The sequence below is a fragment of the Chiroxiphia lanceolata genome, chromosome Z (genome assembly GCF_009829145.1).
Source record: "Chiroxiphia lanceolata isolate bChiLan1 chromosome Z, bChiLan1.pri, whole genome shotgun sequence".
Lineage (NCBI taxonomy): Eukaryota > Metazoa > Chordata > Aves > Passeriformes > Pipridae > Chiroxiphia > Chiroxiphia lanceolata.
In genome coordinates, this window is record NC_045671.1 from 40,823,396 (window position 1) to 40,895,484 (window position 72,089).

Sequence of the window (72,089 nt, forward strand, 5' to 3'; positions counted from 1 at the left end):
TATCCTCAAAAATAAAACACACACTTCTCCAAGAAAAATTACTGAAGTAATTAATAGTGCTAGGCCACTTTGCAGCCAAAAAATATACAAAGTGTTAAATTCTAGATTGCTGAATTGAGAAAAAAGTACTTTGGTGCTCATGTGTTTGCTTTTGATAGCCAGAATTTTCCCAAGAAAAGCAGCCTTCCTGATCAGCCTTAGAATACTTCAACAATACCTAGCTGACATTAACCAGTATACAGTTTTCCTCTGACTTCCTATAAATAAACCCACTATATTTAATAAAAAAGGAAAATTGCATACTTGTCTTGCAGGTTGGGATGTTGGAAAGAATGGGAAACCTTCGTTTTATAAATCCTGATGACCTGGGGAAATCAGACTATGTTCTACAATCTTCGGCAAAACCACAGAAAAAAATGTCTATACAGCCCTAAACTATCATCTTCTGGGGAAAAAAACCCAAACCCAAACCAAAACCAAATCCAAACCAAAAACAGCCTTGCTATTTGGAATACAGTTACACTCATGCATTTCTTATGCCTCTAGGGTAGTTGATAGTAGACAAGTTTTCTCTGGAAATAATCTATGCAAACAGAGAAAGAAAAAACAGGCATAATTCTTTGGCAGATAAAAAAATCATCAGGAACAGAATCTGGTTTTAATCCTTGTCTTGTAAAGTAATTATACACTGGCACTTTAAAAGAACCTGGAGAAATAAAGAGCCATCATTTGTAGCACTTTATCTTTTTTCCATTTCTTAGTACCAGGAGTTTGTGGGTATTTATGTTTGACCTGCATGGAACTTCATTGCAAGGCTAATGTAATCTCCACTACTAAATGCATCCTGGAATTACAGCTATGGTAATGTCTTCCCATAGACCCCATCCTACGATCACCTAATGAAGTATTACTTGTAAAGAAAACAGCTATTACAACTTTTTTTTTGATTTCTTGGTGATGCTATTTGATCCCACCCAGATGTTCTCAAGATCAGTCCTTCCATGAGCAACTGCCACCAGCTCCAGGATGAAGGAATCTGTCCAGATGCTAGTTTAAAAAAAAAAACAAAACAAAACCCAACCAAACAAACAAACAAACACACACACACATGCACAAAAAACAACAACAACAACAACAAAAAGCACACCCAGGCAGCAGAAATATGTGATTCTGTTTAAATACGTTTAAAGATTTCAATGTAATTTTTGTCTTAATACATCTCTTAGACATGAAAGTACAGGTTTGGAAGAACATAATCTTTTAAAGATGTTTGTTTCTAAGAGTACTGTGAAGTTTACATCTCTTGGGGAAAAGACTTGCTTTTAATGAAGTATAAATCAGTTAAAATTACATTGAATCATAATTTCTGCAGATGGGCTATTCTCCAGCTTTAGGCAAAACATTACAAACGTCTGCTTCAATATATCTACTGTACCTCACTGGTCTACCGATGTGTGGTAGTTTAGTCTATGCCTTCCTTGGTGACCAGTTTGTAACCAAGGAAGTGCCCAGATTTACCCAGTATTCCCTACAGTTTTTACGTAAGCCAGACTATAAGAAGAAAGGAGGAAAGGCCTCCCCGCTCTTTCCTTCCGGTGGCTTTGGAGGTGCAGTTTTCCTTGCTGTTGAGTCTGCCGGGTTGGGGAGCGAGGCCTGGTAAGGCCTTGCCGACCTTGGGAGACAGAGGTTGCCAGCGGTTGTTCCAGCGTGACTCTCCATTGTCCCAAGGAGAGCAGTAAGATATTCTTTTGCTAATTCTTTTAGTTGCTAGATCTTGGGCTATTGATCGTGTATATTTTATTTTGTTTGTGTTCCTTTTTCCATTCCCCCTTCCCTTTCCCTTTTCCTTTTGAAATTGTATATATATTTCAATTGTATATAACTGTAATATAAGTGCAAATATATTTATATATATTGCTTTAGCTGTCTCTCTCTCATTTTGGTTCTCTTGGGTTTTTTTTCCCTCTTCTCCCTGAGGTTTGGGGGGTACTTCTTGTGGTAAGGTTTGGAGACTTGGCAGGGAGCCAGCTTCAAACCATATCACGATGTTATAGCTTTTACTGTGTTTTTAAATGGCTCTGTTTGGATGTATATTTTGTGATATTTAAAAGCAGCAGGTGTATACCTGGGCATTTGTTTCAAAGAATGATTACAGCTATGGAACATAATTGGCATATTCCAAAAATACTCCGATTTTTATTGGTTTACTGTTAAATGTTCAGGAAATCAGTAGGACAGAATTTTTCAGATACCAGACTGTGAAGTTCCCAGGAAAAATCTAAAGTTTTACCTTCATACTTGGATTATTTGGGCAGAAAATCACACACTGTGCCATAACACAACAGGTTTTTCCTAGTGCTGACAGTACAGGATAGTCCAGTGAAAGTGACTCAAGATTTTATATTTTACACATTCCTTCAATGCCTCTAATGTCATAATTACATTTTAGTTATAAAAGCACAACAGCTGTATCAGGAGTGTTTTATAAAGCAAGCATTCAAAGAAAAGTTCCTACAGCTTTCATCACACACATAAAAATAGCTGAATATTGCAGTTCTTGGATTCATCATGGCAATGGACTACAGCCTGGGAGTTCTGTAACGCAAGGGCTAAAGGAAGAAACAGGTGACTGCATGTGGGGATGTATATTTATCTATAAGCATATTTATCTATGTGCATCCACAGGCAATGCTTTATTTACAATCCTTTGCTGGCAGAGGTCTTTTTGCACCTGTTCTCCATCCCTTACTCATAAACAAAAATTAATATTTTGGAGAATAGCACAGAATCACAGAATGTTTTGCGCTGGGAGGACCTAAAGAACATCCAGTTGCACCACCTGCCATGGGCAGGGGCACCTTCCCCTAGAGCAGGCCTTTGTGATGCATCGAGTGCGGCCACTGTGACCTCGCTGGTGATGGTGGCTGAGAAAATTGTGATGTCACAAAGGGCTCCACCCTGGCTCCACTACAGAAGGGGCCTGGGAGGCAGAAGGAGCCTTGAAAGGAGGGAAGGAAGAAAGAAAAAGAAAAAAAAAAGAAAAAGGAAAAAGAAAAAGAAAAAGAAAAAGAAAAAGAAAAAGAAAAAGAAAAAGAAAAAGAAAAAGAAAAAGAAAAAGAAAAAGAAAAAGAAAAAGAAAAAGAAAAAGAAAAAGAAAAAGAAAAAAAAGAAAAAGAAAAAGAAAAAGAAAAAGAAAAAGAAAAAGAAAAAGAAAAAGAAAAAGAAAAAGAAAAAGAAAAAGAAAAAGAAAAAGAAGAAAAAGAAAGCATTTGCATTACTTAAAATGTTATTTTGCCAATAGAACTAGACCTGAGTAAAATACATTTATCAAAACTGGTAGCTATTTGGTTTAAAAAATCCTGCCAATTAATGTTGCTGTGATGTATTGATTTTCTTCACAGTGATTAATGAGTGCACGTAAAGCAGTAGAGCCTGGGCTTATGGCTGTAAAAGAGAGAAAAATATTCTAATTGGGTAAAAAAGTATAGACTTAATGCTGCCAAAGTATTATTTCAATTCAGTTTCACTGTTCACTAACATAACCTCAGCAAATTAAGCCAAACTTCATACCTCCCTAGTAGAAGAAGCTTCAAAGTAACAACTCTATTTGGAAAAAACAAGTTTGGAATAAGTAAAAGTTATATTCCTAAAAACAGCAGTATCTTTTATGAGGTACCTGTTCAGCAATTAGCACTGGTTGCAAGAGTCTTAATGAATACCTTTGGGAGCTTCTAAGTTAGGAATATTAAAAACAATTTATTAATTACTTATGGATAATGAATGCATTTTCAAAAGGTTCTAATAAGTGAAGAAATCATGCCTCTTGTTACACACCCCAGATTTCCCAGATGAGTTTTGGATAAGCCCAGAACAAACAGAAACTGAAGGACAAGGATGGACCTAAAGCTCAACCCACCCCTGTGTTTAGTGCCTCAGTCTCACCAAATTCCCAACCAAGGTACTTCAGCCTCACATGTCTTTTTTGAACACACTTGTCTCTAAGTTCAAACCCAAGTTTTTGTAGTTGAGCAAGTCCCACCTATTAAAAATATCTGGCAGGTAAATATTTTAAGGGTCTAAGTGAAGGCTTTCAATAGCACAGATACTCTTTCCTTCTGGTTCACCCTTTCTGTTTTCCTCTTATTTGTCCCTTTTATCTCAGTTTTCCTTCTATCCATCTCTTCCATTCATTTAGTCCCTGAATGGCTCATCTTCCATCATTCATCTTCCTTTTCAACCGTCATTGCAAAACTCCTTTTACCTCCTCTTTCAAGAAGGCTATAACTGGAACAGGACATTTACACATTGCTTTGGAGCTCTTGTAGAAAATGTATGAACTTTTCCAGGAAAAAAACTGCAAATGATAATGAACTTATGATTACAGAAGAAAAAAGTTCTCTAAGGCTAAACAACAATGGAGTATTCAGCATTTCTAGCTTTTTTTTTTTTAAATCTGCATTTATATTCTTTCTGATAGATGATTTTGACAGAATAACAGTTTAGACTGACTCTACTCAAAAAAAAAAAAAGAAAAAAAAAGAGAAAAATAACTGTATTTAAAAAAAATTAGAGACTCAGTAGCCAAATACTGGGAAATAAAAGACAAATATAAAAACTCAAATCCAGTCTCAAGGGTAACTGATAGAGAAGATGCTACAGGAATTGAGAGACCCTGGACATTTCTTAGGGAATAATTTAATAAATCCAGTAAATGGCAGAAGGCACCAGGCAGAAAGTTCTGAAGCTCCACAGAGAATCTTCCAAGAATTCATAACGCTGAAATAATATGCACTAACCAAGGTGAAGATTGAAAAATCTGTGGACAAGAGAAGCACCTTAGTGCCTGCAAGTGACTATAACATTCACTACAAAGCCAATTAAAGACCTTCTTGGGTATCTGTTTTAGTGCCCTGTGCAGTGGTAAGATCTTGCTCCTTAGGAGGTCAGACACCACAGAAGATGCTGCACTCCTGTAAGATTCCTGACATTGGTATGGCAGGAAGAAACTAATCTGAGCCAAAGACAATGTGCTGACAGGATTCAGCAAGAACATTTCAGCAATATCCTTCTGAATCCCAAAGGAAAACAGAAAAGGGGGGAAAAGAAACAAATAAACTAAACACTGCTGCCTTTCTTCAATTATTAAATTTTGTTTATGTGGCACTCGTGTTGGCAAAAAAAACATATCTCTGAAAGAAAGGAATCTAGGGAAAACATAGAGAGACAGAAAAGACTCAGGGAGAAATTTAGAAGGGTTCAATTATGGCAATAATTCATAAAAATTCTAATATATGTCCCCCTCACAGTTAAGTAGGATAAGTTAGATTTATACAAATATTAACAAGGTACTTATAAAATAAAGAGTGCACTTATGCACACATTGCAATAACCAATAAATATCATAGAATTCCACACTGGTTTGGATTGGAAAGCACCTTAAAGCTCATCTTATTCTACTCCCTGACATGGACAGGGACACCTTCCACTATCCCAGGTTGCTGCAAGCCCCATCCAACCTGGCCTTGGAAGATTCCAGGAATAGGGCAGCCACAGCTTCCCTGGGGTACCTGTGCCATGGCCTCACCACCCTCACAGCCAAGAATTTCTTCCTAATATCTAAATCCACCCTCTGTCCGTTTGAATACATCTATTCCTATGTTTCAGTAAAAAAAAAGTCACTGCTCAGGTGTGTGAAAAGCAGAAGTCATAACATAGATTTCTCACAGCTTTAAGATGGATATGGATTTACTTGAGGTGTGCATCCATTTAGAAAGAAGGAAATTCAGTCTCATGCAAAGCTGTGCTTCTTTCCACGCTACAGAAAAGCGTTATTTTGCTTCTACATTTTCATCCAAAATGCTCTTGCAGAATTAAATACAAAGCTTTTGAGTTTATAGGGAATATGCACTTCACATACAATAGCAAAATTTGTCATTCCCTAAGAACTGGATTTAACAACTACTAAAATTTGCTAATCACAACATATAAAAGTACACCACATGCATGGATAGGAACAAGTGCTGGCAGATCACCCCTGTTCTCTCCTCACCCACAGACCTAAAGGGAAGGGTAAAAACAGCTAGCAAACTTCATATTGCACCTTGACTTTTCTCTAAAACACTACTTTTCACTGTAGCCAAGAATCATTATAACCATTCTGGAAAATGTATATGAGAAATAATAAAGGGAGGCACCCTCTCACAGACCCTCCTTCCTGCCTGTTACTTTATACGTGGGCCTGGGTTTCCATTAGATCCTAATGCTCTCTCAAATAAGGTAACACTATGGAAAATGCAGTTTTCACTCTGAAATTACCAGATTTTGTTCATAAAACTCAGTGATAAAATATAGTGAATGATTATTGATATTCTCAAGAACTGTCACCTAAGATTTAAAGATTATCCATCAGACAAAGCTTCAGCATCCAAAATGCTGTCCAAGAACCAATCACCCAGACAGAACAAGTTTAGGAAGGGCAGGTCCTGTCTGACCAACCTGATCTCCCTTTATGATCAGGTGACCCGCCTGGTGGATGAAGGGAAGGCTGTGGATGTGTCTACCTGGACTTCAGCAAAGTCTCTGACACCATCTCCCACAGCATTCTCCTGAAAAACCTGCAACCCATGGCTTGGACAGGGGCACTCTGTGCTGGGTTAGGAACTGTCTGGAGGGCCGGGCCCAGAGAGTGCTGGTGAATGGGGCTGCATCCAGTTGGCAGCCGGTCACTAGTGGTGTCCCCCAGGGATCAGTGTTGGGCCCAGTTCTGTTTAATATCTTTATCGATGATTTAGATGAGGGGATTGAGTCCACCATCACCAAATTTGCAGATGACACCAAGTTGGGGGGGAGTGTCGACCTGCTGGAAGGCAGGAGGGCTCTGCAGAGGGACCTGGACAGGCTGGAGAGTTGGGCTGATTCCAACGGGATGAGGTTCAACAAGGCCAAGTGCTGGGTCCTGCACTTTGGCCACAACAACCCCATGCAGCACTACAGGTTGGGCACAGAGTGGCTGGAGAGCAGGCAGGCAGAAAAGGACCTGGGAGTTTGGATTGACAGGAAGCTGAACATGAGCCAGCAGTGTGCCCAGGTGGCCAAGAAGGCCAATGGCATCCTGGCCTGGATCAGGAACAGTGTGGCCAACAGGTCCAGGGAAGTGATTCTTGCCCTGTACTCAGTGCTGGTGAGGCCACACCTCGAGTGCTGTGTCCAGTTCTGGGCCCCTCAGTTCAGGAAGGATACTGAGGTGCTGGAGCAGGTCCAGAGAAGAGCAACAAGGCTGGTGAAGGGACTGGGACTGGAGCACAAGTCCTATGAGGAGAGGCTGAGGCAGCTGGAGAAGAGGAGGCTCAGGGGAGACCTCATCACTCTCTACAACTCCCTGAAAGGAGGTTGTAGCCAGGTGGGGGTTGGGGTTCTCCCAGGCAGCTATCAGTAAGACAAGAGGGCATGGTCTTAAGCTGTGCCAAGGGAGGTTTAGGTTGGATATTAGGAAGAAATTCTTTACAGAAAGGGTAATGAGGCATTGGAATGGGCTGCCCAGGGAAGTGGTGGATTCTCCGTCCCTGGAGGTTTTTAAGATGAGACTGGATGTGGCACTTAGTGCCATGGTCTAGTAACCACAGTGGTAGTGGATTAAAGGTTGGACTTGATGATCTGGGAGGTCCCTTCCAACCCAGCTGATTCTGTGATTCTATGATCTCCTCATATGTGTCAGCAGTAAAATATAATAGCACAACCAGACATGAAGATGCATACAAATCCTTCTATTTTCATTTCCAGAAGCAAAAAGCCAGTGAAATGCATATTTATCAATGTCATGCTAAGACACACAAGCTGGCCTATAAAACATAAAGACTTAAACACAGCCCTGATGTTGAAAACATTTCAACCATAAATATCAGCTTTAAAAATGTGTAAAGCAAATCTGGAGCATCATTCCAATAAATTAGCAAAAAGGACCTATTGTAGTTACAAAATTTCAAAGTCCAATTTATTTAACACAAAATTAGTCCAACCAGCTGCAGATGTTGTTCACAACAAGCTCCTTGTGTCCAACATCTTTCTTTGAAATCTGGTTTCTCTGAGGCTAAATCTACATTAAAAAAAAAAAAAAAAAAAGGTAAAAAGAGGGGCAATAATTATTTGTTATCTCTTTCCTCTGTCCTTGCTGTTAATTGAATTTCTTCTGGCTAAGGAAAATAGACTGGAAATATCAAATCAGTCACACTTAATTTTATTGAGAACTATGAAATGTAAATGCAAAACAAACATTAAAAAAAACCAAGCTAGAAAGGAAGATTTTGGCATTTTGGAAGATTAAGGATATTTGATGATAGTATCTTCTCCATTGCCTTTAAAATTAATTTCCTCTCCATTATAAGAATTTTATTTGCATTAGCTCTCACAACCTGATTTTGCCTCCCTCTCCCTCCTGATATAAAAGCTGAGATATAAAACAAAAAATTAAAATAAGTTAACATGACAAAAAAATAATTTCTCCAACATGTAACTGGTTGGGAAACATTCAGAACCATGAATGTTTTTTCCCTCAACCTGTTTCTGTATGTTCCTCATTTAGTCAGTCTGACCCATTTCCAAGTCTTACAGAAACTCATATGTTTTTTAACCCTTGAATAATCCCCAAACAAACAACCAACACTGACAGCACCTGCTAATTCAAGGTCAGAAATGTTAGAATAGTAAATCCATGATATTCTGATCTCAAATGAGACTAGAGAAAGACAAGCATGCAAACATGCAACAAAAAATCATTAAGGTATTTAAGTAACATGCATTCATAATTTTATAGTAATGCCATGGGATACTTTTACAATTGATTAAGTGGATATAATTCATTTTGTCCTATCACTGGTCATCACTGAAAAGAGCCTGGCTTCATCCACTCTGCATCCTCCTTCAGCTATTTGTACACAGGGATGAGTTTATCCCTGGACCTTCTCTTCTGCAGGCAAAGTACTCACAGCTCTCTCAGCCATTACTCCTAAAAGAGATGCTCCAGTGTCTTCATCGTCATCAGCATCAGCATCATGGCCCTTTGCTGGACTCTCTCTAGCATGTCCACTTTTCCCTTGTACTGAGGATATGTACACACATGTTGTCTCACATAATATAAACTGACTTTAAAAAGTCAGTTTATTTTTATTTCCTTATCCTACACTCCATTATTTAGCACCCATTTTCAGGAATACTTATAAATTATGAATAATTTACCAGATTTACTTCAAAACTACAAATATTTCAGTAGTCAAAGAAGAAAAGACTTGGATTAAATTATTCTGCATGACTTCACACATATCACAAATGAATCCATACAAAAAATCCAAAATGTACAGTGTGCATAAATTTAGGAATTCTTGTGATTATGTCAGTACAGGCTCATGAGGCAACATTCAAAACAGCAAGATTGTGTGGAGGATGAGAAATCAGACTCGGAAAGGTTCCGAAAGTGGAGAGAAGTTTATGGAAATTAAGAGAAGACATTGCTAAGTTGACTTCAAGGACTTTAGAATGTTTATAAAACTGTTAATGCGTGCATACATTGAAGTACCCCATTTATTCCTATTGCCCAGACATGTTCAGACTTGTTCACCCCTTGTTCCCCTGTTCCTCCCTCTGACTGGCTAGGATTTGCCGCAGTGTGGAGTGACTTGTTATTGGTCCCTGTATGTTTCATTTTCCCTCCTACCTTCCTTAGTTTGTTCCCTAGTTCGTTCCCTCACCTGTCAATCCCATGCTCCACCTATCTTTCCAGCACCCTCCCCCTGAACCCTATAAAAGCAGGCACCCTCCTTCAATAAACTTGCGATAGCCTCAGACCTTCCACCTTGTAAAGAGTCCTTTATTGCTGTCGTTGTCCCATTCCACACCCGGACCGTGGCAAGATTGTTTGCAAGCAGAGCAGCTGAAGAATGCAGATAGAAATAGCCTCCAAGCTTCCATTATTTCTTAGAAAAAGCAAACTCATTTGGCCTTGTTGAACATTTTATGACTTTATCCATTGCCAATTTTATGTAGTTATCAGTATATTCCTATTAAAATACATCCTTTGTGACAAAAACATGCAGTCTATTTTCTGACATGATGTAAACTCTTGCTTTGCAGCACAAAGTATGTTTTTTGAACACCTGAAGAAAAAAATGGCTAAAGTATACAAAAAACTATTCCCATGGACACAGTCTGGGGCTGAGATAAATTTTATCGGTTTCATGCTTGCATAATTACAGCTACGTATCACATGGTTTATAATGTATGTGTGGTTGGCCTAATCCACACTGTCATTTTTCACTTATTTCCTCCTTTGGAAACATGGTGAACTAGTTTACTACTTCTTGTATTTTTAATTCTCTACCTCAGCTTAAAAAGGTTAAAAACATCTTGGATGAGTGTTGGAAAACCACATCATATGCTGGTTATTGTTTTATTAAACTATAATCAGTTTCAGCAAAGACTATGACATTAGTCATAGAGAACTTATGTAGATTTATACTAAGTATAGTTTACAGAGCTATTCTAAAGGTATCAATTTATTTAAGTATAAACTTCCAGCTTATGAAGCATTATCCAGAAAGTTTTTTCCCCATTGAACTTCAAAATGTTTATATATGGCATGATGCCATTTATAGATGGCACTAAGTAAAAGCACACCATGTTGAGAAAACAATTTCTATGGTAGTACAGAATATCAGAGACTTGATACAAAATTATAAAACATGGATTTACAATTAAAAAAATTATTATGAACTCGAGTCTTACAGTGGTCAGTACAGGATCCCTAAATGAAAGGGGAAAAAAGCAACATTTACCAAGTACCATATGATGTAAAAAGACACATATGTGTATACACAGAAACATAAACATCAGTGGAAGGGAAGAACACACGCAGATTCTTTCATTTAAACCCTCAAAAGGAACTTCTACCGAAATACTGGTGATAAGTAGAACCTTTATCAGTAATCAATAGATATTTTTTCCTCACTGATTTCATTACCTCTGAACTAAAATGTTGTGAATTCCTTCTCATGTGCTACCCCTCTGCTTCTTCTTTAAAACAAAAAATCCTTACATAAATGATACTACTGAAATGGCTGGAGATTAGGTGTCCTAAGGAACATAAGGAAATACCAATAAAAATTGAATCAGATTTATGAATATGTTTCTTACAAAAAGTTTCAGGTCCTTAAAAGACTAATCTTTCTGGTTTTCCATACATAAACTTATTAGACAGGCATCTTTGGTTCTAGTGTTAATTGGCTATTTGGATGTGCACAGAGCAAACTGCCAGCACCCTCAGAAACAAAAGCATGACAGTATCTAGTTTCTGTCATACTGATCTGTATTCAGAAATAAAGAGAAGGAAACAATACACAATAATTTAATTTTATGAATGTCAGGAATGACAGCGCACTCTAATTTTGTATCTGTCTCAAATTATATCTGAGCCAAATATTTCATTTTAAGAGTACTGTTAAATCTTTTCAAAGGCCTTGTTTTATGTGTTCACAAAATAACTCGCTATTTTTTAGTTTTCAGGAACAGTAATTGCTGTAAATCTTGTAAATTAGCATGAGTAGTACCAGGAAGACACTCTGTGAAAATTCATCTACATTGTTGCTGGAATATTTATTAAGTACTAAAATATTTAAAGGAAACCTACAACTACTAAAATTCAAATTACATTTCACCTGAGAAAGCCTTTCTTATACCACTTAGTATTATTGTTTTGTCACTGTATAAGGAAGCATCTAATCCAATAACTAATCTTGAGTGGAAAGATTTCTTTTCACTAGACAGTTGAATGAAACCATTATATTAACTGGATATCCCCTATTGTGTTTTATTAGTTTGCACAATAAATTGCACTGTTCACTGTGGTAGCTGACATTTTCAACATTTGCACATACAATAGAAATGTTAGCACCACTTACAAGCTGGTTAGCTCCTGATGGCTTGGTGACCTTCAGAGGTCCTTCAGCCATTTTCCCTGGCTCCTGCTGGAGAGATCACCTCGCATTTTCTCATTATGATCACTCACTTTCCAGTATCCCTTCTGTGTCAGCCTCTTCTAACGGATTCCAGTACAACTGAGTTAGGTGACACCTGTTATTTAAATTTTTAACATTCACCTTCCCTCTTTGCCTCTCTTAGGAGCTCATTTGTATTCTCTGCTCCAGCTGACGGGTGACAGGATTTGACAGTTTGCTGCACAGACCATACACCAATTCCTTCACATATTAAAAGACATTACTCATGTAAAGGCCAACCTCAGAAACTGGATTCTTCCTCCTCTATGAGAAAGTGAGTTGAGAAAAGAACTGCACATACAGACATGACCTCTTCTGTTGGTCCTACAAACAAACATAGAGCCAAGAAAAGGGAAGGAACTAACAGCATTTGGCTTTGTGCAAAGAAAATCCTTAACACAATATATATTAACCTGTGGCTCTTACCTTGTTCCTGTTTGCAGCTAGTTTAGGAGCAAAATCTACAGAAAACAGGGCTGACCAAAGATAACTCAAGGAACAACTAGAATGGGTAGCAATTCAAACTCATCTCATGGAGAACGATGACATGAACTCCTCACATCTTTTCAGTGGTAAGAAGATAAGCATTTTGCAGAGATAAAACAATCACCACATTGCCCATCTTTTGTGAGAGAAAGGCAAAAAACCACGTTTTTTTTATGAGACAACATACCATGTATAAGATGTTTCTCTTTAAACTATTTGCACCATCCTTATAGTTTTGGTGTTTGATTAAAAAACAAACAACAAAAACAAGCAAACAAGCAAAAATCTCAGACAAAGGCAAACAAAATCCCATACCAACAAAAACTCCAAACAAACAAAACCAAAACTGACAGTCTTGATGTTGCAATACACTTTCTCCTGCTTCACGGGAAAGAACAGCTGTCAAAATACTCTGCCCTTAAACCATGATCCACAGGATCTTTCTACATGCATCCCTGTAGGCACTGAATGGTGGAAATCTTTTCTCTTCTGGTTGATATGGCTGTGAAGCAGAGACATTTTTGCAGGCCTTAAAAATAAGTCAACTTGAATTAAAACAGAACAAAGCCAAACTAAAAGAGTCATGTAACATTCAGTTTTCATTTCTCCCTATAAAAGTAAAAAGAGAGCACAAAGTCCTCAGTTTGGGATTCTCTGCTATCTAAAACATTGATGCAAAATTTCATTTCAAACAATAAAAAAACCCCTTGCCAGTAGGAAAGTATTAGTGAGACAGAAAACAAGAACTTGGTGCAAACTCACAGAAAGAGCAGAAAGAGACTCAAAAGTGCAGTTACAGCCAAGCACTAACCATCTTCCTTACTTACTGTAAGTTTGGAAGAAAAAAGGTTACAGGTTATTACTCATCTAGTCAGGTTTATTTCAATATATTAGTAAATAAAGGATGGTTAGTTCCTGGTCTCAAACTACAGTAGAATCTCAGGCATTGTCATGGAACTACCAAGTCTTGGGCTGACTGATGGTCAAATTTCAGAATAACCCTGGTCCTACTGAAATAAATGCAAAATTGTTATTTTGAAAGTCTGCAGTATTTAGGAGTTTTAGATTAGTTCTGTGAGCTCTAACTCTCTATACAGCATTGCCTAAAGACTCTGCACACTGATTACTCCAGTACTCATCACATTTTCCTGTAGCATGAGGTTCTGAGACAACAAGGCTATAAAACCAAAATATTCCCTATTGAGGAAAAAAAACTCAACAAAACTATTTATTTGTTTATTATTTGTTTTTTCATTCATTTTATATGCCCCTGCAGTGATGACCCAAGTCATACACAGCACAACTTGTGGTAACTACGTCAATCCTATCTCACATGGGCTTTCTCGTGAAGCACCTGCATCTTTGGAAGCCCTAATGGTAAGGGGGATACGCTAAAAAACCAGTACATAGCTTTGCTATCAGACAATTGTGACATCAAAAAACATAGTAATAAGCCCTTGCATCACACCAAATAGAACATGTAAGTTCTCTGTTTACATGCACACAGACAAAGGATTGATTTCTCCTCCTCCTCTAGAATGAGATCCAATGACAAGAAACAAGACAAATCATTATCTTCTGATACACTGTCATTTAAGTCTCCTCAGTTAAGGTTATAAAATGTCCGTAGGCAAATAGAAATAGCCAGAAACCACGAAATACTGCTTAGAAAAACTGTCATGGGATTTTTAAATTTATTTATTTACAATTTTTCTGGAAAAGAGGATCATTAGAATATATTGCTAGGGGCACTTTTTACTCAGGGGAAGATTGATACATATTAGGAATGACAGAGAAAGGCACTAAACATCAGCAGCACCCTATCTGCATCTGTGTGTTCTGTAGCAGTCCTGTGGACAAATCCTAATAATCTCTGTGAGTCTCACTCTGAGACTTGACAAGACTCACTCCAAAGATCATACAGCTACACGTATAAGACTAAGGAAGACAATTAGCTTGTTTGTCTTGCAGATCAAAGAGAATAAATTAATATAGACAGAAGCTACTGCTGATCACCTCAAATCTAATTCAGAGATTACATTCAGATTTGGACTTTGTCTCAACAACTCATCTTTCTTTGCTTGCCATAAATTCCAGCATAAACTGAAAAATGTCCCATATTTTTGCTTTATGTGGAAGGAACATAAGTCTCAAGGAAAGCCTCCTAAAGCTGAAGCCGCTATATGATTCTTGAGCAGGGACTTAAAATTTTCTTTAAAGTACAGGGCTATTTGATCTTTGGTGATCAGCAGATATGAACACAGGCCTAGTTCTGAGAGAACAGTTGCAAAATCTCGGCTATCACTTCTGAAAAAATAAAAAGCTAAAATGTCAGAAAATGCTTTCAGAAAGTCCATAAACTAAATGTGGAAGGTAGATTTGCAGAGAACTTTAGGGGATTGTTAAGAACAGTTAGCAGAGTGAGATTTGAAGAGAACAAGAACTTGCACAAAAATATTCTGTGAAAAAAATTAAGAACAAAAAACTATGAGAAGTACACATTGTTATCATCACAAGTATGATGCTGGCATGTAAGATATACAATGTATCACATCGTCAACACTAGTATGCCTCTGCACATCATCCAGGACAACAATTTACTGTTTAAATGTTTTACTGAAAGAAGAGAATGACAGATGTGAAAACACATTTATCCTCTCAACAAATGTAGTAGTCTCAGTAGGAGGCAAAAGAATAAACATCACACAAGGTACAGTAAATATAAACTGAAAGTATTTATTATATTGTCGCTTCTAATTTAAGGAGATTTAACAGGTATTTCCTTATAACATTCGCATGCCCTTTGGAAACTGTGACAATAGAACGATGTGTTACTGTCTCTCTTTTATTTAGACACCAAATCAGATGGATCAGATAAAAACATGGACTCAATTGCAAGGCCAATCCCAGTTTGGTAAGTATGTCAGCACACACTGCCTAGGAAGCGTACTCCAGGGATGCAGAGTGAGGCATTCTGGGTCTTGGAGTCTCCAGAGGTACACTGACACATATGAGCAGCGTGTACACTACTGTCATTGGTCCAGGTGAATCACATGCCCCCCAAGGGTATATATTGGGGGTTTTTCTTTGAAATAAAGGATTTTGCTGTTTGCAATTCAAGCTGCCGGGTCGTGTCTTATTATATTATATTAAAAGCCATACACTGGACTGCCATCCAGTAACATGCCAGACCAAAGAGCCTTGAGAATCCAAGCTGGAATGGTAGCACAGAACACAAGCTGGTGATGTTGATCTCATGGATATGTCATCCATCCCCCTACGACTTCTTTCACTGGTCCCTTTCTCACCTATCTCTTCCCAAATATCCTTCCTTCATGTATTTGCTTCCAGCCCTGGCCCTCTGCTTCCTTCCTGCTTTCTCCCCAAAATCACTGTCCATGCATCAGAGGGATGGAACTGCAGTTTAAGGCAATTCCATAAAACATCAACAGATTAAATGGACACAGGCCGTCTGCCAAGAAAGCTTAGAACAAGACTTTAGATTTGGGGGAAAAGAAAAAGCAACAGAGCACCTCTTCACTCTTGTCCTAGGAGTTGCAATTAGTTTCTACAGTAAACGAAATCCCAGAAAAACAGATGCAAGAACTGGGATGAAGTTGTGGCACACATCCTCAGTCTCAAAAGGCAAGAAGTTTCTGTGTTCTCATCCTCCATGAGCAATTCTCACACTTTAGACATAATCTAAGAGAAAGTGCTCTTGGTGGTAAAAATGTTTTGTATGAGAAGTTGAGCTGATGTCTGACAATATGTATGTAAGTAAAAGCTGTGGGAGAACTGAGCTTCTCAGAGAAGCTTTATATCTCTGCCCAAAATTCCTCCAAGCAGTCAAACTCCGCCTCAGCTTCAAGCAGGTTTCCAGCCATGCATCATATTTATCTGAAAAACTGTTAAACAAGTTTTGTAAGCTGTATTCAAGCAAGACTCAGCAATAGTTACTCAGCCATGGGCTCGTCCTTCCAAAAGCAAAAGCATTCACTGTAGAAATTCCTGCCCCAGTGTCAAGGCCCTGCTCCCCACTTTGAGGAGCCACAGGAGAACATGTGCTACCAGAACAGTGATTATAATGGACCATCAATCTGCTCAATTTTGTGTAACTTTAAATAGGAATTAAACATACAGAATCTCAAAATCTGATCAGGACAAGCCACAAATTACCCTTGATTCAACCTAAGTACCTTTAGGCAAAAGACATTTTTCTGTTTCATATTTCCAGTACTCCAGTCTGGTTATTTTCAAAGACAAGGACCGCTTGCTCTACAGTAACATGACACACTTGAGCTGGATTAAATATGCTGTATTCTTGCAAAGTTAGCTATTTTTACACTCGAATAGTCAAAGCAAAAATTGGCATATCATACAGCCCTAGTCAGAAGTCAAGTTTCCAACTGTGAAATGAAATACTGTGAAGCAATTGAGAACATGCAGTAGAAAAAAAAAAACTACTACTTTTGCCATGTCTAGTTGATAATGATTTCCTTATATAAAATGTATTGAGTTGCTATTTACAAAATGAACTATTTTAAGGGAGAGATCTGGGCTCCTCTGACAAGTTGCTGAAGGTATCAAATTCTTCAGAGAAGCTTTCCACACATCTTCTCAAGACACAGAATAAGACAAAGATGAGATATGAAAAAAAAGATAACATTCTGAGCAAAAGACATTTTTCAAGGTATTTGATAAATACATCAAACATTTGATAAAGTTTGGAGCCACGGAGGTTTAAAAATGACAGTAAGTCCACCTAAGATAAATTCCAGAGTGTGTTTCTTCAGACATTTAAGAGGAATTTTTTTAATATTAGGAACAAATATAAAGCTGATAAAAAAGATTTTAGAAAGTGTTCAGGTAAAGCTCTTAATAAGGATCATGGAATTCCTCTGTTAGGTGACTTGAGAGGAGCTAAATGGCGGGCACAGGGAGCCAAGTTCATGAATTCCAGTGTAAGGAGGGCAAATTTACATTTTCCTAACACAGGCTGGCTGTTTCAGGATCTTATCCTGTAGCCCTCCCACTACCAAAACCCTGCCGCATAAACCTAACACAGCATGAAATTCTCCCATGGTGTCTCAGAGTGGATGGAACAAGCGCTGTGGGTTATTAAAAAGACATCCTGTTTTAGGGGGAGGGAAAGAAGACACAGAGAGAACATTCCAGGTAGGAAACTGCCCACTATCAGTATCTAGCTTATGCTCCACAAAACTGTTTGGATACATCACAGAAACAGATCCACTGCCAAAACATGTGGCAAATTACTAGACTGAGATTCCCATTAGGAAAACTATCATTTGTTCAGAACTTGGGCGGCATTTGCAGTCTGCAGCTTGGCACAAACTTTGTTGTGTCTCTACTAAATAAATTCAGTGCAGCATCTTCTGCTTATGTCACCATGAAAAGTGTATCACTGAAGGAACTCCTCCTACTCATCTTACTCATTTGACTGATAAGACTTGACTCCAGACTTTCTAGCACAACGATCTTGTTAGTGCTTGTAATGAAGATGATGTGAGTCATCACCACCGACACTTCATTTTAAATTCATATTTAAAGTTAACAAGTCAGTATAGCCTGAATTACACAGAAAATTCATAAGCAAGTCCCTGCCCCTTCAGCATTGCCTGACCAAACAGCCAGTTCTTAAACAAAAAGTATCTGTCCTTTGGCAGACATCAGCTCTTTGTTAACCTCATAGACAAAGGGGACAATGCTGAGGCACAATGATATAATCTGGAGACCACTAGCATATTTCACATTCAACATCTTGAACAGTTAACATTTCATGATAATAATCACTGATAGGTGACACATTCAATTTAACTGGCATATTACAAAAACATCCTGAAAAACTAAGTTTAGATGAGAAATCCGTGAACAGGTCACTGGGGGAACTGACAGGCGTGTAAGTAAATAAATTAGCTTGACTGAGCCGGGATATTACTAATGAATCAAAATATGATAAGAGATGTGCATAGTTTCATGTGATATGTTTACAGGAGGGTGACATACAGAAACAGGCCCTGATTGAAGTTCCAGCTTTGAGCTCAGAGAACTAAGATATTAAATTATTTTTACATCCTCAGTGATGTCAAAATTAAAATTACACTACTTCACCCCCTGTCAACACTGGCATGTCTGCATTAAGTACCTCAGAATGGATTTTTACTGTTCTTTCATCATGGTAAGTGAGAAGTAACCCCATTGGCAGGCATCTTTGTTGTAAAAGACACAGTTAGAAGCTGTTGTGCATGGACTGTCACAAGGGAATTTATAGTCCGACAACATATAATACTTGCAATACTTGCTTAACAGAGGAACAATCTACTGCTATTAGAGAAAGAAAGTAATAATAACTTTGAGGGCTCTTTTCTGCCTCCTTGCATATTTTGAACCACATATTGTCCTGTTGATGGAGAAACCATCAACTAGATTGCAACCCCCCTGATTAAGCAAAACAAACAAACAGACAAACAAAGTATTTTTTTAAGTCCCTTTTTAAACAGCAGAAAAAATAAGCACAGTTAGGGCAGAAAAAATAAGGGCAGTTTTTGGTTTTTACTACCATGTAAATTGACTATTGCACCTCCAAGTAAATTTAGGGCAAATATGTGATTCTGGTGCTCCTAGATATTCCTATACACAAAAAAGCTTCTTCAAGCACAAGCTTTAGCAACCAAGCAATGACTATTACAATGAGATAGTTCAAAATGCCAGTAATTATAACACTGCTTACTGTAATTATAAACTAAATATGTCTTGATGTCTATGATAAAAATATGGAGCTCTACATAGTCCATTTTAGAGAAAGACAGGAAGACAAAATAAATAGTGCAAAATGGCTCTTTCTCACTATGCAAGTGCTTTATTCTCATAAGGCCTCTAAAATAGGTTCTGTGTAACAAACCTTCCATTACATATTTCATACAGAGTTTTGGCAGGTTTAATTAATGCTGCGAAAGATTAATAACAAAAAATAAAAATTCTGTCAGGTTGAAATATCATTGTCAGACACTTATTTCAGCTGCTGAAACATGGTTTTGTACGTACGAATGAGTGTTCACATCCAAAAGGAGTCATTTATATGAAGGTGCAATTTTTGAATTATTTCACGTAAGGTGAAAATAAATTTATCTAGGTATGTTGCCAAATTTGTAATTTTGTCACCATGCACATCCAGCTATAGCTATGCTCAGCCTGCTCTCATGAGTAACATTATAAATTCAAAGTTATAAATTTGTGCTCAACTTTTCATAATAACTGTATTTTTTACAACAAAATGACACTACAGTACTTACAAGTGACTGACCCATCTAACAAGCAGGAACACTTCAAAGAAGTGCCTACAGCACTTTTGTAGTCATGATGGTTTAGAAGCATGAATTATACAGGTACTGTGTTACTTCCCCATACAATCCCGGTAGTAAACTCAATTATTCAGCCAGAGCTAACAGCCCAAATTTGGATGCACAGGCCCACTTTTGGGTTTCAAACAGATGCTAAAATCATAGTATTTCAATTTAGGTTGAGAACAGTAAATCAAACTGCATATGTTAAGTGTTAATAGGATCTTATGTTAACTGTAAGAGGATAAAAACATTAATCACACAGTTTTAAAGACATTTTAAAGTTGCATTTCTGGAGCAGTGGCTGACAAAAAGATAACACTCGTCAGGGAGACCTTTAGACATAAAGACATTACAGGACAAAACATAAATTTCCAATTATTTTATCGTCTTGTTTATAACATAACATGATATACTGAAATCTACTTTGTGCATAATATTTTTTCACAGTAACACCTTGTCTTGAATGTCATCACGGATGATCCTGAAAAACAAAATTAATAAATGCACTAGGCATTAGAAGTCTGGCACTTGGGAAAGAATTTGATTTGTTTCATGTAATAATTTCCTCACGCCCTAATCCCAAATAATATATATATATGTATTCAGTACTAAAGCTGTAGTTGGACAAGCTCTTTTTGTCAACACTAACTGATGTTGCTGTCAAGAAAAGCGTTAATGCTATTGCCTCCATTTCCACCTTTTCAATGCTACAGCTGTTTCACACCTTTCTGTGGGCCAGTGTAAGTCTTCATGCCTCTACACAGTGAACTGGATCTGTGAAATCATCCACACGAAAGAACCGCTGTGGGGGGAAAGTGTCCTTTGAATTATGCCTTGCAAAAATTACTTTCAGTGTATATTTACACTTGAAAGTCACTCACTTTCACGCCTTAAGGAAGGCTCGCACATTTGGAAGCTTGACTGGTTTTAACAACTGTAATTCTTCTCACTACTCCACTTTCCAACAACTTATGTGGGCTCTTTCGAATCAAGGTAAATATCTTCTACGAGTGATAATTCTTTTAAACTAACATTATTTGTATTGTTTCACTTCAAGGTTTCCAGCCTTTCATGGTGCTAAATAGAGATGCTTCGCACACTAACGGTTCTTTTGCAGTTGAAGACCTCATGTTATTTGTAATACTCTAATCTGTTTATTTTATATTTGTAACATAATACGTACTTTTTGGGAAAAAAAAAAAAACAACTATCACACAGAAGGCAAGCTAAATTACTCTTATGAAAGACCTTCTTCTATAATTGTGAAATTAGACTAAGACCGACAAATTATCAGAAATATTTCTATTAACCCACAGTTTTGCTAAAAAACATGTAATTAATATCCATTATATAATGCCACTTATAGCTTCTAGTCAGCCTTTCCCTTTCATTAATTAGCATTTAAAAACTGCTTCATCCTGTGGTTATTACCTGACCTTATGACTGGAAGGAGAGCGACTCCTAATATGAAGCGCAACACAAAATAATTTATCGTGCTAACAAAAACACAGGACAATTTCCGCAGAAAAATTATAATTTTGTGTCATTTACGATGGCTGTTTTGCCTCCTGAGACCTCCTGAGTTTATGCTGTTAAAAAGTTTTCATGAGGTACATACATCTGAACTTAATCATATATAACTCCAGTACTTAAAAACAGCTGTTTCCTTCACTCATAAAAGGGAATTTAAAAAGTCAGTTTTCTTTTATTGGTTCTATCACTGTATTTCAGTGACTGGCAGCTTCAAAGTGCACAGCACTGTATGGCCCTATTTATTTTGTAAAATGTACACTAAGCTTTCTATGCTTTTATCTTCCATCAAGATCACACAAAACAGATATTGTGCATTATTTTCTTTAGTTACCTGGTTTTTTTTTCTTACTTGTGTTTCTGCCTTCTAGTTCAAGAACACAAACGTTCTTTGTGGGGGAAAGTGAGCAAGAAAGCAGCACCTGAAAGAATTCATCACCAAGTCATATTCACAAACAGTAAAATGTAATATATTGTTGAAGATGAAGAATCTGGCAATCTAAGCAATTACAGTAACACGGGGGTTTTATAGGAAGCAAGGATTGTAGATATAAAAAGATGTATGTTAAATAATAGCGTAAAGATTCATAGAATTAAAAGATACCACTGTAATCACCCATTCTGACCCTACCCATAACACAGGGCAGGGAATTTCACCCAGTGACTCCTTCTGTGAGTCCCATGATTTGTGAGTTAGACACCCTTTTTACAGAGGCACCCAGTACAGCATTTACCATCTCCTGTAATAATCTGCCCTGCTACCTGATTATCCTCATTACAACTATTGTGCCTCATATTTCTAACATTTTGGAAGATATTATCTTTCATTTCTTTGACAAAAGACCAATCAATGCCAGCTGAATCTGTTACTCTAAACTCTTCCCGCATAGCTTGCTCGCACACCTGGACTAGCATTCTTTGTATCAGTTTATGCTTTGAAGGAGAACAGATATGAGTGTTCACACAAATTTCTTCAGCTCTAGAGCAACTCCTTCTTCTGAAGAAGACTGAAATAAGACTTTTTTAGCAGATGCTACAACAATGCCAGAACAAGCAGATATCTGAATAAAGTGTTGATTTTGCTTCCATAAGGAGAGGCCAGCATTACAAACCTCACAAGTTCATTCATATTACAGTTTTGCAATTTATAAAGGAAATCAGTCCTGGAAATTAAACCTATCTTTTTACTTAGTTCCACTTTATGTGAATAATTTCATTTGATACACTTTAAATATTTTAAAAACTCCTCTTTAATCTTGCTTTTGTGTCTTCTGCTTTAACAGACGTTGCCTCCCAATGTAATCTGTAATAATTATTCCTTACTGTTCGCAGTGACTGTTTCCCAAAACAGACTTTCTAAATAAAATCTAATTAAGCCACACTTCTTGAAGTTCTTTCAGTCTGCTTTTATAAATGTCTTATATTGTTGAGCATAAAGATCCTGGTTTTCTATCCTCCCTTAGCACATAACTATGGAGAAAGGCTATGAAAAAATTTGTTTCCTTGCAACACTGAGGTGGCAGCATCCATTTCATTTACTGAAGCGACAAAATTCATTTCCTAAAATAAAGAAAAAAAACAGATTTTGTTGGAGGTTTTTTTGATACTGCGTGTAAAAAATACAGATGGAGACCATCAATTTTGGAAATAACTTTGTGGGTGTTTATTATTCCTTTGACAAAAATGAAAGGTGCTGAGGGTGAAGGGGTTTTTTTACCTTCATATTGTCAAAGTTTCTTTGAAGTGTAATTTAAGTAATCTGCAATATATTCATTAAAGTTAGTGAGACTACATAAATCATCAGCATCTATCAATCATGGAGAGAGACTTCTTTAAAAGAAGACCACAGAGTGACAGGATGAGGGGGAATAATTCAGACCAAGAGACAGTAGTATTAAATAGGATAGTAGGAAGAAATTCTTGGCTATGAGGGTGGTGAGGCCCCGGCACAGGTTGCCCAGAGAAGCTGTGGCCCTCCAAGGACAGGTTGGAGAAATGTGGGTTAGTGAAAGGTGTCTCTGCCCATGGGCTAGAACGACATGATCTTTAAGGTTCATTCTAACCCAAACCATTCTGTGATTCTATTTTTCGCCCATTTATCGAGATCTGGTAGTTCTACATTAGAGGCTGTCCCCTGTCCCTCGCATAAAGATGGTTCAGAGCCACAAGCTCAGGGCTCAGCCCCCGGCCGCCATTTCCCCGCCTCCCCTCAGTCACCACAAAATGGCGGCGGGTGAAAGCGGGGACTCTCCCGCCGTCGTGCGCGCGTGTGGCTCGACCAACCGCGGGCGGTGACCCGACCCCACGTGACACCCTCGCAACTACAACTCCCGTCATGCCCCGGTGCTCCCTTCTTCCTTTTCCGGCTCCTCCTCAGTCCTATCGCACTCGGGAAGGTCGGACAGGGCGGACGAGTCGCCGCCGAGTCCTGTCTGTATCATGTTGTCCGCCGGCGTCCGCCGCTTCACCACCTCCGCCATCCGCCGCAGCCACTATGAGGAGGGACCTGGGAAGGTAGGCAGGAGCGTTTCGGCCCGCTCAGGGTCGTGGGGGATGGGGGGGGATCGGGGATTGTCTGTGATGGCCGCCCTGTGATCACCTGCTTCGTGTGGCTTTGGGGTGGCGCTGTGCTGCCATAACACCCACAGCACACTAAACCCTGTGGTGCTGGCCCCCAGCGCCCTTCCCTGTGGTGGTACAGATGATGAGCATTACGGTATGAGCAGCAACAATGATACTGTAAACGCTTTCTGATGTACCTTGTACTGGGTGGGTTGTCTCAAAGGCCCGCGTCTAAAAACTTAATTTTAAGCGTTTCTGATGGAAGTGAGGAAAACCTTCACGGGGCAGATAATTAAATATTTGCTGTTGGGAGGCTGTGGATGTGTGTCCTCAGGACAGGGTGAGACCTGCAGCAAAATGGCTCCACTTTGGGCTGCAGATAGAGGCGACAAAGTCACCTCCAGAGATCACATCCAGAGAGTGTTAAGGTTTGCAGTTCTAACCCCCTACCACGGGCAGGGATGCCTTCTGCTAGCCTAGGTTGCTCCAAACCCTGTCCAACCTGGCCTTGGACACTTCCAGGGATGGGGCAAACTGTGCCAAGGCCTCAGCACCCTTACAGGAAGAATTTCTTCCATAAATCCAGCCTTAATTCCCTCGCTGTTCCCCCTCGACCTGTCACCACAGTTGAAGTCTCTCTCCAGCTTCCCTGTAGGTGCCCTTCAGATGGTGGCTGATTATTCATCATCACAAACACTGTGTTTCTTTCACTGAAAGGAAGGGAAACTACTTAGAAATGACATGATTATTTTACCAGCTTGTCTCTACCTGTTAGTGCTCTGAGTTTCTCACCGTTTTCAAGTCAATGAGAGAGCAATTAAACTGCACAGATTGCAAAACTAAAGCTCCCTTTTCTCCTCCAGAACCTGCCTTTCTCTGTGGAGAACAAGTGGCAGCTGCTGGCACTCATGTGTGGGTTCTTTGGAAGTGGATTTGCTGCCCCTTTCCTCATAGTCAGACACCAGCTCCTGAAGAAATGAAGGGCACAGACTGTAACTGCACTAACTGGGTAACTGATTTTATTGCTTTTCACAGCACAGTGGAATTTGAAGAGCCTGGCCTCATCAAAAAACATTGTAATTTTCAGCCTTTTGCAGTCCACGTGCTCACAGTTGTGGTCTGCAGTTGCATCATAATGGTTCAAATAATGGACAGGTTTTAGTTTGTGTCACAGAGCTGCTGCACTCAGTGGTTTGTGAACTTTGCCTCCCCAGAGGCCACATCTCTGACTGTAACTAGAGCCATGTCTGCTTTCGCCTTTGAGGAAACGCAAAGGTACACCTGACATGACCTATGGGAGTAACTGGCATGGGTGATGTGACAAAACAGGATAAGAAACTGTAATGCTGTAAATGTTTTCTGATGTGCCAGATAAAGAGCAGTAGAAAACAAGATTTCTTAAACTTCTTCAGCCATATCCAAACAATTATACCAGCTGCATCATTCCTGACTAGTTCTGGGCTAAAGTCTACTTGAAAAAAGTCATTAACAGAAATTATTTGATGCTTGCTGATGGTCCTAGCAAAGCAAGCCTCAGACATGACCCAGACTTACAGTTAAAAGGCTACTTCAGTTTGTCCTGATACCATTCCACCTTGGAAATATCTGGTCTTGTCAATTCTGTAATCTGAGAAACATATTTTTCAGAAACTGGAATGACCCAAGTAGTTCTTGGAAGGAAATAACAGTCCTCACTGGCATCTCATAGTTGGAATAAATTGAAATTATCTGTGTAATTTCTTTACCAGTTTGATGTTTTTGAGTCCCTGGACTGAGGAGGAAACAAAAATCAGCAGACTTTTATTGAACTTCAGCATTTAGAACTGTATGGCTTCATGTAAGTCAAGGCCTCTGCAAAACCAGGTGGTGGATGAAGCCAAACCCATCAAAAATTCTAATTAAAGTATGTGCTTATAGCTGTTCTATATTCAAATAATAACTTGTAGTTTTATTTGTAATAGTAATGTAGAGTTCCTAAATTTGGTTCATTTCTTTTCCTTGCAGAGTTGGAAGTCTTCTACCCATCACCTTTCAGTGGGAGAATCATAGCTGCAGTACAAGCTGGATGGGTCTAAATAAAATCTTAAATCTGAAAGCCTTGTGCTCTGTATTTTATGCAACTTCTAAAGTGCTTTTGACAGCTGGTGTATTCTGAGAACCCCTTCAAATTGCAGTGTATTGCCATTAAACACTAATTTTTGTTGTATACAGAAACAGAGGGTAAGAAAAATTCACATTTCAGAAATGCAGCTGGGCAAATATGTGGTTTGCTATTAATATTTTCTTTACAAAGAACTTTCAGTACAATTTTGTAAGCTTTTTAATCTAATGCGCTCAGTTAATTCAGGATTTCTTGACTACAGATTAAACAATATTACTGGTTTTGATCTGTGCAGCTTTGCAGTTGATAGTTGGTATTTTTTTTTATGTAACACCTGCCCACTGGAAGTTTCAAAATGAGAAGCCACATTCTCCATTCACGGCAAACTGTGCTGCCAAAGCAGAAATTAGTCCCTTTAGAACCAGACTGTTTCCCTATGTGAGTTACTCAGGCAGTTTTCAGTCATTTTCAAGCCCCATCAGTTATCAAGTCTGGAAGTTCTCTGTCTGACTTTAATAATTGGTTCCCTTAAGATTTCAGAACTTTCCCTTTGCAACAGAAACACATTAAGAGGTCTGGTCTGGTCTGTCTTTCTGTTAATACAAACTGGGACAGTCTGCATTCTACCCAAAGGCATTTTTTACTACTGGATTATCTATAATGTCATTGCTGTTCAACAAAGCAAAATCTAAAATTCATTGTTTTGGTTGCTTGAGTGGAAAATGCTGGTTGTCATTGAGAGAGATGTGGTTCCTGTCATTCATATCAGATGTTGCAACAGTGTTTAATTTCACAGAAGCACAACTCCAGATTGTATTTGTCTCTCTGGCTGTATGAAATCACTGCTTATAGCCAGACTTGATTTTGGGAGCATGTGTCAGTCTAGAACCGCTTCCTCTTCAACCATATTAGTTGTTTATCTATTTATTCATTTGACTGCTGTTCTTCAAATTTATGTTGGTCTTTAACCCATTCTATGGTTTATTTTAAGTCCCCTTACTCTTTTATTTGTTTGTTGGCTGCTAAACAGACGAGCCAGAAAACTCTGGTAGATTTTTTTTTTACTCACCTCACTTTCTCATTTAGGAAGGACTTCTCTAAACACATTCCCACCACAGATATTAACATTGAAACACGCAGCCCTGAGTGATTGTAGATACAGAAGTATCACTATAAGTATGCAGAATGAACTGATAATTAATGATAATAAGTGGAATAGGTAGATTCATTAAAACCCAGCAGCTGTAGAATTAAGTTGTTCAAAACATAACAAGTGTGTTCCATCACACTCAGCTGTATAATAGTCTGAGTACCCAATGAAATATTTATTTTTAAAATAGCCTTTTGGATTCCCTTCATGGCACCTTGACTTGGTAGGAGATAAATCAATTGAAAAAACAAGAAGTAGAAAAATAAAACCCTTGCAGGTTTGATGTTACAGCCAAAAAGCAATATGTAAGTGGTGCTTCTCTGTCGTTAAAACTGTGTGAAGGAAACAAGGCAGTGGTTAAAGGACCTCTGGGAAATAACACATCTGCGTGAATTATTGTATTTTTTACTTGCTAGATACCACTTTTAAGGAAACTCATTAATGGTCCCAGAGTTTTTCCCAGTTTTCCTGATATAATTTTCCCTTTCATGAATTCTGTTTTGACACAAACTCAAAATTGTTTCACTTTTCTTCCAGAGAGCTTCACACTTTACCATTTTATTTCTGTAAGGTATAGTTCTCAAGCAGTTACTGAGTTAAATCTGAGCAGATGTGAATTAGGTGTCCCTATGTTTTAATATTTTGAATGGTTTTAGTTTGGGGATCTTTCTGTTGTATGCTGGGACAGCTCTGGAAGGACTTATGTTCAGTTACATGGAATGGGGTAAATATTTTGATGTGATGAAAAATAATGTATTATTTTCAAATCAACTGATTATGGAATTTCTGCTCAGCAATTAATTTGACAGTGTATCCTATTCAGATCCCATTTTCAGAAAGCAATGGGAATTTGACTCCCCCTCCCACCCAATGAACAGAAATTTTAGGTCTTGTTCAGTTGTGTCTTGAAGCATCTGGTATTAACCTGCACTGGAGACTGGATACTGGATTTGATGAACCACACTCAAGTGTGGCTTAAAAGTGGTGAACCACTCCAATAACAGTATGAGTTACTTATGAAAATTGTTTTAAAATCTTGTTGCTGCTAATTAAACAGTGGGGTGAAAATTAAAAATATTTTCCAGTGTAAGTTCCCAGCTACTCCTTTCATGTTTCTTGCAAGCCTGAGATTGTTTTATTTCTGTTTGAGTTTGACATTAGGAACATGAAACAAAATTAGAGGTTTATAAGCAAATTGGACTGGAGGAAGAAAATATGAAACTAGAGATTTTGGTTGTCATGACAATTGAATTAGCAACCATTCTTGTTGAACTGTAGATGAGAGTTTGGACAGCATTGCACGGGTTAACACGTTCAAGCTGGTTTTATTATTTAAAGGTAGGGTCATGTACACATTGCACTTCATTGCCTTGGCGTGGTAATATCAATGGGCATTTCTCAAAAAATTAAATAGAATTATTAAGGAAAAAGGAAGAGAAATATTTGGTGCCTCCATGAAATAGTAATTGATTGTTCTCAACTTTATGATCAAAAAAATGAAGTTATATAAAGTTATATATAGACTCTGGCTGTCCAGTGCTATAGAAATATTCCTACCTGTTCTCACCTCAGTGGAGTACATTAAACAGCCATAAGAAGTTATTTGTAATTATTGTTTTAATGTGTGAAAATATGTGTAGTGGGGGCAAAACAGATTAAGTCTCTGGATTGCTTAACTGGAAATTGGAATGTGCATCACAGGAACCCAATAATACATTAGTTTATTGTTACTGGTATTGTAATTACATCTTCAATTATCACAAAAAGACGTGTTGAAAAATAAGAAGAATGGTGTAAGTTTGGGTTATGTGATACTGGAAAAACAGACTTTGGAGTAGCACTGGCTGGTTTATGGCAGATCCAGGTGAAAAGACAGCGACAATGAGACCCCCTGAACAGATGGGGACTAGTGCAATTAACCACTGTTTCAATTAAGTAAAACATAAAGGTAGAATTTCCCCTCCTCTGACCAGCTCCCCAGCGAGCTTCTGTTTGCTCTGATTGCAGTGAGAAGATAAATGTTAGTCGCTTTCTAGCATGATAGGTCAGTAAGTTTGACTTGCATTTAAATGATTTTAAAATAATAGTATTTGCTGGAATTAATGTGATCCACTGTTCCATTTTCCTTTTTGGTATTCCATGAATAATATTAAGTTCCTGTGGTTGTGCCACCTTTTTCCATTAGCTATGTAGAGCATACAGCTCTTTGAAAAATGACAGTGTATAAATAGTGTTGCTGAGAACCCAGCTAAGCCAGAGCCAGCAACAAAATGTACCCTTGAAAATGAACCTTGCTGGTGATGCCATAAGGTCCATCCGGTTTTTTCTTATTTTCCTAATTTTGTAAGCTTTATAAGTAGTTAAGTAGTAAAAGTAGATTTTAGAAGCAGCAGCCCTTATTCCTCTACCCTTTAGCACAGTAGTTTACACATTTCTCCTACCCCATCACCCCATTCCATGCTCGCATATCAATATCCCCTGAATTCCAGTAGAAAATGTTTAGTCTCTCTTTAAGAATAGGCCCTTTTGTTTAGAGAAGACTTGTACCTTGGCCTAAACCACAACAGTACAGTCAAGAACTGGGTGAACGTGTGCCCCCTGTACCCCGAAAATGATGAAGATGATGAAGAAGGGCTCTCAAAAAGCCCCTAGCCCCAATTCGCAAGAGGCGTGACTAAGGGCAAAAGCTATGGGATGGACAAAACTTGGATTGGTCAGGCAGTATTATAAATTGTAATATCTCAGGCACAGAAGGTGCGTGTCATGTAATCTCTATGCCTCAGAGGCACAAATTAAAATCCTTTCCTTATCTCACCTCCAAAACTAATTTGCCTCAGAGTTTTTTTCTCCCTGCATTTTCTTTAGGCAACACTAGTGAAAAAAACGCTTGTAAAAATCATGTATATAACAATTATGACAGGTGATGGAAGGACAGAGATAAGAGAGAAGGGTGTGGTCTGAGGTTTGGTTTCTTTTTCTAATTTTTTTTTTAAATTCAAAATTCTTGATGGTTCTTTAGACTAAGTGTAAGGGGGGGAAAAAAACCAGAAAAACACAACTCCATAATTCTGGACTAAATGAGGTTTTGTAAAGATGAGGAGAAAGATCTCTTCCTCAGGAAAGGGAAAACCTGCTAGCCACCGTCAGCATGGATATTTAATGGTAATAAGTGGGATAGATAAGGTCTGGGGCTTTGTAGTTAACCAAAGCTGTTGCCTGAAACAGTGGCAGGATGGGCTATTGGGGGGGGGGAGGGAATCAACATGAATATATGATCCCTTAATATAAATGAGCAATTCTTTCTCCATGTGTTCCTGAGCCTTCCATGTAATTGGAAGTAAAAGCTGAGGAAGATGTAACCTCCCTAAAGAAGATCCATCTCTCTAATTCCTCGTCTGGCAGGGTTTTCTCTGACAGCCCGAAGCAGCGCTGCTTCTCCTTCACATTTATTTTTCCAGACATGATGCTGCCCTCTGAATCCAATACTGCAGAGACTTGTTTTCTGCCAAACAGCAGGATTTAAGTTAACTATTATCTCGACCTCCTGTCCGAAGCTATAACTGCCTTTTTATATCTTAGTCAGAAGTATTTTGGTGCTGGCTTTAAAAAGCTGCGTGTGGAGGGGATGGGGGTTTTTTTGGAGGGGTGGGGGGAAGGCTTGCTACCCTAAATAAGGTCTTTTTGATCATATTCTGAAGTGGCAGCACAAAGGGAGAGGTATTCTGAAAAAAAAAGATGATAGGTACTGCATAATTTACCTTGTTAGGCCCAGTTGAAGTGCCTCTGCCCAGTACATAACCTAAACAGAGGGTGTGGGCACTGACAGCCTGTCTGCAGGACAATTAACTTGCTGGAGGTGTGACTTCAAAGTCACTGAAATTTTATTTAATTCTGGGTTTCATGCTGCTTTGAAGTTACAGCAACGCTGTAGCGGTTCAATTGGAGTTTACTTCTGAAATCAAGCTCTGTAAAACAATTTTGCCAGCTACTCTAATCCTAAGTAGGTCAGCAGAAGCTTAGCTAGTAGTGCCTTGGATAGCTTGCTTTTCAAGAAGTTAATTCAAGTTGATTTTCCTGAGGTTTGCTGGGTAGGCAACCCAAAGAATGGGAAGTGAAAAGCTCGGAAAGCCAAGCAGAACATCAGTACAAAGCAAAAGGATAGGGTTCAGACATTCTTGTTTTTATGGAGTGTTGGGTACCACTGACTGGTTCACTTTTCATTTCATTATATTATAAATTGATAGTCAACCTAATTTCCTCAAGACTCAATTTTCCAGTGGGTGTTTAATTACAGCTGTATGCAATTTTTATTTTTATTTATTAGAACACAAACTCAGGTCCTTTGTTTTCTGGTAAAATGCTCCAATCATCCCTCCTATGGAAGAAACAGTCCTTGAAAAGTGGAATAGCTTGGTGGATGACACTGAGAGCACACCCTCATCAGTGTTCCTGAAACCGTGAATTAAAGCACACCCTTGGGAAGCCACCACAGATCACCTCAAACTGAATCTGGGTCTCTCAGTATTCTACGTAAAAGCTCTCCTGGGTGTAAAGTGACCGCATACTACTTCTTTCTCCAACTAAATTTAGGTACCACACCAGCAACCACTAAATCAGGTTGTAGACGAGAAAAAATAACCACAGGTCCTGCTTCTGAAAACAGCAGTATTGCCAAATAAATACTCTAAAAAGTTTTTCTAAAATTATAGGAAAGGAAAACGACAATGTGTCATCAGGGACTGAAAACAGTCATTATTTCTTAAGCCCCCCTAGCAATTGTCAGATGAGGTTGCTAAATGAAACCTTGGCCTTCCCTTAGAAATCAATAACCTTTGAAAAATTAGTGACCAAACAGAAATGGAAGACAATCCAAGGTAAGTCTATGGACAAAATAGAAAAAAATAAGTTTGAACTACCTTGCTGAAGATGAAATAGTGGAAGGTGCTGCTGGGTGAGAGGTACTAAGTGAAGGTTAGAATATCTCACGTCTACAACAAATCACAGTTAAGAAAAACTGCCCACCTAAGGGAGTTTGTCCACCTACCAGGTGAAAAAACAAGAGAAATACTGGGACCTAAATTCTCCTGGACATTTCTCCTCACCACCTCAGTGATTTGAACTGTGCAGCTGCAAACTACGCCCAGGCACTGCCTGGAGATCAGAGAGCAACCTCGTGGTTTTAGCACCAAAACACATACCATGAAAGGAAGCTTGGGAGGTATTAGTGTATTATTGCTTACCTTTAATCCCATTTTGTATTATTCCACTAACCATTCTGGAAACCACAGTTCCTCCATTTCAAGTTGTAAATATCCTATGAAACTTCAACATTGGTCCTGTTCAGTGCTGATAATGAGCTATGTATTTGACAACCCCATTCAGCTGCTAATACTTTAGCATTTTCCAGTCTTTTTGAAAAATGCAAAAGTAATTTAGAAGGCAATGCACCATCTGGCCTCATAATGTCTATTACTCTTGCAGGATATCAAAAATTCACGATTCCTTCCCTCTCCTTCATAGTCTGTCACATTCAGTTTCTTTTTGTCTTTATGAAAGTGTTGTAAATTTAGAAAGCACTCAAAACCTCAAAAAAAGAGCCAAAGCTCTGTGGTACTGTAATATTTTTAAACAAATGTGGTTTTAAACTAGGAAGGATAACAGTGCTAATGTGACATAAAGCAGATATTTAGAACTGAAGTAGTTAAGTGATCTGAAAAGTTTGTGTTTTCCTTATTAATTTCAGGCCTTTCTATCTTTCAGGTAGAAGATCTTTGCATTACTTAGAATACAGACATATTTTTAGGAAAAAATGGACAAGTCCTAGCAAAAGGTGCTGTGGGTTTTGTTTTGCCAGGGAAGCTATAAAATAGCAATCGGATATACTCAAAGTCCATCCAATTAGGAAATTCTTTTGAATATAAAATAGACTGCAGAACTTCTGCAGGTGTGGTAAAAAAGCCCAAACCTGTCTGAATAAATCATGCCACTTTTTTGTCTCACCTTTGTTTATCCTTATCTGATTCATCTTTTCCTACTTACTAATTTTCTTCCTTTTTTTATGTTTGTGTATGAAGGTAACAAGAATTTACAGAATTGTGTAAATGCTTCGAGTTGCTTTCTGTTCCACTAGAAAATAATACTTGTTTCTTTGGAATGGATATTCAGAATGAAAAAATTAAACCCATTTCTAAAATGTGGTCATTACGTTTCCCTGTATTACTTAGCTGTAAAATCCAATTCCTAAAATTCCAGTCTTTGCACAGAATTATTATTTACATAGTGCTGCAATATCTGAATAAATATTGCCTAATTCTTCATTTGTTTTCTCAGTTCAAGTGGTCTTGTACAAATGTCCAAAGGACTACAATCATTCTCATACCTCATTTTCTCAACAGGCAGTGTTTTCACACTTCTGTGTTGCTGTGATAAGTATTACAAGTGGAAAAAAATTGAAATGTGTGCTCAAACATTTGCCAAAAAATTAGATATCCAGGACTGCTCCCAAGGAAAAGGGAAAGAATTCCCACTCAGCCATTCATCACCTACTCCCCATCCATTCAAAGAGCATACAAGGGAGCAGGATACTCCTTCATTTAGTGAGTCTCATAAAGTTCAGGAGTACCTAAATTAGGTGCCTGTTCATGTAGTTTTGAACAAATGCTTGATTTCTCTGTAATGTGTGGAAATTACTTGTTAAATGTCTCAGGCTTCCATGAGATACTGGTAGTGCCTAAAATATCACCCATCAGAAAGGAATGACCTTTCCACGAAGAAAACAGTCGTTGCTTATGTCTTTTTAAATGCTGATAAATCTATGTGAGACCAACAACCACAGCAAGATTTATTGTGCAGTACCCTCCAGTACACAGGCACCATCAGGTAACTTTGCATTCTCTGATGAATAAACAATTGAAGTCATAATTGTTTGTGCATTCCTGAAAATGTCAACAAAATCAAACATCTGTCATGCCAGAAAAGGAAACGTGGCTCGTTTAATACACTTAGTGCTCTACTCAGCCTTGAAAAGGTCCCTCTGATTTTAACAAGCAGTCTATAATTTATTGGCCTCTGGTAAATGACCATGTAGTGACAATAAAACTGTGATCATATTTGGTTACCCTTCAAAAGACATATTTGATTAAGATAACACATCATATTTAGCACAATCTGTTTAATGTTGCTTTTGGATATACTCTCACCCTTCTAATTATGACCAGCTCCAAGATAAAATCAATTTCATCAAAGTAACCCTCATAAACCCCAGTCCCATCCCCCCAAAACAAGGAGAGCAAACCAGGACAATTGCCTTGAAAGCCATCAGTTTAAGCAACAAACAACATACAAAGGCAGCATTTACTCCTCTGTCATTTCAGTGGCAATAAACAAAAATCCATATACAGGTCTTAATTGTGGATTGAAACCTTCAGCAACACGCAGGTATTGCTCGTCTGCCAAGATCACAGGGCTGATTCTGTGTTGGCTTCCTGCATCAGGCTTCCTGATCCAGTCCTGAATCCTGTCAAATAACTCATGGCAAGTGCTGCTTGTTATCCCTGCTGACCTACACCAAGGGGCTGTCAGACAGCCCAGGAATGTCTCATTTTGCACAGAGCCATTTAACTGAAAACTGATCTTTTGAAACTGTTCTTCATATCTTTCATTATTCTCCCATTGGCCTGTACCCAAAATAATCACTAGTGTCAATGAGAGGGAGATATTTAGGAGTGAATACGGACACAGTGTGGCAGAGAGAGTCGTGCCTCCTTCTCCAGATGGTGCTGAAACATGCGTAAACCCCCTTGGGGGTTCAGTCAATTTTTTGCTTGATAGCTATTGTAACCTAATATAAAAATGGGCTCATTTGGCCCTAAAAACCCTGACAAAGTGTTAATTCTTGGTACTGATCAGCTGGTTCTGTTCCTCCTTAAAATAAGAAGCCTAACCCTGAAAAGATAGTATTATGTGGGAAATCAGAATAAACAATGTATTTCCCAGCCTGGTTGGCAGGTCAGAGTTAGCACAGATGGCGAAAGTGTTGATCACATCACTGGACAGCTGGTGGGAGCTGGCCCAACTCTCTTTCCTCTGCTCTTCTTGAACCCGGAGCCAATTCTGTGAACTGACTCCCAAAATTAATTTATAATATTTGGGTGTAATTTGGGACAAGAAAACAATACTTTTAGAAGGTATATGGTTTGAGGAAAGGTGAATTTGTGGTGCTTTAGATGTCTAAATCATGGAAAACCTTATACAAAGGAGGAGAAAGGACTTGGACTGTTCTTCCTTTCTATTGATTTCTAGTACACAAGAGAGACACCAGGCCAAGTGAGGATTATGCTACTGGGGTTTTTTCATCCCAAAAGGATTACAAAATGCTTGATGAAGTGTCAAGTTTTTTCATGCCTGCCAGTAATGGGAAATCGGTATTACAGCCCTCTGTGCAAAGGTTGATCACTGCTCCCCTGAAAGAGGACAAGTGGTCCTGTGCGTCCAGTTCATTCCTAAAGGACTCCTGTGGGAAAATGAGCTTGAACTTTGGCTGATTGGATAACCAGGCTTTACACTGGATTGTTACTAGGCTCTCCCATTGCCTATTTTCCCTGTTATAGAGCTTTAGTTAGGCTGACCTTTTCAACAGCACACACATGTAGGCATGGACATGGAAGCTGAACTCACTTTTGAGGCATAAAATGGCATCCCTGACGTAGTGGAACAGTGTCTGAGACCACTTGTTCTCATGATTAGCTTACATATCTGTGTCATGGTTTAATCCCAGTCAGAAACTCCCCCCCACGCAACCACTTGCCCACCAAGCCCTAGTGGGATCGGGGAGAGAATCTGAAGGGTAAGAGTGAGAAAACTCATGGGTTGACATTAAGACAGTCAACCACCACTCCCTTTCCATCCTTTAATATAGTACAGAGACATCATTCCCTTAGTCTGATGACCATTTTGGTAAAATGTCCTTTATATATCCAGAAATGTCCACAAAATGACCATTGAGTTCATTTAGTCCATGACCTTGGGCTTCATCTGTGTTGATGGTCACTCAGGACGCAAGAGTTGTGTAGTGTGGAGTTAGTGGGTGCCAAATCCAGCTCAGCTCTGGTCACTGCTGCACTTGCATTGCTCCTTGTCAGGCTTGTCCTCTGTTGCTGGGGTGGTTCCTGCTGTAGGAATTCCTATGACCTGCCACTCAAATCATGGTTATGTGAATTTAAAAGCATATTCCTTACAGTCCTTTGGGATCAGCTACAGGTGACCCACAAGGACAATGGAGGCAAAAACTTATGTCTCATGGTAAATATACTCATTCGGGGGAAACAGTGTTATTTGAAGATGTGCAACTGCCTGCTAAGCAGGAATTCAATAGCATTTCTCATTCCTGTATGTCCCCCCAAGTTCCTTAAAATGATCATCTTACTTCATGAGGATCAACGCAGCCAACTCAGATATGGCGACACTTTCTGAGCCCTTTCTAATAACCAATGGTGTGAAACAAGGTTGCATTCTTGCACTAACCCTACTCACAATCTTTTTCGGTATGATGCTCCAAAGGGCCATGGTAGACCTCAATGAAGAAGATGGCATCTATATTTGATACCGTACTGATAAAAGCCTATTCAACCTAAGGTGACTGAAGGCCCATACTAAGACCTTAAACCATCTTGTCCATGAGCTGCTTTACACTGATGATGACACCCTCGTCGCCCACACAGAAGTAGCTCTGCAGTGTTTAACATCCTGCTTTGCAGAGGCTGCTGAACTTTTTGGGCTAGAAGTCAGTTTGAAGAAGACAGAAGTTTTCTATCAACCTACACCTCAGGAAGTCTTCCATCATCCCCATATCACCACCGGTGAATCAGAGCTCAAATCAGTCCAGCAGTTTAATTACCTAGGTAGCCTCATCTCCTCGGACGGTAAGATTGACGGAGAGATGGACAACAGGTTAGCAAAGGCATATAGTGCTTTTGGAAAACTCCATAAAAGAGTTTGGCAAAATAAACACCTGAAGAAAAGTACAAAGATCAGTGTTTACAGAGCCATTGTGCTGACTACTCTTTTATATGGGTCCGAATCATGGGTCATTTACCACCACCACCTGCGACTCCCAGAACACTTCCATCAATGCTGCCTTTGTACAATCCTAAACATCCACTGGTCAGATTATTTGACCAATACGTCTGTTCTAGAACAGGCAGCGGTTACGAGTATTGAGGCCATGTTGCTGAGAACACAGCTGCATTGGGCAGGACACGTCTCAAGGATGAAGGACCACCGCCTCCCTAAGATCTTGCTTTATGGTGAACTTGCCACTGGCTGCTGCATGAGAGGAGCCCCAAAGAGGAGATACAAGGACTCCCTGAAACAACATCTCAACCTTGGCCAGATTGATCTTCATCACTGGTCTACTCTGGCCTCCAATTAGGAGGTCTGGAGACACACTATCCATAAAGCTGCTGCTTCCTTTGAGAACACACGCAGAATCATTCTCGAGGAGAAAAGACAATGCAGAAAGAACCGTGTCTTGTCAATACTATCCAAGGAGTCTTTCTGCTGTGCCTTTTGCAACTGGACTTGTCTATCTCGCATTGGCCTCTTTAGCCACCAGCCCGCTTGCAGCAAATGTGGGTAGAGTCCTTCCCAAATCTTCGTTCGCAAAGCCTAGCCATGATGATGATTGGATTAGGAGTACTCTAAACAATCTTTCTGCAGATGGCATAACTCCCTTGCAAGAACACATTGGTTTGAAGAAGTAAAGGGTGTGGAAGAGTTAGAAAAATATCAGACAAATTCAAAGAGGTCAGGTACACGGTCTAAATACAATGTGAACTCAGGACTATAAGACAAAAAGGCATGGGGAGGCATCCTAGGCAAGGATGCCTATTTCTTATGTTCTTGTGTGTCTGCTGCTGGCTGACCTCAGAGACAGGGCACTGCACTAAGAGAACCCTTGGTCTGACCTGGCAAGGTTGTTTCTATGCAAGCAGGCTGGAATATTGCTTTAAACAACTCATCCTTTCAGTTGCACCTTTAAAAACTAGATCATGTTTCAGAGCTGCGAAGGGTATGGCTGATCTTGACCATGAAGATATATTTCTCTTTGGTTTGCATTTTTAATCATAATGAAGTCCATTTTTCTACTCTTGGCCATATTGCTATTTCATGTACTTAGGTTGTAATGATTAAATCTAATTTACTACTCTGTGAAATCTTAATCCTACTGAAGAGTAATGGGACTAGTACACAGTTCAGTTAAGAAGCATATTCACCACATAACCTCCCTTTAGTAATTCCATTTATTTCAATAAAACTAGCTGGCACATGAAAGAAAGACATTATAGTGGCCTTTAGTCTCCAGAAAATTGTAGAATTTTTAATTCAAGCACTGAAGAGATGTTTTGATCTCTTCCTGAATATATTATTTTTCATGAAAAAAAAAATCCAAAACAAATTCAACTCATAAAATCTCTACTCTAAAGAAAGCCACCTGCGTTTTATGCTTGATCTTATTTTACAAGTACGGCGTTATCCTCTTCAAATATACAAAATGTCAGCTTGAAAATACAGGGGAAAGGGCTTCCACAGTGAACCTGATATCTCTAAAAAACCATAAATGGAAAGCCTATTACTGATGAAGTATTCTGACTTTAATCATGTTTGTTCATTACTCCCATATATTAGGTGATATAAAAGGAGGAACAATTATCGCCTTGTTCACTTTGATTTATTTGGCTCAGTGCCTCCTACCTAGGTAATGTAAAATAAACTGTGCTACATGGGTCATTTATGATGTGATTTAATAAGATGCTTTTTATTTCTAGCCTGCAGGGAAACACGTTAGTTTGCAAGCACCTGGGAAAAAAAAAACAAAACAAAACAAAACAAAAACTCAAACAAGCAAACAAACAAAAACCATAAAAACCCCAACAAAACAAACAAACAAACAGACAAAAACCACACAAAAAAACCCGAAAACAAAACCCAAAACACCCAACAGTATTTCTTTCTCTTATTTTCTATTTTCATTCAGTAGACTCCAGCCTACCAGGTAATTTAAAGCATGTTGTTACAGTGGCAATGTACTAAAACAAGACTTCAAAAACCACATAAGGAAATGGTGCCTGGCCATCAAAATAAGGAAGGCTGTAACTACAAGATTGACCAGTTCTTAAGTTCCTTTGGGTATTTCTGAGTAAATTAAATTTCTTCCTTGTCATTGTCTGAAAAAGGTTAATGTTTTTGCTTAACAGCACATGCTGTCTGCAAACAAAATTATGTTTATGTAACAGGTACCTGAGAGAGACCTGAAGGCAAAAAAAATGAGCAAGGAAATTGGTTTTCTACAGACACACTGAATAACACAGGCAAGTTTACCACACTCAAACTTACAAAAAACCCCATTTCTATGGATTTTAGGGTTTTTTATGATTCACTTGTACACATTCAGTGGGAATATTTTTTAGCTCAATTCTGCAGATGGCACAAAGTTAAAGGAGCTGGTATTTAAAAATCCTGTGCAGGGATATTCCACATATTGTCAGTGGAAGAGCTGATGCTGATGACAAAGCACTGCAGCAAAGATTTAAGAGCACATATGTTTCCACAACAAACCCCTGGGTTTTTGTCACTCAGAGTTTTCAGACATTCTCATTTGAAACATTGTTTACTTCAAGATTTAGCTGGAAAGATATTCATGACTAAAAAGAGGAAAAAACCCACAACACACTACTGATTGCACTTTTTTTTTTCTGTATCTAAAAATAACTAGCACTGTACCAGACAGCTTCACAAAGAAATCTTCATCTGACTCCATTTTGGCGGGGGGCTGTTTCTTTGTCTCAACTCCAGCGGTTGAGACTTGTGTATCCACCATTGGATTGTAGTTCTTATTTGCTAGTCTACAGTCTCTTTCAAAGCTAAAAGCACTAGTACAAAATCTCTCACTGTTGCTTGAAAAAATCCCAGCCAATAAAACAAAAAGCTCTACCAAGTGCTTACTTCAAGATGAAGTCCTAAAATCCAGCATCTGTAGTCACCTGAGTTTTAGAAATGTGGCTGCTCAACCACATGAAACAGTCTGAAGAGGTGATGAAGGGGTCCCTGTGAGGTTTTTGGAAGGAATTTAACCAACAACACAAAGCTGCAAGAATTGTTATTCTCCCATATAATTTAGATGAGGATGGCAGGAGTACACATCATTTCAGCTGTGCTTTATGAGACACCCTTGGATGATCTGATATGTAATGAGAAGAGGTACCATGTCAGAAACTACTGATGGCTTAAACTCATCTGTAATCTCTCTGTAGGTGAGAAAATCTTCAGGTGTGCCTGTACTGTTGCACAGATTTTGTTCTACAACAGGAAAGACAAGTTACACCATTGTCCTGAGTAGAAATTCAAATTCCATGTTTACGATGGTGTTCTTGAATAATTTTTTTTTTTTTTAGTTCAAAAATATACATGTCTAAGATGCCAAGATGCCTCCAACTCTGAGGGCCCAGCACAGCAAGGACATGAAGCTGCTGGAGCGAGTTCAGAGGAGGCACCAAGATGATCAGAGAGATGGAGCAGCTCTGCTGTGAGGAAAGGCTGGGAGAGTTGGGATTGTTCAGCTTGGAGAAGAGAAGGCTTTGGGGTGAGCTAATTGTGGCCTTACAGTGCCCAAAAGGGCTACAAGAAAAATGGAGAGAGACTATTTACAAGGTCTGGAGTGACAGGACAAGGGGGAATGGCTTTCAACTGACAGAGGAATATTGGGAAGGAATCCTTTCCTGTGAGGGTGGTAAGGCCCTGGCACAGGTGTGCAAGTTTCGATCTGGCTTCCCGCCAAGTCCCCAAAACTTGACAAACAAGGACCTGCTTCCCAGAGAGGGAAGAAAAAAAATAACTTAAGCAGCCAAAGCTGTAGTAAAAAATATATGTATATTTTTCATATGAGACAGATATGTACAATGAGGATACTATACACCACAACTCCAGAAATCCCAAACAGCTCCCCAAAAGGGAAGAGGGGGAGGGAGAAGGGAAAAGGACAAAAAGGGACAAAGACCAAACAAGTCAACCAGCCAACTGAAGGTAAATTAGCAAAATCTCACCACTTCCCTTTGAACAAGCAGCATGGCTAGACACGGCCCAGCACTCTCCCCTCACGCGTGGCAGATAGCAGCAGTCACTACAGGCCTCAGCTCTAGATAAGCCAGACCGAGACAGGGACCCACCGTTCTTGAACCTCTCCGGAAAGGAGGAGAGCGAGGTCCCTCCTGCTGGCTTTATTTATACCTCCGGTTACGTAAAGGAATAGCATGGAATACTTCCATGTTCACCTTCCTAATTCCTTCCTGGTTTCAAGCTGGTCTCCAGCAAGTGTCATCCCTGCAAGTGTCCAAGGCCAGGTTGGACAGGTCTTGGAGCAACCTCGGCTAGTGGAAGGTGTCTCTGCCCAGGGCGGGGGGTAGAACAAGATGAGCTTTAAAGTCCTTTCGAACCCAAACCATTCCATAATTCTATGTTTTTTAGTATACAGGTAAACTAATTTCCAGTTAAAATTATTTTCTCCCAAGGCAAAACTATCAAGACAATTTTTGTTTCTGTTGCTGCAGTGACAACATCTGATGCTATATCTTCTGGCTGTATTTATGCATGTGAAGTAAAGCACTTACCCAATTGGATATGAGGGTAGTACATCAATACAGTCACATAATCCATAAACATTTCTCTTTCATAAGCTCTTACCACATTACCACTGATTATTTACAAAAGGAAATAGTGTTATATGACATTCTTCCCTTTGATGTTTTTAGCCTTAAGTGTGGTTAACATATGGTGAGGAACAGGGATGTAAGATGGGGAGAAATCTGAGGCAAGACTTGAAATCAAGTGATTGAAACCACTTCAAAGACCTGCAAGAAGAAGTTGCAACTCTATTTCACAAACTGCAGTCTGCATATATCCGGTGCAGGTTTGGGCCAGAGTGTCACAGAGTGCCAAGGCCTCCCTTTGCCAATCCAACCCATTTGCCATGCTTAATAGCTAAGGCAGAAAGTTCAGCACTCAAAGAGCAGTTGTGGGTAACAGTAAGCCAAAATAAAATAAATTTGAGTGGTTTTTGATCTGTGGAAGCAGATATGCTGAAGGTGACTGTACAGCTTGAGAGATTCTACAAAGAAAAATCTATTTGTAGATTCAAGTTGCTCAAAAATATTCATAAAAAGCTTCTCTTGATACAATTCACAAAGAATCACACAGATTCCTCTGTAAGATCGTGCTTCATTACTCATCGAAAGTAGAAAAATGAATTCTCTTAACTCCAGGGGTGGAATCAGTTCAGGAACTAGTGAATGTGTTGAAGCTGCTCTTTTACAGGCAATAAAAGATGATATTTTGTGGTTTTGTCACAGCAAACCTGACTGCAGTAGAAGACAAATGGTTGTAAGAAATTATTTATGGCTAGATTTTGTTTCATCTCTCTTGTGCCTTCTATCACAAGTTTAATTTAATAAAAACATAGGAAACAATCTTGGTACCTGGTTTAAAGGTTATTACTGTTCTTTCAGAGAATCTAATCTTATCCTGGGCTCCCTACTGAGCTGCATTAACTAACATTTCCTTTTTAAAGACATTGTCATGCCATTTGCAGGCCACTGAAACACTGAGAGTTGCTACTTTTTATTTTAAACTTGGTTTATATCCTTGTTGTTAGTCTTGGACTTCCACTTCACATAAAGAAATGGTTTACCTGTAGCAAGGATCCTACCTGAAGCTTGTGGCAGCACACGCTGCACAGAGAGCACAACACAACAAAAAAAATGTGCTCTGCTCACTCAGGAGGATTCACTGCTGTTCATTATAGTGGTGACTTAGAGAACAAGGAGATCTGCCTCAAAACAGCAGTGGCCAGTGGAGTGTGTCTGTCATTCAACAAGATAAACTATATGAAACCTTTTATCCTGCAAGAAGCTGCAAAGCAGCCATTCCTCTACAGTACATACGGAAAAATTAATAATTGCACAGACTTATTTATAAATTTTACGTGTTTAGGGTCTTTTATTTCAATGTTTAGGTATCAGCTTACTGTTTTATCATTTCCATGTTTATACCATTGTTAGTGTCAAAAGGATTTGCTGAAAACATTCTTAAATGTAGACATAATTGACTCTAACAATACAGTGCATCAAATTTTTTTATTGCTATTTATAGCATTCAAAAAGGAAACCCTTTCCTCATCAGAGGCAGGTCAACTTATTCGGAACAGGTTGATTATTCCAAGCAGGAACAGGTTGCCCAGAGTAACTGTGGTTGCCCCTGGATGCCTGAAAGTGTCCAAGGCCAGGTTGAACGGGGCTTGAAGCCACTTGGTCTAGTGGAAGGTACCCCTGCCCAAGGCAGGAGGTGGCACTGGATGGTCTTTAAGGTCCCTTCCAACCCAAATTTTTCTATGATTTTATGATTAGATTATCTCCCTTATAAAGACAAACAAATTTCCCAGGCAGTTTGACCTTTTTTTTTTTTAATACCATTTAAATCACTGTAGACCTGCATATAAAGAGTAGCATATAACACTTTATTATCTTCATATAACACAAAACAAAAAAGAGACTGAATAACCTGTGTGGTAGATCCCTGTGTTTGATGGAGTGGGGATGAACAAGATGTAGTAAATTTTTGTAAGGCATGGGGAACTTATGTTGTGCTCCAGTAACACATCAATATGATTTTGTGTTGACTTCTTTTGTTCAAGGGCTGAATTACTCCTGTTAACAGAACACGACAAACTATATGAGTTGGAAATCCACTGTGGAGGTGATGTTTTGTGACTGGATCAACATTCGGATTTTCCTGATTAATGTAATGGAAACATTCCAAGACAGAGGGTCTGCTTGTCTCCAGATTAAGATCAAATCTAATTCTCAGAGTTTATCAACAACAGCGAAAGATCTGACCAATGTAACCTGACTGAGAGATAAAAGTTCCTTTCAAACTAACACTCGCAAAATTAATCTGATTTCATCTTTCCAGCATTTTTAATTCAATCAAGCAATAACCCACCAAAACACTGCTGGAAACAGTTCCTGCTGATGAAATGGGGTAACTTGCATTGCTGTGGCACAGCTGAAAGAGAAAACTATTTCCCAGCCCTGTGCAAGGTGCTGAAGCACCAAACACCTCACACTTATTGAGATTACATTTGCATTACTTTCCTCAGAAAGGAGAAGCTTCATCTTAAACTCACTACAAACCAGTGAGAATTTAGCATAAGTGTATACTGAGCAGAAGGGATTTGTCCTTTCTTTGGTACACTAAGTGTTCTGCAAGTCTCATAAATAATTTTTAAAGCTACCTACTGTCATGAAATATGCAGCCAGACTGTGACTGGAATACCGGGAGAAACTGATATTGAGAGTTCTATGTCTTACAACATATTTTCATTCTCTCACCTGGTATCTTCCCACCTCCCATCTAATTCCCATGAAAAATTTTGAATTTGTCTGTTGTGTAACATCCATCAGTGGGTTTACAATATGCATATTATTGGTAGCAGGCTGGCTGTGTTTAAATTAGCGTATGAAATACCCTGTGTGCTGACAGAGAGTGATATGTTCATCTTCTCTGAGAGCATTAAAACAGTGAGCTTGACCAATTTATCTAGTTCAGTCATTTCATTGGTGTTGGGGTGAGTTTTTGTTTTCATTTGGGGTGTTTTTTTGGTTTGTTGGGGGTTTTTTTTGGTGGAAAGCTACAGTATAATGTTAGTCTCTGTGAGATTATATTTTGACTTTCTTTCATTTCCCAGCAATTTATTGCACACCAGAAACAAACAAACAAACAAACAAACAACTTGAAGTATAAAAAGTGGCTGTCTCAGACATAACACTGTGTCAGATAACATAATCTTTGTAAATACTGGGGTATTTCCTGAAAAAAATAATATTGGAATATACATTATCCTGAGACAACTGACCCAACTGAGTTGGGTCCACACTTCATACCTGATTAAAATGGGTAAAAAATAGATGTATCAAAGCAGCCTAAGTGTTTTTATAAGAATGGTTCACTCTTTAACCCGTCTTGTGCCTGTTTTAATTTTCTTGGTAAATAGTGCCCTCTGCAGCATCCCTTCAACTTTTGCAAGGTTCCAGGTACAATGCACTCTTTGACTGACCCTTAATGCACCACTGGCAAGGGACATACATAATCCCAGGAAGTCTGCATAGCTCTCATGTTGCTTTGCAGCATATGCTGGAGGTCTAATGTTTCCCAGGATGCAGTAGGCATCAGGAAAAGGTTTTCTAGATTTGGGAGAGACCATCTGTAAGTAAGTCAAAAGCCAGACACATGTAAAGTACAAAACCCATACTCATGACCATCACTCCCTTTCATTAAGGCAGTTATAACAATATTATTTGGAAAACGGCTATATATATATTCTTTCTAGTAGTCATAATATGCATTTTTATGATGCCTTTCAGCTGAGGGTTTCATTTAGTAAGCATTAACTATTTATTCCTGTGGGCTTTGTAGAGGACGTGATACACATTATTAGTACCATTTAGGGTATAACTGATTTTTTTTAATTTATTTTGATTTTATTAGAGATTATTAAAATCTCAGTGTATGCTGTAGTGTATATCTATTTAATCCCAAATTCATTTCAAAGAAGACCTTTATTGACAGCAGTTTCTAGGTCAGACATTTTTGTCTTCTGAAATTCTCACTTGTCTGCTGTACAATTTGCCTCTACATTATACAGTTTCTTATTAAAAGAGAACTTTTAATCTTTTATGGAGACTTGATAGTCCCTGATTCATAAAAGAGTAAGATCAACCAGAGAAGAAAACCTGGGATGAGAAAAATAAGAGCTAGACAAATATCTGTCCGGAATGGTTTAGCTTTAATTGGGGCCAGAACCTTGACTAGGTGACCTCGTGAGATCATCTTGGTTTCCAGTCCCGTTTTTTGTTACCCCATGAACAACTTTCCTTGATAGGACCTCTTTTCTTTTCCATTGTATATGTCAGAGGAGAGGAGAGCTAACCATTTAACCTTGTGGTGTGGGGACATTTCATCCAACTCCCACCCAACTTTGGAAAATACACCTTGAAATACGGCTACATAGTAAATATTATATATTTAATAAATAAATATGTCTAATTTTCCCTTTTCTGTCAAATCCAGTGAATAAGACATTTATGGTTCATTGGTAGGTGCTCCAGGAAATTTGGCATATCACCACCAAGAACTACTATATGTATTATTATATTATATTATGTTATGTTATATTAGAAGTCCAAATCACTATAAATTGCTTGAGCTACACAAATCCTTCCTTCTCGCTTCCTGGCCAGCAAAGCTGCAATTATTTTAACTTGCAGGACTGCACCAAATTTTTCTGTTTGATTTGGTAATTCATTCACCTGCAAACAGTTCACAAAGTGAGAGAGAAAAGCTGTTAGATGAGGAAATGACTGTGAGGTATTCACTCACCTCTAGAAGACCAGAAGTGTCTATCAGCAATTGACATTGAGGAAAAAAAAATACTGCAGTAAAATATTCCAAACCCATTGACATTTCAGGGTCTTTGGTCTTGTAATTCAAGACAAGATATCATGTTGAACTTTCAGCCACGAATACACATTTGTAGAGGGGAAAAAAAAGAAAAAGAAAAAGAAAGAAGAATCCACTACTTCTGTCACGTCATAAAAATTGAATTACATAGGTGGTGCAGCATGTGTGCTGTAGCATGTAGTGGGCATGAGTACGAGGGACAAGATGATCACTCAGTGAATCATTGCTTTTCAGATTGTTCCTTCTTTATCCTTCCTCTTTCAAATTAGGCTGGAGCCTACAACCAGACAAAGGAATCACATGGAGTCGAATAAATACTTTATTCATATTTCAAATACACTTGTCCTTTTGAGAATTTTTAATGGATGAAATGTGTTCGTTTTGTCTGAGATTTTTTAGGAACATCTTTATCTGTTCAGGTAACTGAGCTGTGTTTTTCCCAACACCACCAGGCTACCACTGTAACTGTCAAACAGCATCACAACTGGTCTGTAGCATCAAGAAGGTGGATTTTGAAAATGGTGCTTTGAAATTCAGGGACTCTGCACAGCGCTGAGGTTTTCCTTGGTCACAAAATGCTCTTTTTAATGGACCAGGTGTACAAAGCAAGGCAAAATGTAAAAACTCACAGGATGCAAATTTGTCAGAAATCTAACTTATCCCTGATATTAGCTTTCGGTATTTTTAGAAACATAGGAGAAAATTTGCTCTTAACCTTTAGTTTTAACCAATCTTGGCTGTTCTTAAGTAAAGGAAGGAGAAGGAAAAATAATAAATGTTAAGCTTGTAGCATATTTGCCATCAGGCTATATTCTTTTTTTTAATCTTCCTGAAGGATGAATATATTTTATGCAGCTAATATCTGAAAATTAGTAGATTCACTGAGCCCTCCCAGTTCATACAAATCTAATTTCTGGAAATACCTTTGGAAACCTGCATGACCATCACTCCCAGACAAGTTCCTTACTGCCTGTAATTAATGGAAGCTACAAAAATAAAAAGGGAAAACTGATTAATTTCATACAAATTTTTCCCAATTAGTGCAAGGAACCTTTTAAGGTTTCTGACTTCTAGAGGAATTATGCTATTCTGATTGCACAAATATGTTGATGTATGTCTGTATGGTCTTGCTTAGACCTGTTGAAGAGGATTTAAAAAAAAAATCATATTTTATTGGGTTCAGTTTGCCACAAAAAGTTGGGGATGTGCCCACACAGACATAATGTTACTGGAAAATTGACTTGTCTAGAAGAAGGACAGCGAGTACAGAGATTTAGGTCTCAATGGGAAGGTCTTACTAAATGTGTTTTAGTGGCATCATATGATAACAACTCTTTCTCCTTCCACACATCTTCCGTTAGCAACTTTGCCCATTTGTCCGGACACAGAGGAAATTGGATAAATTCTGGAGTTCTCTCAGTTTATTGTAATGATATGATCATTGTATTAATGCCTTTAATAAGTTCTTACTTAGGTGATCTTCACAAATGCCTCATATTTGAGGATTAATAAAAATGTTCATTTTAACTGTTCAACCTTATTCAAGCAGGATTTTATGGAGACAGTACATAGATTTATCTTTCAATGACTTCCTGTGAAGACATGGGTAATAAAAGTATATGTATTAGAATATGTCTTTAATAAGAACCATATATTTGACCAAGGCAAGACTCTACAAGCAGATAAGTTCATTTTCAAATTTCAAAGAGACCTATAAAAAGCCTATTCATCTGCCTTAATAATGCCTGTGCTGAGATTTGAACTTACCACTTCTCCATAAATACTACTTAAAATTTAATTTCACATGTTCTGCTTGGAATACACATAAAAATCAAGATTCACAGAACTTAACGGCTTCTTCTCAATATGTAGAGATTTCTGATATGGGAAAAAAAGCAAGAAATGGACATTGTGACACTGGTGGGACAGAAGCCATGGGAAAAGTAAGGAGAGGGCAGAAAGAGGAACTTGAACAAAGGACAGAAGGAACTAATGTTGCTAATAGGTAAATAAATTATAATATTGTAACTAGCAGCAAGGACTCACAGATTTAATGAACAATTGCAACTTATTGTGTAAAAGTTGTAAAGAAATAAATAATAAACGTCTTTGCTTTTACTATCACGTGAAATCCATGTCTTCAATTGCCACGTCAATACAGGCTTCCAATGACCTGCATTAAAATTTTTGGAGTCCTGATAAAGAGATTGAAAGATGCCTTTTATTTTTAAAACATCATGAGAACAATAATAAGTAAGCAAGTGTGAAATGCTTTAAGTCTCTTGCAATGTCTTGTAAACATGTTTGTAATATTGATTACAATTCTGACAACAGGTAGGTGTTGTAAGTTCTGCTTTTTACCAAACATGCCTACAAAGTTTGCCCAATCTTCTAGCGGCACATGATTCCTTAAACAGATATGGTAGGAGGACCACTTGATCCTCTCAAGTTATTAAAGGCAGGGACTCGAGTGTAGAGGACACTTTCTGGAAAAATTGAAATAAAAATACTTTTCGCCCATCAGTTCTAAGACCTATATTGCTCTGGTGGCTGAGGAACAACTTCTGCTCCCAAAATGTCAGAGAGAAATAGTATCACTGCCTCTGCTCTTCCACTTGGAGAAGAGTATTTTTATCACACGATAGCAGATTATCCCAAATATGCCTTGAACTTCCCATGTTAATGAATTTGTTTCTTCCTATTGTTTTTGTGTGACTGCAGACAAGTTTTTATCTTCACTTCTTGAAAGACCTCATTTTTTTCATTCAGCAGTTGCCATTCTAGGTCGGCTAAGCTGGGTAGGAACTGTAGTTCTTAGGTAGATGATAAAGAAATCAAAAAACAAAAGTTCTTTGGAGGAGGAAACAAGAGTAAACACACTGTCATTTCTTAATGGCCATTATTAAGGTTTGGGGGCTTCCTTGTTTGTTTGTTTTTGGTAAATAGACATGTTGATTTAGAAAGCCAATTTTGATTATAAGATCCTTCTCCGATTAGAGACCACAAATCACCGAATTTACCAACATTTAAATTAAGGTCTTTTGCTTTAGAATATACAAAAATAGTGCAGAATATAGAAGAAATTTTTAGATGGCAGCAAAGCGTAACTCCTTGTAGCATTCATATATTCAAAAGTAGTCCATTTAATCAGCTGATGAAATATTGTAATAGCTGTCTTGCTGTGGGTCACTAAATCTGCTTTAAAATGCATCACCACAGTGAAAACATATGACAGAAGAAGATTTTCATTGACAGTAATTTAATGTTGTATGAAGCTAGTTGCTGAACTTCAAAGAAGCTAGTCTTCATTTGAACATTTCCTTACATTAACTCACTTCTCCCAATTTAGAATATAAGTAAAAAATATAGTTTAGAGGAGAAAAACTGTAGGCATGAACCTACAGAACTGATATTTGTAAGGGAAACCAGGAGAGAAAAAACACACACACAGAACTGCGGTCCCCAGCAGATGGAAAAATAATGCATTTTCAAAGATGTTATTTTTGCTTCCTCATCACTTACCTTTTTTGCTTGGTTTTTTTTCAATATTTTTTAATATTTAGTAACTAGAAAATAAAACACATTCGTACTCCAACAGAGAGAGCTGAAAATATAAGAGAAATCTTTACAGAGGATGCAAACACCTCTCCTGTCTCTGAATGCCATCCAGCCTTTAATTAGCCATGCCCAATATATATTAATTATAAATAGTGTGTATAAATATAAGTATTTATTAATTCTCCCGGACATATGGAGTTCACTTAGCCCTGTAATGCCATCCATCTAAGAGAAGGCCACTCTAATTAAACCTACGTCCCGAGGAGCTTGCCGTCACTGTCCAAGCTCACTCGGCCCTGGCAGATGACCCTTAGGATTAAAGAGTGGGTCCAGTTCCACCCATACTGCATCTCACCTAAAAAATCCATTGCGCAGGCTCAAAGGATATATCCACACTTGTAAAGCCCTGTAGTGACAGGCGAGGGACAAAATGGCAGGTGAAAGGTGCACTGGAAGCCACAGACCCAACCCTGCATGCAGGCGGTTCAGGATATTGGTCGCTTGAGACTGACCCCGGAGACGATAGTCTGTTTCGACAGCATCCTGAATGACCAAGCAGCCTTTTTCAAGGAGAGCACTGCTTGCTTTCAGAGAGAGGCCTAGAAAAGGTGGCCTAACCAAAGCTCATCTCCACCCTTCATCCGGCTGGTTAACTGCAGCCAGTGGGCATTTTCTAATGTGGTCAAACAAAGATTAAGAGACAAAGGCATACACTTGCCTTCAAAGGTGCACCCAAATTAACTCTAGCATGCTGGAACATCAGAAACATGCTTGATACTGCAGATAGTGGACATCCTGAGTGTCGTTCTGTCCTAATTGCCCATGAACTGTCACATCTCAACATCGACATTGCTGCTCTCAGTGAAGTTCATCTCCACGAGGAAGGCAGCCTTAGAGAATGTGGTGCCGGTTACATGCTCTTTTGGTCAGGTAAACCCAGTACTGAAAGTCATCTTTCAGGAGTTGGCTTCATGATTAAAAACTCTGTTGTCCCTAAACTTGAAAATCTGCCGACAGGTCATTCTGATCTTATTATCTCCTTATCCCTTCCACTACACAAAAAGCAACGTGTTGTTCTCTTTAGTATATATGCCCCACGTCTCCAAGCTGACCCTACCAAAAAAGATAAATTCTACACCGACCTGCACCGCCTTACCCAAAAGGTTCCTGCAGATCATAAGATCATTATCCTTGGTAATTTCAACGCCAGAGTTGGAAAGAACTTTGAAGCCTGGAAAGGAGTATTAGGTAAGCATAGTGTTGGAAACTGCAATGATAATGGTCACCTTCTGCTAGAGTTTTGTGCAGAGCAGCAGCTCACCATCACCAACACTATCTTTCAGCAGAAAAATAGTCTGAAGACAACCTGGATGCGTCCTAGATCCAAACGTTGGTACCTCATTTATTATGTCTTGGTGCAACAGACTGATGTTCGCGATGTTTGTCATATCTGCATGATGCCTAGTGCAGAATGCCAAACAGACCATCGACCTGTGCGCTGTAAACTTAACTTCAACCTTAAGTTCAAACCTAAAAGGGGCGGTATTCCAAGGAGGAGACTCCAAGTTAACAATCTTCAAACAGGTACAGTGAGAGAGCTTTCAGGCAAACCTTCTAACTAACTCAAAGATCATTCCATAGATCCCTCTCCTGAAACACTTCGGCAACATATTAAAAATAGCATCCTGCAGTCCTCTGAAGAATCCTTAGGGTTCTCCTTCAAGAAGAACAAGGACTGGTTTGATGAAAACAATCAAGAGATCCAGGAATTGTTGAAGAAGAAGAGAACTGCTCACCAAGCAAACCTTACTCAGCCATCTTGTCATGTAAGAAAACCAGCCTTTCATCTTGCATGCAGCAAGCTCCAACAGAAACTCCGTGACATCCAGAACAAGTGGTGGATCAATCTAGCAGGAAAAATTCAATTATGCACAGATATGGGTGATTACAGAAGATTCTATGAGGCCTTGAAAACAGCATACGGGCCTACATACCAAGTCCAAAACCCTCTACTCAGCACAGATGGTCAAATGCTTCTCACAGATAAAATCTCCATTCTGAATCGATGGTCTGGACACTTTCAGACTCCTTTCAGTACTAGTCGTGTAGTTCAAGACTCAGCAATTCAGTACATTACACAACAACCGGTGAAGAATGAATTGGACATTGCCCCTACTATGGGAGAAACTCTTAAGGCCATACAGCAGGTGAAAACTGGCAAGGCAGCTGGGATTGATGGAATTCCACCTGACGTCTGGAAAATTTCACAAATTTCACGAGTTCATGGTGCACTGTTGGGAACTAGGCAAACTACCATCAGACTTTAGTGATGCTGTCATCATCACTTTGTATAAGAAGAAAGGAGATAAATCAGACTGTTGAAATTACCAGTATTACTCTGCTCTCCATTGCTGGCAAAATCCTGGCAAGAATACTCTTGAACAGACTAATACCCGCTATAGCAGAAGGAATTCTATCTGAAAGCCAGTGTGGTTTCAGAGCCAACAGGAGTACCACAGACATGGCATTTGTTCTCAGACAACTGCAAGAGAAGTGCAGGGAACAGAACAAAGGTCTCTATGTAACCTGTGTTGATCTCACCAATGCTTTCAATACTGTGAGCAGAAAAGGTCTGTGGCAGTTTTTGGAATGTTTAGGTTGTCCCCCCAAATTCCTTAAAATGATCATCTTACTTCATGAGGATCAGCACGGCCAACTCAGATATGGTGACACACTTTCTGAGCCCTTTCTAATAACCAGTGGTGTGAAACAAGGTTGCATTCTTGCACCAACCCTATTCACAGTCTTTTTCAGCATGATACTCCAAAGGGCCATGGCAGACCTCAATGAAGAAGATGGTATCTACATTCGATATCGTACTGATAAAAGCCTATTCAACCTAAGGTGACTGAAGGCCCATACTAAGACCTTAAACCATCTTGTCCATGAGCTGCTTTACGCTGACGATGACGCCCTCGTCACCCACACAGAAGTAGCTCTGCAACTTTTAACATCCTGCTTTGCAGACGCTGCCGAGCTCTGTGGGCTGGAAGTCAGCTTAAAGAAGGCAGAAATTTTCTATCAACCTGCACCTCAGGAAGTCTTCCATCATCCCCATATCACCATTGGCCAATCAGAGCTCAGATCAGTCCAACAGTTTAATTAGCTAGGTAGCCTCATCTCCTTGGACGGTAAGATTGACAGAGCGATGGACAACAGGTTAGCAAAGGCATATAGTGCTTTTGGAAAACTCCATAAAAGAGTTTGGCAAAATAAACACCTGAAGAAAAGTACAAAGATCAGTGTTTACAGAGCCATTGTGCTGACTACTCTTTTATATGGGTCCGAATCATGGATCATTTACCACCACCACCTGCGACTCCCAGAACACTTCCATCAATGCTGCCTTCGTACAATCCTTAACATCCACTGGTCAGATTATGTGACCAATACGTCTGTTCTAGAACAGGCAGTGGTTACGAATATTGAGGCCATGTTGCTGAGAACACAACTGCAGTGGGCAGGACACGTCTCAAGGATGAAGGACTCCTGCCTCCCCAAGATCGTGCTCTGTGGTGAACTTGCCACCAGCTGCCGCATGAGAGGAGCCCCAAAGAGGAGATACAAGGACTCCTTGAAACAACATCTCAAGCTTGGCCAGATTGATCTTCATCACTGGTCTACTCTGGCCTCCAATCAGGAGGTCTGGAGACACACCATCTATAACGTTGTTGCTTCCTTTGAGAACGGATGTAGAATCATTCTCGAGGAGAAAAGTCAATGCAGAAAGAACCGTGTCTTGCAGAATACACCATCCAAGGAGTCTTTCTGCTGTGCCTTTTGCAACTGGACTTGTCTGTCTCGCGTTGGTCTCTTTAGCCGCCAGCCCGCTTGTAGCAAATGTGGGTAGAGTCTTTCCCAAATCTTCGTTCGCGAAGCCTAGCCATGATGATGATTTATTAGTTCTAAATAATTATTCTTAAATTACTCTTAGCCAGCATTTAGCAAGGTTGTCATAAGCCTCTTTTGTGGGAACACGGCTTGGTAAAATTACTGAAATTTTAAGTTTTGATAAATTAACTGTGATCTTCAATGAACAAAGCCTGAGAGAGAAAGATGTATTGTTGAAGTTGGACATCTGGAATGCAGAATTTATGGATCGCAAGGACAGTTTGCAGAAACCAGAAGAGACAGAAGACTCTAAGACTCAGTATATGTTTTGGAAAGTCCCTACTGGAGGAAAAAGATACTAAAAAGATGGAGTATTTTACGTATTTACAAATATGTAGTAATTTACATAGACAGTGAGAAATAAATAACCAATAGAGGATAGAATACTAATTAATGAAAGAATTATGTAATTTAGAACCAAAAGAACATTAAATTATTTGTTTGGTAACAATGTATAAATAGGTGAAAAAGTTTTGATTCATCTTCTGTGTGGAGATCGGGACTTTGTCAGTCACACACCTCCCGACCAACAGTAAAGTAATTCCTCACTCGCCAACACTAAAAATACAGTGTTAGAGGGTTTTCTTTATCCCAGTGATTTTGGAGGACTTGGTAACAGAAGCAACACCTGGTGACTGTGTAAAGGAACATTAAGACATTTATTTTCATCTTCTTAACTAAAGATGTGCTACAGCAAACTACCAAGACATCACTTGGTGCTGTTGGCGGTGCCCAGGGATCCTCCAATTTCAGGGTCACTGGGATGTCATGGGTGAGTGGTCCCTGCCCAGACCAAACCTGCGACCACTGTCACATCTTCCAATCCCTTCTAGGGCTGCTCCTGCTCAGCATGAACAGGCACAGATGGGGGCCAGATGGGACTCCCCTGGAGAGCATCTTCTGACATGCTGGCTTCCTCCTCCATGCTGGAATGTGGGGGGCCACTGGAGGTAGGAGCGCACCCCTGGAAGGCAGAGCTGTCCCCAGGGCTCTCATCCTCCTCCCTGGCAGTGTGGGAACGGCGCAGCCTCCAGACCTCCTGGCTGCACTGAGTCTCAATGATGCCAAGGATGCCATGGATCAGTGGGGCGGTGTGTTCCTGGAGGCGAGGCTGCAGCCTCTGCACCAGCACATCCCTGTTCGGCCCGAAGATGCAGAGGGCAAGTAGGACACTGCTTTCGGCAGTCTTTACCTGCCACCACTTGTCCATGTATATCCTCTCCAGCCTCTGTTGCAGCCAGGACCGCACAGGATCCAAGAGGGTCCATCGCCTCCGGAAAAGCTCTGCCCAGAGCTCAGGCAGGATGCCACCCACGGCCTCTGGCCCTGCAGGCCCCTGCCCAGCTGGGGAGAGTGTCCCCTTTGAGGATGCTCCAGGACCATAGGTATTTACATTCCCTATCTGGCTGCTGCTGGCCTCGGGTTGCTCTCTGGAGAGTCTGGTGACACAGTGCAGGCAGTTTCCCTCCTGCTCCGAGAAGCTGATGGTGGAGATGGGTTTTCTGCAGAGTGGGCATGCGCGGTTCCCCCGCAGCCAGCGCATGATGCAGCCCAGACAGAACTGGTGGCGACAGGGCATTGAGTAGGCAACATTATCGAGGGCATTGCAGCAGATAGGGCAGCTCCACTCCCTCCCTGAGGCCATGGCTGCTCCTTACTGCAGCATCTCAGCTCAGGAACTCATAGCAACCCCAGTGTCCACATGAACTTACAGAGAATGAGGGACATGAGGTCACAATCCACCTCCCAGTGATGTCAGAATGCACAAGCCGATGTCACCCTCCACCACTCAGTAATGTCACAATGCGATAATCACTTGGCTCAGCTATTTGAAAAAGTCTTACCATTAAAATTCAATGCTTAAACACTTCCAGGAACTCTACCTAAAGTTTTTGTGTTGCCTGCGTTTTAAGGCTACATTAAAGTGTGAATAAACCTCCAAAACTAAAGCATTCATGCAGGGAGAGGTGAAGTCTATCCATTTGGCAATGTACCCTTCTTGTATTGGTCTGAAAATCTGGGAAAAACCCCTCTGAGCTACAGGATTGCTGAGTTTATTTGGCATAATTTTACCTGAGTCACATCCAGCCATTTCCACCATACCTCAGCCTGAAACTGCACCTACTGGAGATCAGAGAGAAAATAAAGCTCAGTGTTCATTTTGCCACTCACCTTCAAAAAAAAACCACCTGGTGTAATGCATCTTGGTATCTCGATGTATCTGGAGAATTGCTGTGACACAGCCTGATTGAATGGTCCTGACCAGCATGATTTCTTACATCAGGTGTGAACTGCAATTCATCAAGAATTGAGGTCTGACTAACAAACATCATTTCTAGAGATTAGCAAAGTTGCATAAAAAATCAAGAGCTATGAAAATGCAGTTGCAGTGAGAGTTCATATTTGAATAATATTTGTTGAAGACTTCATATGTTTCAGAAGTTTCAAATCATCCAACTCCAGCAGTTCCTAAGATAATATAAATATATATAATAATATAAATATATATAAAAAATATATATATAACAAAACAGGTTTTTTCCACCCTAAATAATACTATAATTCTGTGACAAATATATATAAAATATTTATTATCTATATAAATTTATCTTTAACTTCAACATTTGGCTTGCTAATTAGAATTTATCAACCACACTTCACTGTCTTTTATATACTTAACACAATAGCTGCATTTTTTTCTGAAGAGCTTTATAGAGGTGTAGGTCTAAACTGTGGTAAAGTAACACCACTGTAGCAAGTTTATATTTTCCAACTGGAGTTTGATGGAAAAGTGATTGCAGTAAGGTTCATTCTATCTGAATAACTGGTGGAGAGGTGGCAATTATCCTAATAAAAAACAGTGTAACGGTGGTATTTGTCAAAATATCAGTACAGTTCTTGCTGGAAACTACAGGCCATCAAGGATAAAATTAATGTGGTCAAATGATTTAACTTGGAAGAAGGGAAAAAAAAAAGCATTCTGTGTTTAATGAAAATAATATACAACATCATAACTCAATCCAAAATAGGTATTCAGACCATGAACGTTATTTGCCTGACAAATGAGCACTACTTACCTCTCAGGATTAACCTACATTTTGCACTAAAACTCATTAGTTTAAGAAACAAATTGCACTACTGGGCAGAAAATCTGACATAAAAATGGCAAGGCAATTAAACCGCTGCAGATTTTACTTTAGTTTGTTCTTTTAAATGTCCACTTAAGGCCTCTCTCTAATTTCTGTAATGCTTGGTTGAGAAATCATCCACAGGCCAGTTGTTGTTGAAACTGTGGGATGCTCACCACAAGTGCAAAGACCTGGTTCTGTGAGACTGAGTAATAAGAAACCTTCTCCACAAACTTGAAGTCATATTTCTGATTAAATCCTATAGTATCACAGAATATAAGTTAGCACATCTACATTAGTTGTGCTATTTAATTTGATATTAGTGATTTGTCTTATGCTACAGGTTCTAGAGTCTGCCCTAATAAAAAATTCCAGTAAAACACATTATAACTACATCCTTGTTCAATTGTCAGCAAATTTAAAATAATGAAGATGCAACATGTGGTCCCTTCTAAAGCAACAGTGAGAAATACCAGGAGCAGGAGATACAAACACCAGGGCAGGGACCCCTGTTTCATCATCTTGATCTGGATAACAACAGTTCCCATACCACACAGGTTTATTTAGTGGCATGAGGATATTTGGTGGTGTAGAGTAATAAGCAGCATGTGTCATGGAATTGCATGATCCAGCATCTTACAGCTCAAACACCTCCATCCCTTGTGCTAATTGACTCCATCTACTCGTGGTAATTGCTTTCCTGCAGCAACTGATTTCCAAGAAAGAAGGTTTTGCAGTAGTCATTACAACCAGTGAACACTGTCACAAGGTAAGATGAGAGTATGAAAGTGTTTGTAACTGGCTTGATATTCTGACACATCACCAGCACCTCTGTGTCAGGCTGCCAAAGGCAGTGAAACTTCAATCAAGCCCCTAAATAAAGTTGCCTGATTTTCAAAGCACTTGAACTTCTCCAAACTTTTGAAAACCAGGCTTTGGAGGTTTGTTCACACAAAGCATCACAAAACTGTTTGATTGGTTATTAAGATAAAGCACGTCAAAATCTACAGCATAATTTAATTTCTTCTCTCATCCTTACTACTTCTGTAAGTAAAAGCCACATTTAGGCAGCATTTCATGTAAAGGTAGCATTTCATTTGCTAAAGATAAAGGTATAACATTAAAATAAATAGAGATGTTAGTATTGGGGGGTGGGGGGAGGGAAGGTTATACTTGAATAGTTGTTAACACTTCAAAATGAAACTAGAAAAATGCCTCTTGATCATGACTTCGTTAATTTCAGAGGGGAAAAAATGAGATTTTTAGAACCAATATATTCTACTACTAGTGAACTTCTGTTATTGCATTGCACCACACTAGTACTAATGTGGCATTTCAAAATTTGTCAGGTTTCCACCTTCAAGCTTCACTCACAAAAGCAGTAGAAAGTCTCAAACATTATGAGCAGCAAGTTTGCAGTTTTCTACACCACTTCTGTCTGGATTCTTTTGGGGGGAATAAAAATTTACCTCTAAGACTTCAGTGAATCTCAGTGAGAAGAAGTTTATTTTAGTTACAGGATCACAAACAGGTGTCCATAATTCTCATGTTTCTTTTGTTCACTTGCAATAGGAAAATCTAACTCACTGATACAGAATGCTTAAAAATTAGAGGACTGAACTCCCCCCATGCCTGGGGATGTCTGGAGCCCCTTACACTGACACTAATGAAATTCAGAGTGTGTTCAGACAATTGCTAAGGAATTATACACCATAGAGCTGGTTGGTCTTGTTAGAGACAGAAATATGTCAAATCTCAGGGAAAGATACATTGGAAGAACAGCTAGAAAGAAAAGTCACTAATAGGCAGATTCCTGCTTCATCCCAAAAGATCTCCAATTTTACAGAAATCAGTTAGAGACCAGTGAAGACAAGCAATGCAAGATTATTAGCACAGTCAAAGAAATAAATTGTTCAGGACCTTCCAAGATAGGTCTAAACTAGACTTTTTCCTTTGTAGTGCTAGCCATTAAGCAGCGCACACAATACTGCAGTTGTAGGCTTCAAAAACAGTTAGGGCATACTTTAGGAATTTAAGTTTTTATCTGTGCACCTTTAGTCCTGCTTATGCTTACTTAAACACAATATTTTTTGTAACTAGGTACCAAGAAAAATGTTGTCTTAGGCTGAAAAATGTCTTCACACTGTTCAAAAGACATAATGTAAGTTAATACAGAATTTGCAGAGACTTCCAAATATGATGACAAATGTTTTGACAAACATGTTGAGGAGATCATGGATTTATGACTTGGTAGGAAGAATTGTTCCCAAAGCAAGTCTATGGGATAAATATTTTCTTAATAAAATTTTTAATCCATATGGGGAAGATCATAATCCAGGTGTTCCCCCACTGTACATGTAAGTTATTCCTAAACATAAACATATTTTCATATTGTACTGAAAATAAAGATCAAGGTAAATTGAAAATATTCAAAAGACAGGAGGTAGAAGAAAGGGGCAGTGGTGACACAGGTACTGAGTTTCTCATTTACCTTTAGTGAAACGAGACTCCCCAAAAAAAACAAACCACAAAAAAACCCACCAACGCCCTCTCCCAAAAAAAACCACAAAAACAAACAAACAAAAAAACGCAACATAAAACAACAACAGCAATAAACCCACCAAATTTATTTCATTATCACACATTGGCATACCTCTTGATGATAGAAACTGGGAAACTACCTTATTTTGCTGCTCTTGTTTAGCTGTGAAAGAATGCAAAGGATACTATTTCATACCCAGCTATTTTAGGTTGAGGATATGTGTCTCAACTCCAGTTAGTCCACTACACATTTAAAAGTAATTCATACAGAACAGTTCCCAAAATATTCAAAATGGAAAAATCTAGACATGATACTAAATAAGATAATTCCTTGCAAAACATTTTAAAGTCAAGTTAAATTCCTAGTCAGAAAAGTAATTCAGGCTTTATAAATTTACTTTTATCCATTGTAAAGAGGTCTCTGGTGATGAATTTCAGATTTCATAACTTACTTTCAGATTAAAGTTAAGTGAATGTCACCTGAAATTGTTATCTGTCTTCTTACCTTAAAGAAAGTAATTATTAAAAAAAATTTATTTAGGCAGCCTAAAGTACACCAAAACCCACAACACCTGACTACAGCTGTTATGCTATAATATATAATATGTGTCTATAAACTGAAGTTTTCAGAAGAGACAGAAGGTAGACAATCAGCAAGAAACACACAACTTCCACTTTTCATAAATCTGCAGGGAGAAAGTGGGTGATATCAAAATTAATTTAACCATAAATTAGCTCTTAAGCTAACTGAAGGCTCTGCAAATTATATTCAGTACCAATCTGATGATTAGGCTCCAAATCCCTCTGTTCCAGAAGCTCCAAATTAAGGACTTGGAGCTCCTCTCTGAAGACTTCAACAGTCTGTGTGTATGTTTAAATAAACTGTTGAGTCACATTAAGACACAGTACATATTCCATTTCCCCAACATTTATTATGAGGTTTTTCCAAATAATTATGTCATGAAGTTGATTGTTTCTCAAATTATGCCAAGCATCTTCTAGGAACTCAGACATGAAAGAGACCAGTCATCAGTGATTGAGTTACTGTAGTTCAACAAGTCACTTCATGTCCACAGCTCCCCTGACAGCTCCAGAACTAAAATAAACCATGGAAAAGGACTCTCAAGCACTGTATTTGGTGAAGTCCATAGCAATTGCTGTACCACCTTTAAGAGTACCTATCTGGACTGGACCCTTTAGTATCATGTAAATAACAAACAGGGTGGACCAAACCTCCCAAATTAAGTTAAACACCTACAAATAAATGAATTTGCAGGTTATTCTAGGTCTGAAGTAATGGAATAAATAAATGGCATAAACATGTGCCAAGAACAAAATCTTTAGATATTTAAGTACATCAAAGCCTCCTAAATAATAAAATATGTTTGGATAAATATTCCTGGACACCAGCTTGTAATAGGTGTTAAGAGAGGCTGTTGAATGGGTTACAAAATACACAAATCAAGAACTTGTAAGTTCCTTAATGGCAATGCTCTGATGCACAGTTAATAGTATCAATACATATGTGGTTGTTACACTCTCATTTGTATCACCAGTCTGAAGAGGGAGATATAATCTGGTTCCATGTATCTCCCAGACTGTGAGTGCTCCCCATCTGCCTACGAAATATCTTAGTATTGACTACAGAAGTGAGTCCAGAGGAGGCCAACAAGATGATCAGAGGGATGGAGCACTTCTTACACAAGGAAAGGCTGAGAGAGCTGGGATTGTTCAGCCTGGAGAAGAAAAAGCTCTGGGACGACCTAACTATGGCCTTCCAGGACCTGGAGGGGCTACAAGAAAGACAGAGAGAGGCTATTTACAAGGGCTTGGAGTGACAGGACAGGGGAGAATGGTTTCCCACTGCCAGAGAGCAGGGTTAGATGGGATATTAGGAAGGAATTCTTCCCTGTGAGAGTGGTGAGGTCCTGGCACAGGTTTCCCAGAGAAGCTGTGGCTGCCCCATTCCTGGAAGTGTCCAAGGGCAGGTTGGATGGGGCTTGGAGCAACCTGGGTTACTGAAAGGTGTCCCTGCCCATGGCAGGGGGTTTGGAAATGGATGAGCTTTAAGGTCCCTTCCAAAGCAAACCATTCTATGATTTTGTGATTCTATACTAGAAAAAAAAATTTGTTAAGGGATTTATGCTTTGCATTTGCTGCCTATCATGATTTAAATCATTAACAAGGATCATTGACATGAACAATTTAAATTTCTTCATATGATGCCAGTGAGACCCATGAAGTCAATCCAGCATGCATTACATTTAAGTTCAAAGAAGAGCTTTCATTAGCAGCAATGAGCTTTGAATTAAACCTTGTAGTAACTCATCAGACAAAGGCTGGGAGAGATTCTTTTTGAATTTTTAGGCACTTTTATGAAAGCAGGTTTTCAGACTGCTGTGAATTTTTTCCAAAAAAGAAATGCCTTTAAATGCAATTGATTGTGAACTATACAGATTAATTTCTCACTCCTCTGGCTTCATCAGAAAGACATGACATTTTCTGGAGAAGAAAAAAGGAACATGTAGACCTGGATCAGGAACTTTCCCTTTATTTATGCGAGATGGTACTCTTGCACCTGCTGTCATATATTTCAGTAAAACGTTTAAAGACAAAGACATCACCACACCTGACACACCTTTCTTGAGTTTTCACATGGATGTCACCTTCTGAATGCATCCCAGGCTTATAGAAGCTATCTGAAATATTAAGACGGGAGAGATAATCTAGTGAACACAAAACTGGAATGGTCAAAGATTAACTGGTCATCCCCAAACCTCTGTGTGTTACCAAAAAGGGTACCTTTATAGGATGTGTATCTACACCCTACAGGTGATATACATAACCCATAACCACTGGTCATTAGCTCCTTTACTTCTGGTGCACAGCTGGATGAGGAAAAGGAAAGGAAGAGAAAAATAGGTCATTTCTGTAGAGTAGATTGTGAGAAAGTCAGGAAAATTCCAACAAAGACACAAGAGAGATCACACTGTACAGATCTAACACCACGTGTCTTTATTGAGGTTGTTCACACACGGATTTAAATCCTAAAATAAGGCACTCATCTCAGTAGTAAATAAGAAAAATAAGAACTGGGCCTTTCAGAACTGTTTCCCCTTTGAAATGTGTAAAGTATTCTTATAAACAAAAAGGCAGCTGAAGAGCTTTCAATGCGCTCTCATTTTTAATCTCCCTCATGATTTAATGTGTTGGTTTTGGTGCAGTGGGAATGACGAAAAGTGATTTTCCTTCACCTGGACCAGTCTCTGCCAAAACAACAAATCTGAAGAGAAACAAAGTGCTGGGAACAGTGTAGATCTTATCCCACCAGGACAAGAGTTTCCATGAGTCTAGATGTGAAGTGTGGTTATCTTTCCATAGGTTTTTGGTTAACTTTGCTTAACACATGGACTTGAAAAGCTCCTCATCATCTAATAGGTCCATAGCAGACTTCAAAGGTTTCTTCTGGGATAATCCATTGCATCTGCAGTTGCTCCCGTGGAAGTCAAACATCTTAGCTCAGCTAAAGAGACGCATTAATTTAATTCTTATTCATTAAATATTATTAATCTTTATATCTCTCTCTAGAGGGAGATGTAAAGAGATTGAGGCAGTTTCCTTTCAAGTTCCTAAATTATTATGGAGCTACAGTGCTTTCCATGTCATCTCCTTTTAATATGCCCCACGAAAACATCTTGGAATAATTTAACTCCCATGATAGTTGTCATTTGTTAGAGACTCCTAGGTAGTGATGTTCTCTTGTGCTAGAGACATGATTCAGGAAGGGGACCTGGAAATACCACAGTTTCAGGGTTGGATTTGCTGAATGCAGTCTGTGCACTGCTTTGAGTTCTGTACTGACAGCCAAGATTCAAAGCTGTAAAGGTGGGACTTATATTGGGAGGCAACAGGAAACTGTGAGTTCAGTAAAGAGCATGAAGACCACACAGTTGGCTCAGGGATATGTGGTTTCGTGAACTTTCCTTGCTCGCCAAATTTGTTTAGTAGAGTGCTGTGCTTTCTTGCTAAAAGGCCATCTTATCACAGGGAAAGAGAACACATAGAACAGATTCAGTTCCTAGATATAATCAAAAGAAAGACTAAAATATACTCCTTTAGAGGAAAGCAACACCTGATGGTATATGACCGCAATCATATAAGAACCTTAAACCTGGGCTCTTGAATTTCAGGACCCGAGTTTGAAGTGGACCTAAAATTATGACTGTCCCCCTTTGAATAGCTTGTGCTAAACTCTTTCAAATTCCCCCTAGAAGAAGGCGGATGTTTCACAGTGCTTTCTTTGGTGCTAAGGAGTCTCCAGAAACAGTAATCACTTGAAATGCAAAGACTTGAAAAACCAGAGCAATTTGCTTTGCTGTTTTGGTGTTGGACTCAAACCAGATTTCCAACCCATCTTGATGCAGAACCAGAAATCTGCACCACTTCCTTAGTCATCCTGGAATCCTTTCCACCCTGGGCCATGCTAGTAAAAGTACATGTGTTATGTTGGCGGTCTTTATGTGATAAAGAATGCTGTACGCTCTTCGTGAGGTGGAAATTAAAGAGATTTATTCGGCGCTTCCTTTTATCCCCTAAAACCATGTGACCTTAGAACCAATGGGGTTGTCTGTCCCTGCACATGTCCCCTTGGGCTTCTCCGCCCTGGTACGTCCCCTGTACCTTGGACACGCCTCCTACATATGTGTATATGTAAAAGGGAATATCATTTACTTTAGAAGTAAATTGCCTGTGCTTCTTGACTTAAAGAACATGGGGAATAAAACCTAAACCCGATAGCCAAGGAGATTTTTTCAAACCTAGCAGTCAACCATAACACTGAATTAGCACAACTACCAGACATTAAATTCTAATGAGAGGGAAGTAAGCAGAGGCATTTGAGAAGTCATGTTTTCAGAAAAGGCAATATATGCAGTATAAGGAGCAGAACTGATCTGGCCGGTTAAATATAATACAGATATGTAATTAAAATATAGGTAATATTTAGGCTGTTAATTCTTTAGGTATAGTTTGGTAGGGTTTTTATACAGTTTGGCAGTACATTTTCTGGTTAGAGCCAACATGAACTTAGGAGTTATTATCAATAATGAAATTTATTTCTTAACTAACAGAAATATCACAGTCTGTGCTGCTTGACCTAATTCTCAGCTCACTGCATCCATTTCTCTTGTCATATCAAAAAAGCTAAACATGGAACAAACCATTGTGTACTGATTTTTTTCACCAGTGAACATCAATTTGTTGACAGTAGGACATGGTGAAGAATTTGGAGAAATTAGAACATAATAGTGTGACTGACTTGGATGATGTGGGAAATTTATGACGCAAGAGATGGAGGCAATGTCATTGAAATTATTTAAACCAGAGCAATACATTTGCTGAATTTTGAGCAAGCTGAGTGAGTCTAAAAGAACCTTCAGTAAAAAAATAAAGAATCAATTCAGTTCACAGTTGGATTCTCAATCTCACAAGAGTTCATTGTAACACTAACTGCAGTGGAATTCAATTTGTGATGTCAGGGTACTCAGTTGTTGTAGATATTGATTTCCAGTGAGTGACTGAAGACGATTAACTTAGGTTTTGCCTCGTTAGTCACCTCAGAGCCACCACTCCTAGTAGAGACATAAACACACTGATTTTTTTCTCTCATCCCAACAACACCCATGAAAGGGAAAGTAATAAAAACCTTAGCATATTTAGCATGTCAGTATATCTAATATGGAAGTGGCAAAGGAAAAACAGAAATAAAAGAACAAACTGTGTTCATTTGGTCCTTCCCACAACTCACAACACACTACAATGGGACAGATTGTGTGCTCTGTCTTTCACAGAGTATCTCCTGTGAATGAAAACTAGCATCCTTCATACCACCAAACATGTGCAAATAAGCCCAGGAAAACAAAGAAAGCTCTTAGGGTCTTTGAAAGAAGTGTTTGTCCAGAGCAGGATGAAGGCTGGACAGACATAGTGCAGCTGTGAATTTCCAGGGAGGCTTGATGCTTTTCATCAGTTGTAGGCTGGAGAGAAGAACAAGGTAGTGCCACACAGATCAAGATTAAAGGTCCTGGAGCAGTTTAGCTTGGCTGGGATTCACTGCCAACATGAATGAGTACTGCTGTTTATTTTAACAGTTCTGGCTATGCTCTGTTTATGGATTTAACATTACACTAAGATTATTTCCTCCTTTCCCTTCAACTCTCCTTCACATCCTCTTCTTTTACCTACTTCAGTTCTCTGTAACAGCTCACAGGGCATTTTTTTCCATTTATTCTCATTTCCCAAGGGCTACCTTTGCCACTTTCTGTCACAGCAGAACCTCAAAGTCAATATAGTGATCTCACATATGAGGTCAAATTATAGCAGCCAGTGTAAAAATTGTTCAGGTTGGGGTTAATGAATGAAAACCTTTCTCAGCTCATAAATAAAAGATTAAGACAGGGTGAGGGGGGGTGGTGGTGGTGGTGGTGTTCCAGTTTAGTGTGATATACTTTAAATATCACTTGGGAAAGAAATTCAGTACAGGTAGTAACTTCCTCCTGGTGTTTCCTCACTCTGGGGTAGAAAGTTCAGCACTGGAGTCAATTTCCACACTATTATATGTTGACAACATCATCACAAATCAGTGAAATGCCATCCATAATTGTAAAAACTGTATTGAACTACCAAGAAGTCAGCTACTCTTGAAGTATGGATTAATGCTCACTTCTTCAAATTTTATACCTGAAAGATGAATAGTTACAGATCAAAGGCAACTAATTGGTGACTAATCCCACAAATTAACAGCTGAACAGAAAATCATCAAAGATGTAATGAAAGTCAATTATTACCCAAACTCACAGATCAGGATACATTCACACAAACTTTTCATTGCATATCTGAATACAACATTATTTTAAAGATATTTTAGCCATGGAAATTTTAGTAAGAACAGTAAACCCTTTTTATATCCAATATTACTTTTGTCTGTTCAAGTGAACTTTGGAAAACAATTGTCTTTTTGTCTTCAAATGTCAAATACCAAGAGCTTACTTTATCTAAGTTCCAATAGTTTCTTGCACAAGGTTATAATCTGCACATAGGTGACATCTTTAGGAACAGTATATAATAGATTTGCTATGTAGAAATTGAAGAAAGAAAATAAATTATAGTTAGCTCAATTTTTGCTATTGTTTACGGGTGCAGCAATATTTAAAAAGACTTGAAAAGCAAGAAAATTATTTCATTTTTAATTAAGTATTAGTTTGGTTTTTCCCCGGCCTGTAATAACATAGATCATTACACAAACTATTGGATTTATGTGTCATTGGTAAATTATTCTTAATTTTCAGGATAGTACAACAACAGCAGTGCTAACAATAAAGTACATTGCTGGCATTGATTTTATGTACATAGTTATAACAATATAATGAAGAGACATATATTTAGATATTGTAGGAGGCGTGTCCAGGGGTGCAGGGGAAGCACCCAGGGCAGGGAAGCCCAGGGGACATGTGCCGGAATAAGAAAACCCCATTGGTCACAAGGTCACATGGTTTTCAGGGATAAAAAGAGTGCCGGATTTGAATAAAGTCTCTTTGATTACCATCACATCGGGGAGCTGACTCCATTTCTTTATTATATAAAGACCCCACGCGAGAAGATATATATCTAAATATATATCTAAAGAACTGACAGACACACATGTGTGTGGCTTCTTATCCTACTTGTCTGACAGATGTGTCAGGTGTGTGGCTTCTTATCCTACTTGTCTGACAATAACAAAAGTCAGATCAGAAAAGGGACAGAGTTTGCTAATACACCACCCACCCCCACTAACCGCTTCAGAATTGTTCTTTTCTAGTGAAATTAAAGATGTTTAGCGGTAACACTCCATCAGAGCCAATATTTCAAGAACAGCAGGTCACACCTCAGAGTGCTGTTCTGAGCACTTTATTAACTCAATTTCTACAGATCTGTGGCTGATTCCGAAACTTCATAGAGCCTCCCCTTCCTCCTGATGTGCAGCTCTGGTAGGGAATCAAATTTCCCCAAGCTGCTTCTGCATTATTATTATGAACTTTTACACTTAGTGACTACAATCATTGTAATACAGAGTCATCATCTGCTGCCGTTAATTATCCAGACAAAATTTGCACATCTATACTGGGTTCTATTGCTTGGCTTCAGGCAGGTTTGTTCAGAACTGCTGTAGATGGAATATAGATTTGCTCTAAAGAGGTTATTTTAAATTGCAATTGAAGAGTCTCTTGTTCTGGTTTTTTGGGGGTTTTTTTCCCATGTATAATACATGACCTGTCAGTACATATGACTCAGAATGCACCCTAGGAAAGACATGGGTAAAGTTTTTTCATTTAAAGAGTCTGATTAGAAAACTAATTTCCCAAAGGCAATTACTGAATTAACTCAGTCTGGATGACCTTTGGACAATGCTGGAAAACTTTTCTTTTCTTAATAAACTTATGCACCATAAACAGAACACTTTTCATAATGTGAAGGAATCCTACTGGTGCAACGTCTTTTAACTTGAGAAAAAGATAAGCTAATATCTTCTTTCTGGTCCTCTAAGGACTTCACCATTATTAACCTGCTTTAAATAGGTGTTACTTGGATTTGGTGGTGAAAAATCTCTACTAAATACACAGAAGAGAAAAAACGGGGGAGAAGGAGGACACATAGGACATTGCCAATTGGACCAGAGCAAAAAATAACTTAAGAAAAAGCAAGATGAGAACACCTAAGATGTAATTATATGAGTTAAATCCTAGGCCTCCATGAAGCAAAAAAGTCTCACAATTCACAAATAGTTGCAGGAATCGCCTTTAAAAAAAAATCCTGACACCGATTCTATTTTCAGGACCAAAAATATAAGATTTAATGGGTTTCTGAAAGGCCTAATATGTGTACATAGTTCACATGGATCGAAGGATAGGATATATTTTATATAGATTATTTTGTCAGAGAGTTGAATGTAAGCAGGTTTTTAATCTTGTATTCTATTTGATTTGATTTATTATACCTTTTTTTTTAATATGGGAAACTGTGTTTTCCCATTTTATAAACTTTAAACAGGTTGCATCCCGCTGACTGAGAGACCTTTATATCATTAACTGTTCCCTCCAAATAAAGCAAATTAATTTTAAAGAATTTTTCATTTCACTGTTTAACACTGGACTGGAATTTTGTGACTGGCTGTGGTAACGTGGTTGGTGGCTGCTACCTGTGAGCAGCTGATTTTTGGGGACATCATATTCTTGTAAACAGTGTTAACTGCCTGTCACCTAAAACAGCTGCTTTACCCAGTTGGTTAATGGAGCCATCACTGCTGCACAGTGCTACTGCAGTTTTGAAAGTCTCAAGTTTCTCTTCCCACATTTGAAGTGATTTTGCTTTGTGCTAAATTTTTGAACAGGGTTTGATCTACAATTTGACATACTTGACATTTCCAAAGTGGATGATTTTTGAGATTCGAGCTGTGCAGATCTTACAGTTTTCACAAAATTTGATGCTTTTCAACAACTACACTAGAGTCTAAAATGTTGACAAGCAAGGCAAGTAAAGCTGGTGAGAAAGTTTTTTTGGGGAAAGTGGATAGGCAGGAAGAAAAAGTAGTAAAATTGGTAGTATTGCTCTGAGTTTGCTTGAAGTTATTGACAGTCCTAAAGTGCAAACACTTCTTGAATTATATTAAATACAATTTTTGTCAGCATTCAAGATTTTGTAAATTAAAACCATAAGTACCATGTTACTCATGTCACCCTTCACTCTGGTTTTGCTGTCAAAAAACAGTGTCATGGGAAGTTTTTGTGAGTTTTGTTTTGTTATCTTCTATAGAACTTATTCGTTATTTTTATTTCAAAACTCTTAGTGGTGTTTGATGCTTTTTGCAGCTGAAAAAGTTGAAAATAATTTTCCCTTTTGACTGAGCTGTAGTAATTTCTTCCAGGTCAGAAAAGGTCCTTAAGAGATCTTTCGTCTTTGCTGAGGACAACTGGAAATCCACACAACCATGTGATGTATAATGCCCAGACAAGATCAAACTCAGACTACCGTAACCTACAAGTTTAAAAGGGAAGTAAGAGGAGAACAGCAGCAAATGAGGCAAGGATTGTTTATTGACAGGAGTGGCTGGCAGGGTAGAGCCAGTGAATTATCACTCTTTTCAGGCCTTATCTTGCTGCCTGCACTCTGTCAAACTTCTGGTGAACTTGACAAAAGTCATGCCAGTGTATTACCCCTTTAAAGTCTGCAAATTTTTGATGCCAAAGAGACACTGAGCAGGCTTTGATGTGCACTGTGATGTGTTCTCCCAAATGTGAGCCGAAAGTGTAACAATTATGATATTACACTTCCATGCACTCACAAAAATGTCTAATGCTACCTTTTTCTTATTGTTGTTGTTGTTATTCACCTCCAGAGAATTAAATTCTCAAACTTTTTTTGGTTTGTTTTCCCATGGGAAAATGTACAGGTTTTCTAGGTTTTTTCCTCTGTTATGCTCACCATTTTTCCCAGTGGATATGTTGACTTTGGGGACCTATCTTCATAGGGGTAACTGACGGATCATTTGTTTGTCTTGCAGGAAATCTGGAGGTTAAAAAGTGATCGTAATAATCTTCTCACCTATTCAATAATTAATTATTAATGTCAAATACATCAACAGAAATGAAGGGAGAGGGGAATTCAGCTGGTCAGATATGTTGTTTCTACTACTACTTTTTTTTTATGTCAAAGCATAAGGCAATCTTCCATGAACCCACATGGCCACATCTTCTGGTCAGATCAGTGTCAAAATTTAGTGTCCATATGCATTTTTAATACAGAGAAGTCAATTAATGCAAGGTAATCAGATATTAATTCAGCCTTTTGACAGAATTACTGTAATTTGTGCTAGTGTTATTATAGTAGGTGCATAAGATACTCACCCTAAGCAGAATACCAGGTGAGCACTTTATAAGGTAGCAAAGTGACATACAATAAGCACAGAAAAGTGTCTTGTGTCATCTCAGGACCCAGTTAATGTGCTGTCATTAGCAGCACCACAAAAAATTAGAATGCAATGCCTTGCTTTAATTACCTTAGTGGTTGGATGGGGTGTACAATTTTAAATTCATTCAGGTGCCATTTAGACTGGAGGGGAAAATAAGCTTTTATAAATTTAAAGAAATCTATGAACTGACTATAAACAAGATGTTTAAGGAAAGGATTTATGGAAAACCTCTTTCAATGGAGTTTGAGCCAAAACAGGTTAGAATTGATGAGTGTTTCACCAACACCTTTTAGAGGAGACCAATTCTTCAGCTATGCCTTTAAAAAAAGCTTTTTGGCAGAAAGTTCTAGGACAATCTGAGAGATGAGAGATTTCAAATGTCTATCAGGCACTCTGAAGACTGGGAGCAGTGGAGTGTTGAGGAAATAGTGCTCATCTTTGAGCAGACTCAGCCAGCTGCCAACTCATCACAGTCACAGCGTGCTCGAGTCCCACCTTGTGAAGCACAGTGTGTAATGAAGACTGGCATGAAAACACAGTGGAAGTGATGCTGAAGCAGATAAGCCCATTATAAGAGAAGAAATAATGGAAATGGGCATGAAATCCTGATATATTGAAGTGTCTGCAGGAAGAAAGGAAAGATATTGTAATGTCATTGTCTGAATGCAGGGACAGTGAAGAGGTTGCTGTCAATTGGTTTGTATAAATGGTTTACTTCTAGCAAACAGCTAAATTAGAAATATTCCTGAGGTTATAAATCTGTTTAAAAGAAGCAAAACCAAACTGATGCAGTTATGTACTTCTCTCAACAAATACCCGAATTATTCAAAAAAAGGAAACGAAAAATAACACAATCAAATTGTCTGAGCAGAGATTAAGGACTTGAAATTTATTTACTGTAGAAACAGGGTACATCCATGTGAGGTACATGATCACATGCTACAAATACTTCCAAGTTAATAATGAAAAATGGAATTATTTATCAGCTGTGTTATCAGACAAACCCTGCAGGAAAAACCTAAGGTTAAAGATTTATTATAAGATTGAGAACTATGTTTCTGTCTGAAAACTTGGTCATTACTATTGACAGCCATCTCCCTTTCTGAAAT

General features: G+C 38.7%; 1 protein-coding gene, 1 long non-coding RNA gene and 2 other non-coding genes across 7 annotated transcripts; 3 read left to right on the forward strand and 1 right to left on the reverse strand.

Annotated features, from left to right (window-relative positions):
- Window positions 1-3,306: 3,306 nt before the first annotated feature.
- LOC116780795 lies at window positions 3,307-23,337 on the reverse strand. 4 transcript variants are annotated; one of them, XR_004354629.1, is made up of 4 exons: window positions 21,753-23,337; window positions 20,340-20,369; window positions 9,838-9,844; window positions 3,307-3,444 (listed from the first exon to the last, which is right to left on the reverse strand). It is a non-coding gene; the product is annotated as an uncharacterized LOC116780795 (long non-coding RNA). The 4 variants fall into 4 exon arrangements; XR_004354628.1 differs by lacking the exon at window positions 3,307-3,444 and adding an exon at window positions 7,767-8,092; XR_004354630.1 differs by lacking the exons at window positions 3,307-3,444; window positions 9,838-9,844 and adding an exon at window positions 7,767-8,092 and having other exon boundaries at window positions 20,342-20,369.
- A 369-nt stretch (window positions 23,338-23,706) lies between these two features.
- LOC116780794 (cytochrome c oxidase subunit 7C, mitochondrial) lies at window positions 23,707-26,075 on the forward strand. The gene is made up of 3 exons (XM_032676113.1): window positions 23,707-23,932; window positions 24,844-24,989; window positions 25,985-26,075. Exons 1-2 carry the CDS (start codon window positions 23,858-23,860, stop codon window positions 24,958-24,960), a joined length of 192 nt encoding a protein of 63 aa, XP_032532004.1. The 5' UTR covers window positions 23,707-23,857; the 3' UTR covers window positions 24,961-24,989; window positions 25,985-26,075.
- On the forward strand, window positions 24,114-24,176 carry LOC116781272. The gene has a single exon (XR_004354839.1). It is a non-coding gene; the product is annotated as a small nucleolar RNA Z39 (small nucleolar RNA).
- On the forward strand, window positions 25,287-25,347 carry LOC116781273. Its single transcript, XR_004354840.1, has one exon. It is a non-coding gene; the product is annotated as a small nucleolar RNA Z39 (small nucleolar RNA).
- Window positions 26,076-72,089: the final 46,014 nt, after the last annotated feature.

Coding starts and splice junctions, on each gene's coding strand:
- LOC116780794 (XM_032676113.1), top strand. CDS start 23,858: ATGTTGTCCGCCGGCGTCCGCCGCTTCACCACCTCCGCCATCCGCCGC. Junction 23,933..24,843: donor ATGAGGAGGGACCTGGGAAG/GTAGGCAGGAGC, acceptor TTTCTCCTCCAG/AACCTGCCTTTCTCTGTGGA.